General features: G+C 52.1%; 1 protein-coding gene across 1 annotated transcript; it reads left to right on the forward strand.

Annotated features, from left to right (window-relative positions):
• Positions 1-4,872: 4,872 nt before the first annotated feature.
• Positions 4,873-53,418, forward strand: MYOM3 (myomesin 3). Its single transcript, XM_068968515.1, has 36 exons — positions 4,873-5,033; positions 5,455-5,535; positions 6,363-6,522; positions 7,197-7,354; positions 12,476-12,571; positions 14,077-14,165; positions 16,592-16,636; positions 17,091-17,231; positions 18,651-18,812; positions 19,436-19,577; positions 20,559-20,758; positions 21,861-21,914; positions 22,307-22,434; positions 23,893-24,076; positions 26,874-27,048; positions 29,291-29,412; positions 29,789-29,976; positions 30,210-30,336; positions 31,373-31,551; positions 37,174-37,288; positions 38,440-38,596; positions 39,299-39,408; positions 40,862-40,906; positions 41,838-41,974; positions 43,651-43,795; positions 43,929-43,988; positions 44,355-44,422; positions 45,617-45,727; positions 47,845-47,932; positions 48,435-48,473; positions 48,742-48,850; positions 49,962-50,125; positions 50,328-50,364; positions 50,534-50,556; positions 52,113-52,168; positions 53,158-53,418. The coding sequence occupies exons 1-36, from the start codon at positions 4,873-4,875 to the stop codon at positions 53,416-53,418; spliced, it is 4,317 nt and encodes a 1,438-aa protein (XP_068824616.1).
• Positions 53,419-70,721: the final 17,303 nt, after the last annotated feature.

Below are 70,721 nucleotides of genomic sequence, written 5' to 3' on the forward strand. Positions count from 1 at the left end.
CACTGGGAAGGATGACAGGCTCAGCGTTGCTGGGCCCCTGAGGCCCCAGGAAGAGGCCAGGCGGGGAGCTGTGTCTCTGGAGTGGAGCCAGCACCGCCTTCCCAGACCTGCGCATCCCCTGAGACTGGCTCAGGCGCCCCTCCTGATTCCCCCCTGCTGTAACTGCCTGTCTCCCCGCCTAGATGAGACTTGTACCCCAATGGCCAGCATCTTCTCTCTCCTCTGCTTCCCTAGTGCACTGCAGGCCCAGGTGTGAATATCCGTGAGGGGAGAGGATTGAGACGGGGAGGAGGAGCAAAGGCCCGGAAACAAGTTCCCCAGTGGCCACTCCGGAAGCTTGGGAACTTTGGATGGGGAAGGAGGAAATGACTTGCCCTCCTCGGCTGCCTGCACCACGTCCCGCAGACTGCCCACACAGCCTCATCCACCCCCCACACGCCATCGCACACCCTCACACCTTCACACTCAGCCCACACACCCTCACACTCAGCCCACACAGCCTCACGCCACCCCACGCACACCATTGCACACCCTCACACCCTCACACTCAGCCCACACACCCTCACACACACTCCACACACACCTCATACCCTCACACACAGCCCACACACCCTCACGCCACCACATACACACCATCGCACACCCTCACACCCTCACACTCAGCCCACACACCTTCACACTCAGCCCACACACCCTCACACTCAGCCCACACAGCCTCACGCCACCCCACACACACCTCATACCCTCACACACAGCCCACACACCCTCACGCCACCACATACACACCATCGCACACCCTCACACCCTCACACTCAGCCCACACACCTTCACACTCAGCCCACACACCCTCACACTCAGCCCACACAGCCTCACGCCACCCCACACACACCATCGCACACCCTCACACCCTCACACTCAGCCCACACACCCTCACACACACTCCACACACACCTCATACCCTCACACACAGACCACACACCCTCACACTCAGCCCACACACCCTCACACTCAGCCCACACAGCCTCACACTCAGCCCACACAGCCTCACGCCACCCCACACACACCATCGCACACCCACACACCCTCACACACACTCCGCACACACCTCATACTCTCACACACAGCCCACACACCCTCACGCCATCACATACACGCCATCGCACACCCTCACACCCTCACACTCAGCCCACACACCCTCACACTCAGCCCACACACACCCTCATACCCTCACACTCAGCACACACACTCTCACGCCACCCCACACACACCTCATACCCTCACACACACACCATATACAATCGTACACACGTTCCACACACACTTCACACCCTCACACACCACACGCACACACACAGCCTCATACCCGCACACACAGCCCACACACAATATCACACACATCCCCACACGCATCTCATACCTTCCTACACACCCCACACACCCACACACCCACATATCCACACCCCCTCATACCCACACACACACCCCACACACCCTCACACACATCTCATACCCTCACACACACCCCACACACATTTCACACACATCTCATACCCTCACACACACCCGATACACCCGCACACACACCCTCATACCCCACACACAGCCCACACACAATCTCACACACAATCTCACACACAACCCCACACATACCTCGTACCCTCACACACCCAGACACCCTCACACACACACTCACACACAACTGCACACCTTTATGCACACCTACACACACTTCATACCCTTACACACACACCCCACACACCCCCACACACCATCACACACACCCCACACACCCTCACATACACTCTCACACACCTGCGCACCCTCACATACACACACACACACCCTCACACAAACACACACACACACACCCTCACGCCCCTCACCATAGGCGAGCAGGGCCAGTCAGTAGCTGCTGTGTGCCGAGTGGGGGTATAGAGACGAGAAGAAACCCACTTTTATTTTAGCAGTGATACCTTATGAGCACTAAAGGGTCCTTTTTCCAGTCACACAGCATGTCTTCCTGATGTCTGGGGGCCCAGCCTCGCTGTCTCCACTTTCAGAAGGGGAATCAGATCTGAGAAGCTGCGTGTCTTCCCCAAAGCACCTGTCACTGGGGGGAGCCGGGGGAGGAATTCAGAGCAGAACTCCCAGCAGCTGAGAAAGCTGTCCCTGATCCATTTTCCATACACCCAGGCCTGAGCTATGAGCTTCTTTCCACTGCAGCAGGGGGCGAGGGTTGGGGAAGGGATGGAACCCAGGGGAGGAGCTGTCTGCGGGAGGTGGGTGGGGGGTGTGGGGACAGCTCCACCCATCACTGCAGCCCGGCAATGCTGGACCCGGGGAACGGCCCCTCCCCTTCACCTCCCCACCATAGTTCTCAGCCATTGTCATCACACTGCTATATTTAAGGCCCGTGCAAGCTCCAGGATCACATTCTTCTCCCAGTCCCCGCTAAGTCTGGGGCAAGAAGAAGTCAAGGACCCTCTCATCCTCTGGAATCGTCCCCCCAGAGCCATCTGAGTGAGCACAGCTGCTTCTGTGAGTCACCTCCAGAGATCAGGGGAGAGGAGAGAGACCTCCAGATAGTGAGACCCTCAGCTTTTCATTCGGAAGTGCGGTAGGGGTGTGGGGGGAGGGGGGGCGGATCCTGTGAGATCAGGAAAGAAGAGGCAGACTTGTGCTCAGCCATGGAAATGAGAGGAGATTCTAGGAAAGAAATCCCTGCCCCACCTCACTGTTTTGTGTGGCCCTGGGTCTTCCGAACTGAGCCTTCTGTGATATGAAAGCCACAACACACCCCCTACCCAGCCCAGATCCCTTGGGGATGCCCTGGGAAGTGGAGGCTTTCCTGCAGGCATCGAGGATCAGCAGGGACAAGGGTGGGCTGGCAGGTCCGGCCAACCTAGAGCTGTCCTGGCGGAGCTCTGCTTGGCCCGCCCAGCGGGCAGGGGATGAGAGCAAGGCCGTGGGGCCCACATCGCAGGGCTGGGAGGGCGCTCATCCAGCCTGGACTCACTGGCACCAAACCCAGGCCAGCACTCCCGCCTCAGAAACCGGTGGGGAGCATTAAGAGCGCGTCCCCGCCTGCCCAGACCCCCAGGTAGGCTGTGTCTCCACTCCTGCCCGCAGGACCCAGCTTCCTGCCGTCAGGGCTCAGAGTCTCTCGGGCTCATACGCTTCTCTTCCCATTCTGAGGAATTGGAGAGACCTCCTTGACCCTTCTAACTGGGAGATGCTGTCAGAGAGCTGGGGGATGGTGGGGGGGCATTGCAGACAGGGCAGTGGCCAGACTGAGGCTTGGGAGGAAGGTGGAGAAAATGGAGTGGGAGGGGAAGGCCACAGGGCAGGACCCCTGGTGGCTTTGCACCCTCACGGGAGGGCAATGGGGGCCGAGGTCCCCTCCTGACCCACCACGCATCGCTGACCCCTCCCAGCAGGCACACACTGCCTTCTGGAGAGAGAGGGCTGGAAGGCTGCAATCTGCTCACGACCTAATCCCAAGCCTCAGTCAGCGCTTTAAAAAGAACCGATGGCTCATCCCTAAAGCCAGCAGTCTGGTTGCGGGCAGCCCAGGAGGTCAAGGATGAGCGCCAGGCCCAACCCGCTGCGCCCGTCAGGAACAGAGCATCCGGGGAAAACAGCCAGCAGCTGAGGCCAGGGAACGTTAACCCTCTGCTGCTGGGGCCAGGGCCACGTCCCAGGCAAGCCAGGGCCTCCCTCGCTGGCACCCAGAGGCTCTCTTCTGGGCTGAGGGGAAGGAGGCGCAGAAAGAGCAGGCCAGTCACTGTCTGGGTGCAGGCAGACTCTTCCTCGGGGGTGTGGGGGTGCTGGATAGGAAAGCTGAGAGATGACATCCTGTTGTGTTCAGCAAGGTCATTACAGGAAGCCTCATGGGCAGTCCTTGGTCCCAGCTAGGTCACTGCAGAGTGACCCAGGCTCTCCTGGGGGTTCTTTTCTGGATGCCCAAAGGGAGCAAACTTTAAGGAACCAGAAGAAATAAATTCCCATTAAGACTGACCCTTGGCAGCCTGAGCCCTCTGACACCCCAGAATAGGCCTTTCCGGGTCAAGGATCTCTGATGAGGCCAGCATGCCCACCTCCCACATCACGGACTTAGAGACATGGCCCTCCACAGGTGTGTTCAGGTCAGAACACAATACACACACACACACTCACTCTAGCTTGGCCAGCAGGCCCCGCAGGAGAGGCGGGGACAGGGCAGAGCCTAACCTCACAGAAGCAGGCGGAAGAGGGCTAAGGTGCGGGCCTCCCCTTCTGTCTCCTCCTTCGTGCCCAGGGTCCACATCAGGGCCAAACCCAGTAAGACCTTTCCAGGTAAGAGGCCTATCCCAAATTCCCACCTGGAGGAGCATGGAAGCCAGTTCCAGGGGTTCCACCAAGAAGCACCCTAGGGCTTCAGCATCGGAAGGTCCTCAGAGGCCCGGGGATAACATTGTACCCCAGATCCGGAAAAAAATGTACTGCAAGAACTCAGAGCCAGCTAGCTTGGGGCACCACTTTCCTCCCCAATTCTCCTTGCCCTGAACATCACAGTGCTCAGTCCCTCACGTGTGGGAAGCTGAGGCCGGAGAAGGGAAGGCCTTGCTCAGACCTCGTGGAGGGGCAAGGACAGAGCACAGCTGGAAGCCAGGGCCTGCTCCTCAATGCGGGGCAGCCCATGGGGTGGTGGGCGAGCCAGGCTCCCTGCTGGGTCTTGAGATCGCCTGCCTGCCCACCACAGAGAGACACCCGCCTCCCCTGCCACCAGCAGACCTCCGGAGAGATGCTGGCGGACGCCACGGGGAAGGGGCGGGTGGATACCAGGTGGAGTAACCGTGCACCTCGGCTCTGCAGGTTTTTGCTCTCGCAGCCATGACTCTGCCTCACAGCCCGGGAGGTGTGGGGGAGCCCCGGCCCCCACAGGCCGTGCAAGTGCACCGGCGGGAGCATCGTCGGGAGGAGGAGCAGAAGGAGGAGCGGCAGCACAGCCTGCAGATGGATTCCTCGACGCGGAGACGGACCTTCCGCAGCAGGTGGGGCATCAGGGACCGCCCCCCCCGCCCCGCCCAGCCACTGCCCTTCCCCCAGGACCCCCAGTGTGAGCAGGGAGGCACAGCCTGACCTCTGCATACTCCAGTCCAAGCGGGGAGGCACAGTCCTGCTCTCTGGAGGCCTCCAGTCCAAGGCGGGGGGCCCAGCCCTGACCTTGGGAGAGTCCTGTTGGAAGGGGAGGAATGACCCTTCTTTTTGGAGAACCCAGTCTGAGACGGGAAGCACGGCTCTGCTTTGCAGAGCCCCCAGTCTAAGAGAGGAGGCATGGCCTGTTCTGAGACCATGGTTTGAGGAGGGCAGCACAGTTGTGCCTGCTAGCACCCTGAGGTGGGTGGATGGAGCCCCCAGCCAGACCCCCAGCCAAATCTGCAGGAGCCATGAACTCTCTTTTCCCCGGGGCAGCGAGGAAGAGTACCAGTTCAGCGCTGCAGACTACGCCCTCGCGGCAGCCTTGGCTCTGACAGCCTCCTCAGAGACAACATGGTAAGTCGAGTGACCTTTCCAGCGAGCCCTGGGCTGGGAAGAGGTCATCTTGTCCAGTCCCCTGCCTCCCTACTGGGCTCCCACACTCAGCGTTAAAAAACGTGCCTGAAATTACACACCTAGAGCCGGTGACTAGTCGGAGGTTTAAGCCCAGGGCTGACTGATGGCAAAGCCCACTGCACCACTCTCTGATGGGTCCACAGGCAGTAGTGAGGGACCATCCCTAGGGGAGAGGATGGGGCTCCGCACTTCACCACCCAGCTTCCATGGCGGGGAAGGAGTCCAGGGATAGAGCTAGGAGAAGCAAGTAAACCAGCCCACATGTCAAACCCAAGCCCTGAGATGGGGTAGCCTCCAAGCTTGGGAGCATCCTTAGGCCTATGTTCTGCTCCTGGCTGGCCCAGAGCAAGTCACTCAGCCTATAAAGCAAATCTCTACCTGGTCAAATGGGGAGACTAAGCCTGTCCGCTTGGTTGTAGTGAAAAAAAGAGGAACCATGGCTTGTGAAAGACCCTTGTGAACAGTATCGATAATATTAAGCGTTAGTCATTCAGTTGTGTCCAATTCTTTGTGACCCCATGGACTGTAACCCACCAGGCTCCTCTGTCCTTGGAATTCTCCAAGCAAGAATATTGGAATGGGTTGCCATGCCCTGCTCCACCTTCTAAAACCCAGACCCATTCAGGGGATTTTGGAGGCAAGAAAAGATTAAAGTTGCCCTTGTCCTCAAGAAGCTTCAAGCGTGGCCGGCAAGGCCGGGCGTAGGAGAGGCAGGGCCAGGGCGGACCCCAGGGGCTCTCAGCCTCTGGCGGCCTCTGTCACCGCAGGGAGGCCCAGCTGAGGCGCCAGACCAGCGCTGTGGAGCTGGAGGAGCGGGGGCAGAAGCGGGTGGGCTTCGGCAACGACTGGGAGAGGACAGAGATCGCCTTCCTACGGACCCAGTGGCTGCTGCGCCAGAGACGAGACCGGAAGGCGCTGAGACGGCGGGTGAGAGGGGTGGGCGGGGCCCTGGGACCTGCAGCCCTTCTCATGCTGCCCGCCCCGACCCCACCCCCTTCTCCAGAAAAGCTGGACCTCCCAGGGCCCCCACCTTCCAGCTGCACAACCTTGGGCAAAGCAATGACTCTAACCGAGCCTCAGTTTTCTCATATGTAAAATGAACGTATGTGGTCCAATACTGAGCGTTGACATGGGAAGTAAATAAGAACACGCTTATAAAACCACTTTCCCAGTGCCTAGAACACAGAAGACACTCGGGAAATGTCAGGGATCTGAAGCCACCTCCGTACCCCATCCCTGGGCAGGACAGGAACAGCTGTAAATACTTACATGGTTGTTATCACTGCCCATGTTTTTCACACAGTGACTTAAGTAATCCTCCCTACAATCCCACAGGAGGGTGGGGCAATATGATTATCATCCCCATTTTACAGATGAGGGAACAGAGGCCTGGCCTATGGTTGGTCTCATAGCGGGTAAGTGGCAGAGTTTGGCCTTGATTCCAGGTCAGGTCCCAAAGCCCCACACCCTGCCCCCTACGCCATGCTGCCTCTCGGCCACTGGCGAGGAGAGTCCAGCCTGGTGTCAGGGGAGAGGTAACAGCAAAGACCGGGGAGGTGGTGCCCCGGCTCCTGGGACTCACAGGCCCTTCCTGCCTCCAGACAGAGGAGAAGGTCCGGGAGGCCAAGGAGCTGCGGGAGCTGTGTTCCGGCCGTGGGCCCTGGTTCTGGATCCCTCTGCGCTCGCACGCGGTCTGGGAGCACACCACGGTCCTGCTGACCTGTACCGTGCAGGGTTCGCCTCCACCCCAGGTCACCTGGTAAGCCCCCAGGGTAGGGGAGAAGGGGTCCTTGCCCTGCCTTCAGTCTCCAGGCCTCAGGGATCCCTTGAATGCGACTTCCTTACACCCACAGTTCCCCTCCAGGGGCCCGGTCCCTTCCCCAGAAGATCCTGCTGCCTTAGAAAAGCCACAGATCCACAGCCCTGAGCTCTGCCCTCGCCCCCAAATAGGGCAGCAGCTGCTGGGGAAGCTCAGGAGGGCTTATTCTTAGCTGCCTCCCAGCCATCCTGGGGCTAGAGCTCTGGGCCACCCAGGGAGCCGGCACTTGTGAAAATATGATTCTGGTGACATGAGAAGGCAGCTGCCCCGAGCTGGACGTCTGCAGGGTTGCAGGAAGATGGCAGAGGCATGCCCAGGGTCAGGGCAGGAGAGGAGGCAGGGAGGGTGGGGGCTCTCAGTGAGAAGGAGCCCAGGACCAGCTTGCTCTCTGCTAATTCTGTGTGTGGTCTCAGCTATGGTTCAGCCTCTCTGATCCTGCCTCAGTTTCCTGGTCTGTGAAATGGGTTGAAGCCCTCCTGTCCAGCTTGCCTGTGGTAAGGATTTAATGCCATGACAATGTGGAAGCCCTCAGAACTTGAAAGCTGCTGGGAAAGCAGGAGGTGCCATTCCTGGGAATGTACTCATAACAGAACCATGGAGTCGAGGCCTTGCTGGCAGAGGGGAGCAGAAGCAGGAGTCTTCTGAAGGGACCTCAGGAGGTGGGCATGGCAGCATCTGGGGTCTCACTTCACCCCAGAGAGAAATGTGTCATTCACACAGCTGAGTTCAGTCTGTCCTGAGCTCCCCAGGGTCTAAGGCCCATTGTCAGTATGCTGGGAGACAAGGAAAAAATTTCAACAAATATTTACCAGGAACATAATCTGTCCCAGGCCCTGGCTCAGGCAGTAAGGCACAGAAATGACCCAGACACAATCTCACCTCAAGGAACTCTCAATCCAGAAGAGAAATGTCAACACAATGTAAAATATGTCCAAGGGTGATATTTGAGATAAGAGTGGAGGTGAAGAAGGACAGTAGCTGCCTCCACCTGGAGAATCCAGGAAGGCTTCTCAGATGAGGCGACATATAAGCCCGATCTCCAGGGTGAACAGACCAGGATTTTGGTAGGAGAGAGAAGATAAGCACATAAATAACTGAGGTCACAAAGGAAAAAGCAACATCTTACACTTCAACCTCCCTTACACTGACCCAGCACTTTTCCTCTCATTTGAGCCTCTGGGCCATTCATGAGGTTAGGACTATATCCCCATTTCACAGGTGAGGATATAGAGGCTCAGAGAGGTAGTGCGACTTGTCTAAGGTCACACAGCTAGTGTGAACCCGAATTCAAATTCAGGTCTCTTGCCTCCCAGCCCAGATCTCTACTGGCCAAGAGAGTAGGAAAGTGATCATTACAGGTGTTTTGGGGTTTTGTTTTTCTTTAAAGCACCTATAATGCCTCTGAAGTGAGAGAAAGGGAAAGAACTTAGGCCAAAAGCAATAAAGAAAAATGTCCTGAGGGAAGTGTCATTGCTGGTCACTGCCAGATGGCGTTCATTCAAATTCTGTGGGGACCAAGGCAGGCGGTAGGAAGACCTGGGCTAAGTGGCAATCAGCCTGGCAGCCAAGCCCTGCCCTACCCTGGCACCGAGGCCCACATCTAAGGCATTCCATGGGAGCCTCTTGGGAGGGAGGCTTGTTTCCACCCCTGCCAGCAAGGTTGCCACAACAAGGAGCTGAGCATTCCTTGCAAGTGGTGGAGGCCAAGGCCAGGCCCACCTCCAACCGGAGGGACTCAGGGGGTCCCCGGGGCTCCAGGCTTTGGGGATCTGGTTTCCTATCATCAGGCACCTCTGGCAGGGCCAGCTCATCCTGGATTGGCCTCCAAAGCTTCACGCAGACCCTGGTAGAGACCCAGCCCAAGTCAACAGGATGATCCTGGCTCCCCAGGCTTCTCAGAAGAGTCCATTCATTCAGCAATTATTGAGCACTTCCTGAATGCAGGGGCAACAAGAGGGCATGTCAGATAAGGTCCAGGCTGGCTGTGTTTACTCTGCAGAAGTGGGTCCTGGCCACAGTTCATGAACATCAGAATCACTCTCCCAGGTCAAGCCGCCTGCAAAAGTAAAGCTGACACCAAAATATGGCAAATTCCCTGGCCGTCCAGTAGTTAGGACTCAGTTCTCTTACTGCCGGGAGTGCAGGTGTGATCTCTGGTCAGGGAACTAAGATCCTCCAAGCCACGCAGTCAAAAAATTTTTTAATTTATAAAAGAGGTTGGGGGTGGTGGGAGGAAAAATACCCACCAGAATATGTAAGGGAAAATACACTTGGATAAATAATAAAAAATCTCACTCTTTTATGTAGGCCTCGCTGAGCCAGGCTCTGGGTTGGGCACCTACCTCAGCTGTCTCATTTAATGCTGTTTTATGATTGGCAGCCATTCAGCCTCATCCACGCAGCCAAGCCTTCAAGGGCCTGAGGGACCAGCAGGAGACTGACGCACAGAGCGGGGCAAAGAGAGAGCTGAGGTCCCGGGCTGTCCAGGTCATGCCCAGAGCTGCAGCTGCTGCTTTTTCTGGGAAAGGCAGAGGCTGGCCCAGGCTGAGGTGTTTGGAATGTTCCTAACAGCTGGGGGATGGGGGGGGCTGACCTTGGCCCCCCAGGCCTGGGAGAGGTGGAAAGACTGGGCATCCAGATTAGGCACCACCCTCCCCACAGAAGATTTAACTGGGCTCCTTTCAGAAGAGGGCACGGCCTTACGGCTGCCGTAAGGTGGGATGTGGGTACAGCAGTGTTTGGTTGCCATGGAGACAAACAGGGCATGGGGGGTGGGCAGGTCCAAGGAAGGTGATATACTGAGGCTGGGGCACCCTCTTTTGGCCAAGGCCTCCTCTTTGACCTCAACTGCCACTGGGGCTGGACTTCCCTGGTAGCTCAGCTGGTAAAGAATCTGCCTGCAATGCAGGAGACGCCAGTTCGATTCCTGGGTCAGGAAAATGCCCTGGAGAAGGGATAGGCTACCCACTCCAGTATTATTGGGCTTCCCTGGTTGCTCAGATGGTAAAGAATCCTCCTGCAATGCAGGAGACCAAGGGTTCAATCCCTGGGTTGGGAAGATTCCCCCGGAGGAGGGTATGGCAACCTACTCCTGTATTCTTGCTTGGAGAATCTCATGGACAGAGCCCAGCGGGCCACAGCCCATAGGGTCACCAAGTGTCGTCAGACATGACTGAAGCGACTGAGCATGCTCACACGCACACCTCTGGGGCTGACTCTTCACACAAAGGCCTCATGGACACAGAGGCCCAGAGAGGGGGAGTGATTTGCCCAAGGTCACACAGCAAACAGTGTCAGGAACCCAGGCCTCCTAACTTTCAGAGACATTCACTCATCAGATCTCCAGAACATACCCCAATGGGCTGTGGGCAGAGGCAAAGACACCTGGCTGTCCAGGGCTTGCAGCAGAGGGAAAAACTTCACAGAAAATGAAAGGAAGTATCCAGGGTACAGTGGGGTGGGGCCGAGGTTGGGAATCACCTAGCAAGTTTCAAAATAACTGATGCCCAGATTCTACGCCCAGAAATTCTGATTTCATGGATCCGGGCTAAAGCCTGGGCATGGAGTTTTTTTAATGACTTAAAGAAGATAGATATTTTTCCCCCTTTCATGTAAATGTCTGATGTAGACAGGGCGGGGCTGCATGGCAACTCCACCCCTCAGCTTAGGGACTCAGGCCTGTTGCCATGCACTGCTGGAGACCTCGGGTCTTCCTGGTTCAAGATGGCAGCCATATTTATGGCCGTATTCTTGCCTCAAGATTGGAAGGAAAGATGATGTGAAAACGGGCAGAGAGTGTTGTCAGAAGCAGCTGCGTGACGCTTGGACTTATTTCTGTTGACAAGACTTAGTCACGTGGTCACACCTAGCAGAAGCAGAGACTAGGAAACATGTTAGGTCTACTTTAGAATAAGAGGAGAATGGCTGGTGGAGAACATGGAGAAGTTTATGTTTTAATATTTATTTAATTTATACTTGGCTGCACTGGGTCTTAGTTGCAGCTTTTCTCCAGTTGCAGTGTAAGGGCTTCACTGTCCTGTGGCATGAGGGATCTTAGCTCCCAGCCAGGGATCAAACCCATGTCCCCTGCACTGGAAGGCGGATTCTTAACCACTGGGCCACCAGGGATGTCCCTGCAATGAGTAGATTCTGATGCAAATTCTCAAAGGCTTACATTCAGACTCTGAGCATGGAGATTTTTAAATGAGATGGTTGGATGGCATCACCGACTCAATGGACATGAGTTTGGGTAAACTCTAGGAGTTGGTGATGGACAGGGAGGCCTGGCATGCTGCAGTCCATGGGGTCACAAAGAGTCGGACATGACTGAGTGACTGAACTGAACTGGTGATTTTAACAAGAACTGAGATTAAGAACTGTTGTCCTGAGGGTTGACAAAAAGGAAGAGATGGAGAACTTTCCTTGGTACCCCTTCAGAGAGGAAGGAAAAGCTGGAGACTGGTCCTTCGGGGTACCCCTGGTAAGGGAAGGGGCTGCTGCTTCTGCTAAGTTGCTTCAGTCATGTCCGACCCTGTGCGACCCCATAGATGGCAGCCCACTAGGCTCCTCTGTCCCCGGAACTCTCCAGGCAAGAATACTGGAGTGGGTTGCCATTTCCTTCTCCAATGCATGAAAGTGAAGTCTCTCAGTCATGCCCGACTCTTAGTGACCCCATGGACTGCAGCCTACCAGGCTCCTCCATCCATGGGATTTTCCAGGCAAGAGTACCGGAGTGGCGTGCCATTGCCTTCTCTGAAGGGAAGGGGCAGATACCCTTAATTATGGCTCCCTCTTCTCTGCCCTCCAGAAGAGAATAAACACTTGAGCATCCACAGCCTTCAAACTTTACATATCTTATCCCATTTAATCATCACAACAACACTGCAAGATCAGTGCGATTATTCCCATTTCACAGATAAGAAAAACTGAGGTTTGGATCTGCCCTGAGTCACACAGATGAATAAGCAGCACAAAACTGAGGTTGGGATCCAGGTCTAAGAGGCTCAGGATCCTTCCCGCTCAGAACCACGTTGCCTCCCACACTCCACTGTGTCTCCACAGGTACAAAAATGACATGAGAATTGATCCCCGCCTCTTTCCTGCCGGCAAGTATCGAATCACCAACAACTATGGACTGCTGACACTGGAGATCAGGAGGTGAGACCGTGAGCCCCAGAGAGGCCCATGGTCCCAAGCCCCAGCACTACCAAGGCCAGAGCAGGTCCAAAACCCTCTTCAGAGCTATGAACCACGTCAGCCTCAAAATAGTGAATGTGGGATGGACCCTTCTTTAACTCCTATAAAGTCAGATTAAATAGGTCTGAAGTGGGGCCCAGGAATTGGTATTTAACAGACACCCCCATGTGATTCCAATGTCTTAGAATACACAGTGAGAAATTTGGACTTGGCTAGCAGCTAGGCATGTGGGGAGAGTTCCTTGCTGGGGCGAGAATACACACACATATACACATGCATGCGTGCAAGGGGAAGCAGAAGAGAGAGAGTTAGGTAGGCCTTTCACGAGGTAGTGAGTCTTAAGCACAGTGTTGAAGGAAGAGACAGCGTGCTTGGAGAAAATGAGCTCAGTATTCCCCAAAGTACACCCTGTTCGTAGGAACTGCCAGGCGCCGAATTCCTCCAGGCGCCAAGCCCTGTGCTCGCTGCTTTCCGAATGTAGTTGTCAAGGTCCACCCTCATTCTCTCAAGGAAGCATTGTTGCATCCATGTGACAGATGAGAAAACTGAGGCTCTGAAAGATTAAGGCTCTTGCACAACTTGCACAGGGCAGGGCCTGGGACTGAGTCAGTTCTTTCCACCTGGGTTCTTTCCAATACACCAAACCCTCCACCTCAACCCACTGGGGCTCTGGGAGACACGAATATAAACAAGAGGCTCCAGAAGCCAAGTGGGGCCACGTGGACATAAATGCCTGACCCTACAAGGCTCCACAGGGAGGTGCCCTGTGGACCGCACCATCAGGGACAGCACGCAGGGCTGGGGCAGCCTCGGGGAGCAGGTGGAACTGACCTTTGAAACCAGAGGGATCCCTGCTCCGAGCAAGCAGAGGAGGAGAGAGGGCACCAAGGGGCCTCTCTGCTTGCTGATGGGGCCAGATACGCCCTACCACCATGGTGGCCCTGGGATGGAGCCAGCCCCAGGCTCCACGAGGAACAGGGTTGGCCTGGTTGGTGGTGAGCCCCAGGCCTGGGCTTGAGAACACCTGGGCAACTGGCCCAGGTCTGGCACAGGCTGGCAGTGTGCCCAGGCTTCTCCTGCTTCAGGGTTCTGCCCGGGATGTGTTGACAGAGCAGGGAGGCTGTGCCCAAGAGCGGGCTTGTCCCCTTGAAGTGGGGCTGAATTCCAGTTGTTCTGTGACTCTGGACCAGTCACTTAGCTCAAATGATATCCTAACAATCGTATTTTCAAAGCGCTTTCACCTAAAGCCGCCATGTTATGTTTTCCCCATTTTTCAAAGGAGGGCCTGGAGGTGTGGAGAGGGACGGGGACAGCCCAAAGGCACCCAGCTTCTCAGGGGCAGGCCCTGACCTAGAGCCCAAAGTCCTCCCGTAACTACCCCCTTCCCCACCCACCCTGCTCTCGGGACTTGAGTTTTCCGTGGAGCCCAGCAGCCTCAGGGAAACATCTCCCTCCCTCCTTTTCAGATGCACCATTGAGGATGCAGCCACCTACACCGTGAAGGTCAAGAACGCCTACGGCCAGGCTTCCTCCTTTGCCAAAGTCCTTGTCCGCAGTGAGTCCTCTCGTGCCTAACAGACCAGGCAGCCCACAGCAAACCCCGAGTGGGCAGATGAGGACGCGGGTCTGCGCCAGACTCGGGTCGGGCAGGGGTATTTGTCCTGGAATTGAGTAATCAGAGCAGCCACCCGGACTCCTGCTTCCCTGAGGCCTTCAGAGCAAGTGAGATTCTCCACCCTCAGGCAATACAACCTATATCCCAGTTCAGTGCCTGTTCAAGAGCAGGCTTGTCCCACCGGGTTGGGCTTGGGTCCAGACCCAGCTCAGGACCTCTGGGAAGGCAGCCTGGCCCCCAGCAGTCCTCAGGGGGCAAAGGCCGAGTCCTACCACCTCCCCTGCTGACCCTCACTGCCCTTTTTAGCTTCTGGTGTGTTAGCTCAGGCTCCTCCTGGACATTTATCAGAGCCCAAAGCAGGAGAGACCCTCGAGTCCACCAGACCCCAGACCACAAGCTTCCTCTGATGCTGATGGGCCGTGTGAGCCTGGGCGCCATCTCGCTTCTCTGACCTCCCCACCTGCAAACGGGGAGCCCTCCTGCCACCTCAGATGCTCCCGTGGGTTAAATGAGATGGTTTAGGTAGAGGAAATGGCAACCCACTCCAGTGTTCCTGCCTGGAGAATCCCATGGATGGAGGAGCCTGGTGGGCTAGTCCATGGGGTTGCAAAGAGTTGGACACGACTGAGCAACTTCACTCACTTCACTCACTCACTCAGGTAGATCTTGGCTGCCGCAAGCTCTTGGAGAAAGATAATCCTCCTCCCCACCCTATCAGCCCATGGCCCAGGCAGAGTCTAGCCAAGGAGGCCACACCTTTGAGCCTAAGTTCAGTTCAGTTCAGTCGCTCAGTCGTGTCCAATTCTTTGTGACCCCATGGAATGCAGCATGCCAGGCCTCCCTGTCCATCACCAACTCCTGGAGTTTATTCAAACTCATGTCCGTTGAGTCGGTGATGCCATCCAACCATCTCATCCTCTGTCGTTCCCTTCTCCTCCCGCCTTCAGTCTTTCCCAGCATCAGGGTCTTTTTAAATGAGTCAGCTCTTCGCATCAGGTGGCCAAAGTACTGGAGTTTCAGCTTCAACATCAGTCCTTCCAATGAATATTCAGGACTGATTTCCTTTAGAATGGACTGATTAGCCCAAGGCCTTGCCCTAAGGACCCAGAGAGAGAAACTCCATGTATGCAAATTCAAACACACACTCACACACACACACTCACACACACACACTCACACACATACTGGGTGGCAGGCAGGCTGGAGCTCAGCCCCACCCCCACCCCCCCAGCTCTCATCATTCCTTGTTAAACTGTCCTTCACAGCCTCTCCACCCCTCTTCCGTGTTCCCCAAATAGCTCTTGGGAGGCAGTTGTCCCCGCTGCCGGGCCAGGCTCTCTGGGTGGAATCTGAGCCGTCCAAAGTCGAGTGCAAGGTCAGGCATCAGGCCCTCAGACCCTGCCTCCCTCTGTCCGCCTCTCCTTTCCATCACCTCCTCTGAATCCCTATCCCTCCCTCCATCAGAGCCTTTTCAGGGACCAGGGTCATGCGGTGGTTTCAGGCTGTTGGGGTGCTCGTTGGGTGATCATGCCTCAGTTTCCCCATCTGTATTAGAGGATAATGATGTCACCAACAGACAAGACTGCTGTGAGGATTAAATGAGTTAATAAGAGCACGTGGTGCGTACTATGTGAACAAAAACTGTTCTCACTGTCCCCTGGTGATCCGTGTCCACACCAACTTGGACTTCACCCTGAAGCCTCCAGGAGACTCTCCTGGTGCTGTCCTGAACCTACCAGAAATCCCAGTCTGACCATGCTCCACCCTAGGACTCTGATCCTAGCAGTGGGTGGGTTTTATCCATGGCGATTCTCCAGGCAAGAATACTGGAGTGGGTTGTCATGCCCTCCTCCAGGGGATCTCCCCAACCCAAGGATCGAACCCAGGTCTCTCGCATTGCAGGTGGATTCTTTAACATCTAAGCCACCAGCAAAGCCCAAGAACACTGGAGTGGGTAGCCTATCCCTTCTCCAGGGGATCTTCCTGACCCAGAAATCGAACCTGGGGTCCCCTGCATTGCAGGTGGATTCTTTACCAGCTGAGCTACCAGGGAAGCTGAGCTACCAGGGAAGCTGAGCTACCCTTGGGAAGAAAAACACCATTTATTGAGCACCAACTGTATGCCAGGGTCCTGCTAAGGGCTTTGTTCATGGGAACTCAGGTATTCAGAACCCACCCCCACCCCCACCAGGTAGGACTCAGGAAGGTACCAAGGCACAGGATAGGCCAGGGAATGTTCTCCAAGCCTTAGAGGGAGGCCCTGCTAGACCAGGAGTTGAACCCACACCCAAAGGCCATGCCCCCCAAAGCCCAGTAGGAGTGAGGGTGCTGAGCCTTCTCCAACTCCCATTTGCTCTGGGTTTCAGCTTACCTGGGGAAGGACGCTGGCTTCGATTCGGAGATGTATAAAAGTAAGGAGGCTGGGGAGGGATGGGCTTTCGGGGAGGAGGTGTGTGGGGTCCCTTTAGAATATAACCATCCATTCCCCACAAAGGGATGTCCACGTGGGGATTGCCTATAAACTGTTAATACTTGTGGACTGGCTTCTGGGGGCCCCTAAGCACCCCAGAGCTGCCGCTATCCGCTGGGCTGTCCAGTGGCCAAAGCTGAATGAGAAAAAGGCAAAGCCAGACAAACAGATATTTGCCATTTCAGTTCACCTGGTCCCACCTAAAGAAATCTCTTCCCCACGCCGCAGCCCCCAGCATCAGGCTCTTCTCCTCGTTAAGACCACCTGGAAAACTGTGAATCCTGACCCAGAGGAGTGGGGACACCCCAGAAGGGTCCTCCTCTCTCCCATCTAAGCCCCAGGCTAAGCCGACACGGCCTCAGAAAACTGCTGTCCTAAATTTCTGTTCCCACCAGGACTGATGTTTGGCCCCAGCGTGGAGTTCACATCAGTGCTGAAGCCGGTCTTCGCCCGTGAGAAGGAAACCTTCTCCCTGAACTGCCTATTTTCGGAAGATGTGCTGGACGCCGAGCAGAACATCCAGTGGTTCCGAGACGGTGAGGAACCCCGGTCCCGGCCCCCAGCCTGCAGAGGCGGAGATAGACCCCTGGTGGAGAGAGGAACTCAGCTATGCCCCTCCCCCAACACGTACAAGCCGAGTGATGCGCGGGGTCGAGGCAGAGGGAAGCTGAGCAAGCCAGGTGGGCTCAGATCAAATCACCCTGCAAAGGGCCGCTGAGCATTCGCGGTGCCAAGCCCTGCACTGGGTGCCAGGGCAGGGGTAGGCACAGACACGCCATGAAGTCAGGGGGCCCTCCATCCGAGAGAGGGCGGGAAGCCAAAACAGCTGCAGCCTCTGCCGCTCGAGAGCCTCTGGTTGAGAGCCCTTTACGCACACACGACCGCCATCAGCACCCCCGGGCGAGGCCGGATGAAGCAACAGGAACAGAGGCCAAGCGCAGGAGGCGGGTCAGCCTAAGGAGGGTCAGGGCACTTGCCTCGGGATTTTCAGAGTCAGTTTGTGGGTGCAGGCGAGAACTGCTGCTCATGAGCTGGAAGACCTCTGGGGGATCACAGGCCAGGGCTGGGGAAGGCCCAGTCAGCTCAGGCAGGAAGAGACGGACCAGCCAGGGAGGAGACAGACGGCTGGACCTCCTGCCCTATTCCTGACCAAGCCGGCCGCCGAAGGGCCGGGAGTGCAGCACCCCCAGCAGCTTGAGCCTAGGGAGGTGCCCCTTGGGGGGCTAGGGGCAGAGGAGTAGAGAAGCCACGAGCCCCAAGAAACAGCTGTGATAACAGGCCAAGATGTCCCCCAAACCCGTAGATCCTCGGGAACAGAGGTGCTGACAGGGAGGAGGGGCCTTTGTGGGGTCAAGGAGCAGCATGGTGCACAGCAGGACCTCGGGCGAGGCCTGGCGCCCCTGGCCCCTGCCCTGAGTCCCCGGCCCTCTCCCAAAAGTCCCACCTGCCGACCTCCCACCCTCCTCCCTGACCCTGACCCTCCTCACCAACACCCCAACCCTCTCATTAAGTCCTCTCCCCCTTTCCTGAGTCCCCGTCCCCCAAACAAGCCCCCTCCCTCCCTTGAGCTCACAACCCCCACCCACTAAGCCCTATCTCCTTCCTTGAGCCCCCAGCCTCCCAAAGAGCCTCTGCCTCTCACACCAGGCCCCCACTGCTCGTTTCCACTTCCTCAGAGAACTTCCAACTCCTCACCGAGCCAGCAGCCCCCGGCCCCTTCCTCGGGCGCTCCCCACCCCCTACCCCCACCCCCACTAAGCCTGCTACAGAGGAGAGTTCATAGGCCACCTTGGCAGAGTCCTGAAGGTCACCACCCCCTTCCCCAACTCCCCAGCAGAGCCTCGGTCTCTAGCCCAGCCAACCGCATCTCTGCCTGTGAACCCCAAAGCACCTACAGGTTCCCGGGTGAGCTCCAGATCGCCCAGGAGCTCACCCTGGAACCCCTCTCCCCGCAGGGAGGCTGCTGAGGTCCTCCGGTCGCCGGCAGATCCTCTACTCTGACCGCCAGGCAGTCCTGAAGGTGGCCTGCGCCTACAAGGAGGATGAGGGCCTCTACACGATCCAGGTGCCTTCGCCCTTTGGGCTCCGGGAGCAGAGCGCCTACGTGTTTGTGAGAGGTAAGGGGCGGCTGGGGGAGGGTGCCCAGCCAGAGCCCAGGGACCAGGTCTCTGCCTTGACCGACTTGCCGTGGGACATGTGGGCGAGCCCCCAGCTCCTCGGGGCCTCGGTGTCCCTGCTATATACTGAATGAGGGTGTTGAGGGAGAGTCTTTCTAAGATTGCCCATGACCCTCCAAAGGGACCCAGCCTGAGAGTCTCAGGCCCGGAGGGAGCTGGAGAGGAGGGCTGAGGGTGGGCTGGCATCCTTCTAGTCCTGCTTTGCCGCTTCACCGGCTGGGTGACCTTGGGCGATTGGCTTTTCCTCTAGGAGAGTCAGTATTCCCACCTGCAAACTGGAGAGTTGCTCTGGGACTCAAAGATGAATTGTGCCAATTGCTCAGGCCGATGGTGTAGAATGGGCCCCTGGTAAACTGGACTCCCGCCCACCCAGCCCTAGATGCTGCTGTTTAAAAGAACAGGCTGTCATTCAGGTCTTGGTCTTCAAGATCCACTGCACCCCGGGGGGCTCGTGAGAAGAGGAATGGTGGATGGGGATGGGAGGGGGTTGGTTGCCGAGTGGACATTAACTGGAAGAGCCGCCCCTACTCTCTTCCCGCGTCCCCCGCTGTCCCGGGTTTCAGATGCTGCAGCCGAGAAGCCAGGGGTCCCAGGCTCCCCCTTGAACGTTCGATGCCTGAATGTGAACAGAGACTGCCTCATCCTGACCTGGACCCCGCCCAGCGACACCAGGGGCAACCCCATCACCGGCTACTCCATCGAGCTGTGAGTGGATCTCTTCAGTGGCAGAGCCCACGGGGGGAGATGGTCCTGTGAGAACAAGGGCGGGGCCACAGGAAACGGACCCCATGTCTCTCCTCAGAACAGGGGAGGAGGTAGGTGTGTTACTTAGGGGCAACAGGAGGGTGTCCACCTCTGGAGGCAGCCGCTGCCCCTGGACCCTTTACGGCACGAGCTGACCCTGGGAGGGGCAAACATCAGTGCTTGAAGCCTGAGCACACAAGGCTTCGGTGGCTACTCGCCTCCCTGAGTGACAGAGACCCAGGAGCCCTGAGCCTGAAGGGAGGGGGCTTCCCAGGAAGGGGAGGGCCCGGACGCGCCGCCTCCTCCACCGGCCAGCTCTGAGACTCTAGCTGGAGGTAAGGCCTAATCCAACCACTAGAATCCTTACGACATCCCTATCTGAGGGGGTAGGGGATGCTCTAGTGCCCCATTCTACAGATGGGGAGACTGAGGTATACTGCCCCATCCAGCCAGTGTGAGGAAAGGCGGTACCCAGAGGGTGTAGAGATCCCAGACTCTGAGGGTCACTCTAGAACACACACCAGCAGGAGAGTGGACAGTCCTCGGGGGAAATGCTAAGTCACCCACTCATGAGCCATGTGACCTTGGGCAAGTCATCTCACTCTTTAAACTCAGAACCCATTGGTAGAATGAAAGTAATCACACCTGACTTCAAGGACCTTCAGGATTAAACAAGATGATGGATGTGATGGGCACAGCATAGCTCCAGCCCACAGGAAAGTTCCATGAAAGGCACTAGCTCTTTTGATTAGCATCCTGGTTGGTGAGAAGGCCTCCTGCGGACCCGAGGCTGGAGCCAGGCTTTTAAATGGAGAGCAGGTGTTTCCCTGGCCGAGATGAGCTGAGCGGATAGCCCAGGGTGGGGGAATGTCCTGGTAGAGGGTCAGACTGGGAGGGTGTGAGTCACGGGCAGGGGCTGAAGCCGGGGCTTCTCTCCCACAGGTGCCAGGGAGAGTCCGAGGAATGGGTGCCATGCCACCAGGCTCCCGGCGGGACCTGTCGGTGCCCAATCCAAGGGCTCATCGAAGGCCAAAGCTACCGGTTCCGGGTGAGAGCCCTCAACAGAGCGGGAAGCAGCGTCCCCTCCAAGGCTTCTGAGCTGGTTGTCATGGGCGACCGCGACGAAGCTCAGAGGAAGACAGGTGGGCACAGAGGCCCTGAGGGACATGCTAGAGCATCTGTCAGGGCACACCAGGAGACAGGAGAATGGGCCCCATTCCCAGCCCTGGTCCAGGAGACGAGACGCAGCCCAGCCCTCAGGAGCCCTTAGTCTCATGGAGGAGACACAGCCTCAGTGCAGTCGCTCAGTCATGCCCGACCCTTTGTGACCCCATGGACTGCAGCACGCCAGGCCTCCCTGTCCATCACCAACTCCCGGAGTTTACCCAAACTCATGTCCATTGAATCGGTGATACCATCCAACCATCTCATCCTCTGTCGTCCCCTTCTCCTGCCTTCAATCTTTCCCAGCATCAGGGTCTTTTCTAGTGAGTCAGCTCTTCATATCAGGTGGCCAAGGTATTAGCATTTCAGCTTCAGCATCAGTCCTTCCAATGAACACCCAGGACTGATTTCCTTTAGGATGGACTGGTTGGATCTCCTTGCAGTCCAAGGGACTCTCAAGAGTCTTCTCCAACACGACAGTTCAAAAGCATCAATTCTTCAGCGCTCAGCTTTCTTTATAGTCCAACTCTCACATCCAAATATGACTACTGGAAAAACCATAGCTTTGACCCAGTCTCAGGAACCCCTAGTCTGACGGAGGAGACATGGTGCTGTCCTTAGCAGCCTCTCGCCTGAGGGGGAGATAGAGCTTGTCTGCTGAAAGAAACACAAATCTTAGCACCAGACGCTAATCTGGGTGAAACCACAGCACCTTCTTCAGATGCCCTTAACCTGCAGTAGGGAAACTGCCCTGACTTAGAAGCTCCCAGCCTGGAGTGCGGAGGCGGGAAGGCAGCGAGTGGGGGACGCAGCCCTCTCAGCCCCAAGGAGTCACCCCGATGTGGGTGTGCTGTGCCCTCGGAATCCGACCCCATCGCTCCTCCTTTCTGTGCCCCTTTGCCCCCAGCGGGCAGAGCACCTCTGGGGTCTGCGAATGCCACCTGCCCGAGGACACACAGAGAGGGGCCGAGAGGTCAGGACCAGGAGCGGGGAAGGAATTAGCGCCCAGAGCAGGGCTGACCCAGCCACACACTCTGCAGCCCTTAGTTCTCCACTAACGGGTTCCATTCTCCACCCTAGAGATCCCCTTTGATATGGGAAAAACCATCACGGTCAGCACAGATGACTTTGACGGTATGTGTGAACCCCCTGACACTTGGCCTCAAGACTCCAGCACCACCCCCCTTGTGATCTGGAAGCTGGGACACAAACTGGCCCGAGGCAGAAGCTGTCTGTGGGCATGGGTCGGGTGGTGAGCGTGGGCGGGGATCCAGCTTGGGGGCCAGGCTCTCGGGTGGGTGACTGCGCCCCTCCTGGGGGACGCAGACATTGGGGAAAGTCTCCAGCAGGACATGGGGAGACCCGGGCTCTGGTTCCGGCCCTGCCCTGCCCAGCCTTCCTGGGTGACTGGAGCAAGTTCCTGCCCCCCTTCTGGGCCCTGGCCCTCTCTTCTATGAAGTGGGGGGCTGAGATGTGGGGTCTCTGAGGGCCCACACATCTCAGCCCCTGGGCGACTCTGATTCCAGACTTTGTGACCATCCCCTCACCCCCGACTAATGTGCACGCCAGCGAGATCCGTGAGGCCTACGTGGTTCTGGGCTGGGAGGAGCCAAGACCCCGAGGCAAAGCCCCGCTGACGTACTTCCTGGAGAAGGTGTGGAGACCCCTAGGGCCCCAGCCCCAGGCCAGCCGGAGAAATAGAAACACTGTGGGACCAGGATGTGAGGAGGAGTGGGGGTCCAGGGAGGTGCTGAGAGACCCCAGCAGCATCCCCTGGGGAAGCCTAATGAGAAGAGAATTTCCTGTCTGGAAGTCCTGAACATAGCCCTACACAGAGGCAGGGGAGTGGATTAAATGACCTTTTCAGATTATCTACAGCTCTGGATGGGATTTGAAGTGTTGAGGGGAAGGGGCTACTGATATTTAGATGGAGGAACTGGAGAGGTCTCCCCGAGAAGGCGAGTTTTGAGTAAAAGCCCAAAGGAAATGGGGCTTCCCTCAAAGCTCAGTCAGTAACGAGTCTGCCTGCAATGCAGGAGACCCGGGTTTGATGCCTGAGTCAGGAAGATCCCCTGGAGAAGGAAATTGCAATCCACTCCAGTATTGTTGCCTGGAAAATCCCATGGACAGAGGAGCCTGGCAGGCTACAGTCTATGGGATCGCAAGAGTCGGACACAACTGAGCCAGCCAGAGATTTCTGGGGGAAGAACATTCCAGGGAAAAAGACCAGCAAGTGCAAAGACCCAGAGGCAGGAGTGGAGCCTGGCGCCATTGGGGAGCAGCAGGGGGCCATGGAGCCTGGTGGGCGGACAAAGTGGGACGTGGAACCTGACCAGACAGATGGCAGGAGTCAGACCACAAAGCAGCTTTTACTCTGGGGCTTGGGAGGGTTCTGGGCAGACACTGATGGGATTTGACTTGTGCTGTAAAAGGATTCCTCTGCCTGTCATTTGGAGAAAAGATTGAAGGGAGTTAAAGGTAGAAGAAACAGGCAGACCAGATCAGAGGCTATTGAGATATCTCAGAAGGTGAGAGACAATGGTGGCTCTGGATCAAGGTTCTGGAAGGGAGCCTGAGAGAGGTAAACCATGGTTGGATTCTGGGTAAATTTTCAAGGCAGAGCCCGCTGGATTTGGGATTTGGGGGTATTTTTGGTTGGTTGTTTTGTTTTGTTTTTTGGCCGCACTGTGCAGCTTGTAGGGTCTTAGTGCCCCAATCAGGGATCGAACCTGGGTCCTGGCAGTGAATAGCCCCAAGCCTAACCACTGGACCGTCAGGGAATTCCCCCAACTGAATTCACTGGTGGAGTATATTTGAGGGTGAGAAATGAGAGAAAGAATCCAGGAAGGCTTCCTGGACTCTGACCTGAGCAGCTGGAAGGATGGGTGCCTTTGATTAGATGTGGGCAGCACTGGCGTGGAGGCAAGTTCAGGGTCAGTTCCACTGAATGTGAGATGCTCGACGGGCATCCAGGTAGAGACATCACGGAGGCAGGTGAATCCAAAGCTCAGATATTGAGGGGCATCCTGGGGTGGGGAGAGAGGTTAATGAAAGCACATGTGGGAAGTACTCTCCCACTTAACCAACGCCACGTTTCTCTCCTTTGTCACAGTCGGTCATAGGTAGTGGCACCTGGGAGGCCATCAACTCAGAAACTCCTGTGAAATCCCCAAGATTTGCCCTTTTGGATCTGGAGAAAGGGAAGTCGTACGTCTTCAGAGTGCGAGCGATAAACCAGTACGGCATGAGCGATCCCTCGGAGCCCAGCGAGCCCATCGCCTTGAGGGGGAAGCCAGGTACCTGGGATGCAGGAGAGGGGCGCAGGCCAGGCCAGGCTGTCAGCACCCAAGCCCCGGGCCCCCGGTGGCTGCAGGGACAGAGCCACGCACATTTCTCTGCTCCTGGCCACTCTACCTATCACAAAGCCGAGAAGCAATGTGATCACAGGCCTGTGAAGTTTCAGAACATCAAGAACTACATTTCTCTGGGCAAGAGGCTCTTGGAAGTACAGGCATTTTTTTTTTTCAGATCAACAATTCGTGAGTTGCAGAATCCAGCTGGGTCCAGACAGGAGTTGTCTGTGACCAATGGCCCCTCAGGGCTAAAGGTCTCCAACCAGAGCCTGATCCCCCTCGTGCAGCCAGGATTGGGCCCCTAGGCAGGCCTCCCGCCCTCTCCTTGGTCCCACCCCCCAGCTCTACCTCACCAGGTGGGACCGCTCTCAATAGCAGCACAGCATGGACCTGAGCAGGTCATTTCTGAGCTGCAAACCTTGATGTCCTCCCCTCCCAAACCTACTGTTCTGAAGGTCTGGTTACCGCCCCCGCCTCTGGCTCCTTCCTGAGCCTCCCAGCGGCAGCTCCACGCTAGTCCTGACTTGCCAGGGTGCCCTCTCTCCTCTGAGGCCTCTGGATTGTGGGGTCTTTTCTCTTTGATAAGACCAGACAGGTCCCTGGAGCTGCCATCACCAACGAGTCTTTTAAGGAACCAACTGCAGCATTGCCCATCTGAGAAGAGCCTGGTGTGGTGCAAGGCCTGTGTGGGGAAGATTGCCAAGTCCTAGATTTATAGTGCTCAATAATGTAGAAAAAAGATATATATATGTATCTATATAAATGCATATATTCAGGCTTCCCAGGTGGTGCTAATGGTAAAGAACCTGCCTGCCAATGCAAGAGATGTAAGAGACGCAGGTTCTATCCCTGGGTTGGGAAGATCCCCTGGAGGAGGTGCATGTCAACCCACTCCAGTATTCTTGCCCAGAGAATCCCCATGGACAGAGGAGCCTTAGCCCACGTGAATGCATGTACATATTCATCATAAGTATAAGTAGGTTGGTGGGCAGATGGAGTTTTTTCTTTCATTCTAATCTGGTTAATAGTTAAGCTTGATTCAGGGTCTCAGACAGTGAGTGGTTTGTGATTGGATGTGGGCAGTCTCTGGACCACAAGGTAGCCTTAGGGCAAGGTTCTGGTACACTTCAGAGAAGGAAAGGAGAGGAAAAGAAGAGAGAGGAGGAGAGGAGAGGAAAAAAAGACAAGGAATTGACTTGTGTTATGAAAGCGAAAGTATTGCCCAAAGTAGGAAAATACAAAAGAAGCAAGAGAGAAAGAGAGAAAGGAAGTGAGGGAGGGAAGGAAGGAGGGAAGGAGGGGCAAGAATGCCCCACCCCACAAAATCCCACTGACAGGGTAACCACTGCGAGCATCCAGGTACCTGAGCTTCTGGTCTTTTGACCACATGCCTACCAGTGCCTCTTCTTGAAAGTCCAATCAAGCCGTATGTAGAGCTTTGCATTCTACTTTTTAAAATTAATGTTATATCACAAACACATCCTCAGGTCTTGAAATCCTCCTTGAAATCAAGATTCTAGTGTGTGAGGACAACTCCATACATGGATACCCTCAGCTCCAGCTCTTGCCCACTGCTAGAATCAGGTCTCTTGGATGGTCCCTGCGTGACCTCCTTCAAGCCTCTCCCCACAACGGATGGTCCCTGCATGGCCTTCTTCAAGCCTCTCCCCACCACCCAGCCTCCATCTACTGACACACTGTCTTCAACCTGAGAGGCTGAAGTTTCTTATGGGACCTCCTGAGCCCAGGACCCCAAGTCTACATCTCAGTACCACCCCTGGGCCAAGTACAGAGCCTGGCTCAGAGTAGGCACTCAGTAGATACTGGGTTTGTGTTGGATGGATGCTGAGTTCAACCTTTGCCTGTTGACTTTGAAGGACCACTAAAACACAAGGAGAATGTCCAGGGGAAATGGAAGATGAGGCTCTAGAATTCAAGAGAGAAAACAGGGCTGGTGGTAAAGCCTGGGGATTCACCTGCAGAGAGGTGAGGATTGAAGCCATGAGCGTAGGTGGACCCTCCATGCCTTTCTTGAAGAGTTCAAGAGAAATGGAGTAAGTCAAGGAACTGAAGCTTGGAGGAGTCTCAGATTTAGGGACAAAGGGAGGAGGGGAAAACATAAACAGGTGTGTAAGGAGTTTGAGAAATACAAAGAGTACTAGGAAGGTCCTGATCTGACATTTATCCATTTATCCATCCATCCCTCTGTCCATCCATCCATCCCTCTGTCCATCCATCCATTCCTCTGTCCATCCATCCATCCGTCCATCTTTCCATCCATTCATCCATCTATCCCTCCATCCATTCTCTCATCCATCCATCCAGATCTCATTTAACAAATCATGGCAGACCCACCTCAAAGAACATTATCTGAGAAAGCCATGAAAAATAACATTTCAAGGGGAAACAAACCATGTTTCCTAAAGACTGGAGATAAGGGCTGAGGAAAATTGTCAGATCTGGTAACTTCTAAGAGAGAAAGTGACAGTAAGGATTGATAAAAGAATCTTAATGAGGAAGTGGAAATGTTTGGAGGTGAGAGAGGACTTTCAGAATACAAGAGCCTGGACCACACCTCTGAGACTAGGAAAGAGCTGCCCAAAGCCCCAGGGCATGTCTGAAGGGCTTGTGGCTACCCCCAGCCACCCCCACCCCCCATGCCTCTCTGCCTCTCCCACACCTCTCCCCCTTCCCAGCCACGTGACAGCATCTTCACTCGGCCCGTATTTTTGTGTTTCAGCCACTCTCCCACCTCCAACGCAAGTTCAAGCTTTCCGAGACACACAGACCTCTGTCTCCCTGACCTGGGATCCAGTGAAAGACAGCCCAGAGCTCCTGGGTTATTACATCTACTCCCGGGAGGCGGGATCATCTGAGTGGCACACAGTTAACAACAAACCCATCCAGGGCAGCAGGTGAGTTTGCGCCCACCCTTCCTGCCTCAGAAATAATAATAGCGGTAATAATGATGAAGCCTGCCTTTCAAGACACAGTTGGGCACAGGGCAGTGTCCTAAGCTCTTTCCATACGTTAGATCAGTTAGTTCCACCTGCAATCCTATGAACTTAGGGCTACCTTTTTGCTTGTTTGTTTGGCTGTTCTGGGTCTTCATTGTGGTACACAGGCTTTTCTAGTTGTGGTTCACAGGCTTAGCTGCCTCATAGCACATGGGATCTTAGTTCCCCCACCAAGGATCAAACCGGAGTCCACTGCAGTGCTAGGCAGATTCTTTACCGCTGGACTACCAGGGAAGTCCCAAGACTGTTAATTTTTATTGTCATCGCACAGAAGAAACTGAGGCACAGCACAGATAAGTAGCTTGCCAAAACTTCCTTAGCTAGTGAATGGAGGAACCAGGACCTGCCCCAGACGGCCTCTTTTCTGGCAAACCCTCTCTAAGGGCACGCTATTTGGAGATAGCAGGGACTGGCTAGGTCTTGTCCTTCCGGAAGCTTAGAGACAGAGAGGCAGAGCGTACAGGCCGCGAGGCCAGGGTCTAGGCTCCTCGCCCACCCTCGCTTCCCAGGGACCTTTGCGCAGAGACTCGCCCTCTCTGACCTCAGCTCAGCCTGCCTGTGCGCCCCCCCACTCCCCTCTGAGCCTCCCTCCTCACTCGGTGGCCTCATCCTTGCAGGCAGGAGCCTCAGGCTGCTGGACTCATGACTTCTCTCCATTTTGAGGCCCTGTGGGATCAGGGACTCAGTTAATGACACATACCCCTCCATTCCATCCGACGACTGACCAGGCCCTGAGCGCACCTGCGGGCTCCCCTCACCCTGGGCTGCAAGATCATTTCACCCAAAGAAAGAGACAGGACCTGGTGCCCCACTGGCTCACGGTGCCTTGCAGTCACTCACGCTTTGTCACCGCTAAATTTTGGGTTTGGGACAATTGAGAGTCCAAGGTATCCCTGGAATGACGTCTCCCCAAGGACTTGCATCCAGGTGGGCGTCCCTGGGGGGGTGCTGAGCGAGAGTCACGTGACAGGAACGTGTCACACGTGGGAGTGGCATGCCCCTCTGGTACATCCAGAGCGCTCATCACACATGTGTATCTCATCGGTTACGCATGTTGGGGCTGGAAAGAGGGTAAACACAGCTGCCCAGGAGTGTTGCCTGAGGTGATGGCCTAAAGCGAGCTCAGCTGAAGGCAGGGCCTGGTTCACCACCGTGCCACGAGCTCCTCAGAAGCTGGCTCACAGGAGATGCTCAAAAAAGACGTGAATGAACGAAGAATGAACGGGCAGGCACTGCGCTGGGATTCAGGAGGCCTGGGCTGCAGCCCATTCCTGACGGGCTGTGTGCTCTTGGCTCACCTCATTCCTCCAGCAGAAGGCCTTCCCTACCTGTAAAGTGAAGAAACTAGTTTGATCCATAAGGGCCTTTCCAGCCTTCTAACATTCAACCCCTTGAGGTCAACTGACCGAGAGAAGCTCCCTATAGAACGAGATTTGCTCCAGGAAGATGTTGATAAGTGGAGAAGGGTTCACAATCTGAGTCTTACTGAGAAGGGACAGGATGGGAGGACATTTTTCTCTAAGCCAGAGTATCCTTGTGTGTCTCTGGCTGATGATTCTCTTTGGGGGTCTTTAAAGGGACTCTGATTTAGAGTTACAGCATTTGTACAGATAAAAAGACCACTCAAGTTCCCAGGATGAGGCCCAAAGTCCCGGAGATCTACTAGATTGCTCGGTTCAGGGCTTGGCTACCTGGGCCTTCAAATGGTACTTTTCCCAAGGTATTTGCTTTTTTTTTTTTTTAATTTTACTGCGATGGTGCACAGGCTTCTCTGTAATTGTGGCAGTGAGGCTTAGTTGCCCTGTAGTATGTGGGATCTTAGTTCCCCAGCCAGGGACTGAACCCGTGTCCCCTGCATTGCAAGGCAGATTCTTAACCACTGGACCACCAGGGAAGTCCCCAGCGTGTTTGCACTTTAATGACAGGCTCTAGAAGTCACAGCCTTTAAAATCTTAAGGACCTCACCCTCTAGGATGCAGGCATCACTTTGGGGGCAGGGGCAAGGTCTTTAGGTGGGAACTGAGGCCCTCCAATCCTCCCACGCTGGGGGCCACTTATCCCGCACAGGGTTGTTCTAGAAACTTCAGGGATGTCTCCAAACTGTTTGGCCATCCCTGAAGGCAGCACATTTCTCTCCCAGGTTTACAATTCCCGGGCTAAGGACAGGGAAGGAGTATGAGTTTTGTATCAGGTCCGTCAGCGAGGCCGGAGTCGGGGAGAGCTCAGCCATCACCGAACCCATCAGGGTCAAGCAGGCTCTGGGTGAGTCCACAGGTGCAGCCTGCAAGCCTGGAGGGTGGGCGGCCATGGCCTGGGCAGAGAGCTGGGAGCTTACTGACCATCTCTTGGAGGGTCCAATCCAGAGACCATGGGGCAGAAGCCTTCCCGGGGGATCAGATGCCGCCCCTGACCACCCAATCCTTTGAGGAAAGAGTAACAGTGGCCTGAGACCAGCATGGAGGCCCAGGTGTCCTCTGTGTAGCAGAGTCAGAGTTATCAAGGGACACCGCCGGCTAAGTCAGCACCCTCAGAGAGGGTGGGCACCCACCAGGGGAGGCTCACCACCTCCCTCGGGCCCCACTGCCCAGTCTGGCCATGCCCTGGGAGCAGTGACCCTCACCCCCTTGCCTCCCTGTAGCTACACCGTCTGCACCATATGACTTCGCCCTCCTGAACTGCGGGAAAAACGAAATGGTCATTGGATGGAAACCCCCGAAGCGGCGTGGAGGGGGCAAGATCCTGGGTTACTTCGTGGACCAGCACAACTCCGAGGAGCTGGACTGGCATGCGGTCAACCAGCAGCCTGTCCCCACCCAGGTTTGCAAGGTGAGGCTGGAAGGCGGCCACCGGCCTGAGGTCCTGACTTACGCAGGCAGAGACCAGAGGTCGGGGCTGGAGGTTCTGAGGCTGAGAGACCTCAGGCTCTTCAGCCTGCACGATCCAGCTGATTGTCAAGGGCAGACCAATCTCACCAAAAGTCCCCACAGACCTCCCGCTGTGAGCTCGATCCTCTGTCTCCCCAGCCTCAGCCTTCACAGTCTGTCTTTCTGCTCTTCAAGGTCAGCAACCTCCATGAAGGTCACTTCTATGAGTTCCGTGCCCGGGCCGTAAACTGGGCGGGTGTTGGCGAGCTGTCGGCACCCAGCAAGCTGTTTGAGTGTAAAGAGTGGACGATGCCCCAACCAGGTGAGTGGCCGGGAGGAGCCAAAGGCCAGTACCAGTCCTTGCCTCCTCCCTCCCCAAAGCTAACCAGTGAAGATGAACATCACTGCCCTGCTCTCTTTCCCCATCCCCTTCCACCAATGGGCCCATAATCTTATCCACAGATGGTCGTAACCCAGTTAGGTCAAGAGCTCTGACCTTGGTTGGCCATTGACTGACCCTGCACCCCCGTCCAAATTAACTCTCTAGCTCAGCACTCCATCGGAGCTCTGATTCTCGCCACAGGCCAATCTCAAACCCCAAAGGCACACGGCTAGGTGACCAGCTCATTCCAGTTTGCCCAGCACTTTCCCTGTATTATCATCAAAAGTCCCATGTGCCAGTCCTGGACAAAGAGCCACATTAGCGTTCTCACAAGGTAGCCCTTCACCTCCCACTTAGGAAGGGAGGATGCCAACCTTTCACCTTTCCATTCAGCTCAGTGCTGTTTCTGCACAAACCTTTTACCTGAATGGCAGATAGTCACTCTGTGTGAGGCCTGAGACGAAATTATAAACAACTGATACTTACTGGATACTACCAGGTGTATTCTGTCATTAATGCTCACACCAGCACTCTTCTATAAGAACTACTATTATCCCCATTTTACAGATGAGGAGACAAGAGCATAGAGGTAAAGTAACTTGCCCAGTCTGCATGGCCTGAAAGGGTGGAACTGGGACCTGAACCCCACACCCTGAGCTTCTACATTAAACACTGAAATGGCAAAGAGATCAAACAGATGAATGCTGTGTGGGGGCTGGGAATGAGGAGGATCAGGGATGTTTCCCAGAGGAAGTGCTACTGGGCACACTTAACTCTGTTTCCGAGGCAGACCAAGCTTTGCCATGAAGCCAAGGCGGGCCAGGTCTCCACCAGACCCTGAGCAGGCACTTCCAGGCCTGGGAGGGACTGGAAGATGGACAAGCTTGCTGACTTACCACCTGCTTGCCTCCTGACTGTGTGGCTGGTATTTGAGTGCCTGGCTGCCCATCTCCTTCTCTCGCCCATCTTCCCACAGGGCCCCCGTATGACCTGCGGGTGTTTGAGGTGCGGGCCACCTCCCTGATGCTGACGTGGGAGCCCCCTCTCTACCAAGGGGCTGGACCTGTCACAGGCTACCGCATCAGTTTCCAGGAGGAAGGCTCTGAGGAGTGGAAGCCAGTCACTCCAGACCTCATCTCTGGCACCCACCTGAGGGTGAGTCCCCGCCCTGCCACAGGATACAGCGACTCCAGAACATCAAAGCTGGACCGGCCCTCAGAGGTCACTGCCCTCGCTTACTGGCAGCAGAGGATCAGAAAGGGGGTGTGGCTTAGCCAGGGTCACACAGCGAGTTCGCAGTAGGTCTGGCTGGCAGGTTGGCCTTAACTTGCTCTGTGCTGAGTAGTTCAGTTCAGTCGCTCAGTCATGTCCGATTCTTTGTGACCCCATGAATCCCAGCACACCAGGCCTCCCTGTCCATCACCAACTCCTGGAGTTCACTCAGACTCACGTCCATTGAGTCCATGATGCCATCCAGCCATCTCATCCTCTGTTGTCCCCTTCTCCTCCTGCCCCCAATCCCTCCCAGCATCAGGGTCTTTTCCAATGAGTCAACTCTTCACATGAGGTGGCCAAAGTACTGGAGTTTCAGCTTTAGCATCATTCCTTCCAAAGAAATCCCAGGGCTGATCTCCTTCAGAATGGACTGGTTGGATCTCCTTGCAGTCCAAGGGACTCTCAGGAGTCTTCTCCAACACCACAGTTCAAAAGCATCAATTCTTCAGCACTCAGCCTTCTTCACAGTCCAACTCCCACATCCATACATGACCACAGGAAAAACCATAGCCTTGACTAGACGGACCTTAGTCGGCAAAGTAATGTCTCTGCTTTTGAATATACTATCTAGGTTGCTCATAACTTTTCTTCCAAGGAGTAAGCGTCTTTTAATTTCATGGCTGCAGTCACCATCTGCAGTGATTTTGGAGCCCCCAAAAATAAAGTCTGACACTGTTTCCACTGTTTCCCCAACTATTTCCCATGAAGTGATGGGACCGGATGCCATGATCTTCGTTTTCTGAATGTTGAGCTTTAAGCCAACTTTTTCACTCTCCACTTTCACTTTCATCAAGAGGCTGAGTAGACTCCTCCCTAAAAATTCACTTGTAATCAGCAAGGTGTAGCAGCCTTTGGGTGTGCATATCCCGCTTTAAAACACTTATTTATTATTGACTTTTGGCTGTGCTGGCTCTCTGCTGCTGAGAGGGGGTTTTCTCCTGTTGCAGGGAGCAGGGGCCGCTCTCTAGTCGTGGTGCACTGGGTTCTGATTGCAGTGGCTTCTCTTCTTGCAAAGCATGGGCTCTAGGGCATGCGGGCCTCAGTAGTTGTGGCGCACGGAGCTTAGTGGCTCTGTGGCATGTGGCATCTTCCTGGACCAGGGACTGAACCCATGTCCCCTCCATTGCTGGGTGCATTCCTATCCACTGTACCGCCAGGGACGTCCTTGATATGCACATCCCTTAAGCTAGGAATTCTGCTTCTAGGACTGAACTGTAGAGGAGCAGTTAGTCAAATGCACAAAGACCTCAGGACAGTGATGCTCACTGTAGTGTTGCTTATGAAGGCAAAAGTTGGAAACAGCTTAAACGTCCATCAGCAGTGGGTTTGTTTAAATAGATCACAGGGTATCCTTGATGCGAACTCAGTGCCAGGGAGTAAAAACTGTGGGAGTTTCAGGAGTAGCAATAGCATATACAACAAGGTAGAGCTACTTGTAAGTTTTGACACAAAAATGTATCCGTCATATGTGGCTAAAACAATGCACAATACAGAGCAGGATATTTAAATGTTCAGTCCAGTCGCTCAGTCGTGTCCGACTCGTTGCAACCCCATAAATTGCAGCACGCCAGGCCTCCCTGTCTATCACCATCTCCGGGAGTTCACCCAAACTCATGTGCATCGAGTTGGTGATGCCATCCAGCCATCTCATCCTCTGTCATCCCCTTCTCCTCCTGCCCCCAATCCCTCCCAGCATCAGGGTCTTTTCCAATGAGCCAACTCTTCGCATGAGGTGGCCAAAGTATTGGAGTTTCAGCTTCAGCATCAGTCCTTCCAATGAACACCCAGGACTGATTTCCTTTAGGATAGGCTGGCTGGATCTCCTTGCAGTCTAAGGGACTCGCAAGAGTCTTCTCCAACACCACAGTTCAAAAGCATCAATTCTTTGGTGCTCAGCCTTCTTCACAGTCCAACTCCCACATCCATACCTGACCACTGGAAAAACCATAGCCTTGACTAGATGGACCTTTGTTGGCAAAGTAATGTCTCTGCTTTTCAATATGCTATCTAGGTTTGTCATAACTTTCCTTCCAAGGAGTAAGCGTCTTTTAATTTCATGGCTGCAATCACCATCTGCAGTGATTTTGGAGCCCCAAAAAATAAAGTCTGACACTGTTTCCACTGTTTCCCCATCTATTTCCCATGAAGTGATAGGACCAGATGCCATGATCTTCGTTTTCTGAATGTTGAGCTTTAAGCCAACTTTTTCACTCTCCTCTTTCACTTTCATCAAGAGATTTCTTAGTTCCTCTTCACTTTCTGCCATAAGGGTGGTGTCATCTGCATATCTGAGGTTATTGATATTTCTCCCGGCAATCTTGATTCCAGCTTGTGCTTCTTCCAGCCCAGAATTTCTCATGATGTACTCTGCATTTAAGTTAAACAAGCAGGGCGACAATATACAGCCTTAACGTACTCCTTTCCCGATTTGGAACCAGTCTGTTGTTCCATGTCCAGTTGCTTCCTTATGTTAGATAACATTTAATAGGGGTTTCCCTAGTGGCTCATGGGTAAAGAACCCAGCTGCGATGCAGGAGACACAGGTTTGACCCCTGGGTTGGGGAGATCCCCTGGAGGAGGAAATAGCAACCCACTCCAGCATTTTTGCCTGGGAAAATCCCATGGACAGAGGAGCCTGGCGGGCTACAGACCATGGGTTCACAAAAGAGGCAGACACAACTGAGCAACTGAGCACGCAGCACGTAATATATGTATATCACATTGTATATTAATGACCACGTATGCATATATATGTTTCTTAATTTCAATGAGAAGCAAACTCTGAACTCTTTGGATAAATGATAAATGTGGCAGAATCACTGGTTTTATGCACCTGTGGTGGTTGTTTTCACTTCCACATGTGTAGAAGGGGAAACACAAACGACGCTCTTCTGGCATAACAAAGACGGCTCCCGCATATTTGTCTCGTCAGAAAGCAAGGGTGTCCGCTGAAGCATTCTTGGTGGTGATTTAGTCACTAAGTCGTGTCCAACTCCTGGGACCCCATGGAATGTAGCCCGCCAGGCTCCTCTGTCCATTGGATTCTCTAGACAAGAATACTGGAGTGGGTTGCCTTGCCCTTCTCCAGGGGCTCTTCCCAACCTAGGGATCGAACCCAGGTCCCCGGCATTGTAGGCAGATTCTTTAACAACTGAGCTACAAGGGAAGCCCGTAGCGTTCTTAACAGACACAAATTACTAACAGACAATCCATCGGATCACAGACTTCCAGGCGGTAGTATCTGTCTCTGAAGACAACATGTCTCACAGGCCTCCTTGGTTTAAAGAAAGTTCCATGAGATGTATTCAATTTTATCTTCTGCAGCGCTAAGGAGAGAGGGAATATTTTCTCCCAGCAGGCAGGAGGGTGTGTGGGTTTCAGCCCCACAGGTGAACACTCTGTTAGCACCAAGAGGAAAGAAAAGCACGCTCGAGAGGCCTGAAACGATGTGGAAAGAAGATACTAGCAAGCAGACTACGGTGCGCGTCACATCTCAACATGGTCTGAGTGCTAAGTCGCTTCAGTCATGTTCGGATCTTTAGGACCCCGTGGACTGTAGCCCATCAGGCTCCTCTGTCCGTGGGATTTCCCAGGCAAGAATACTGGAGTGGGTTGCCATGCCCTCCTCCAGCGGATCTTCCCCACCCAGGGATCAAACCCGCATCTCTTATGTCTCCTACTGCAAGAGGGTTCTTTACCACTAGCGCCACCAGGGAAGCCCTCAACATGCTTTACATGCATTTAATACAAGCACTAATGGATTTTTACAATATTGGCAACTTTGGTCATCTCTAGGAGTGGAAATACCAGGGGAGCCTTCACTTTATATTCTTTTCTATTGCTTTGATATTTTCCCCAACAAGCATGCATTTCTTTCATAGTCAGAAAAAAATTAAAATAGTTCATTTTGAAACAATAATATTAAGTCTTAACTGAATCACAGAGGGATGAGAGCCCATGGGATGCTCTGAGATTCTGCAGCTGCTGCCCCCATGGGAGCCGGCTCCCTGCGGTAGAGTCAGCCAGCGCTGGACAGCTGACCCTGGAGAGCCACAGGAGATGGCTGGTCCCTCTGCCCTCCAGGGTCGGGGAGCTTCAGTGACTTGGTGCCATTCCTGCGTGTGGATGATTGGCCGGCATTCACTCAACACTTCTGGACACCTCCTTAGTGCCAGACCGGGAACTAGATCCTGGATGTAAAAAGCTCAAGGCTCAAGTCACAGGCCTTGGGGGACAGGCAATTACAATACTGTGTGCCATACAATCGAGATAGGTTCAAGGGATTCTGGGCACTCCAAGGAGGAAGGTAAGAGACCCTTCCTGGACTCGTCCCATCTGCCATGCTGAGTGGCTGAGGATGAGTTGGAGTTGCTAGACCAAGAGGAGGGAAGGGCATTCCAGACACAGGGCTCTGCGAGGGCAAAGGCAGGGAGGCATGAAGCAACGTGATGCATGGGGGACCCTGAGGAGCCAGGGAGTGAAGGGGGCACAGAGCGGAGGAAGAAGACAGAAGGCTGAAGATAGTTGGGTGAGGAAGACTTTGGTACGAAGCCACGAAATCTGAAGTTCACCCTGAAGCCACTGAAAGAATTAAGTGCAATCAGACTGGCATCTTGGAAAGATTGGTAGAGGGAAACAGAGACCAGGAAGATGGCTCTAGACGCAGAGGCGCCATTTAGGAAACTTGCACTAACCCTGGTGAGAAGAAATGACACTTTAATCAAGGCATGGCTGGGACACAGAGAGGTCACATTCAGGAAACGTTAGAGGGGCTTCTCTGGTGGTACAGTGGATGAGAATCCACCTGCCAGTGCAGGGGACACAGGTTTGACCCCTGGTCCAGAAAGATTCCACATTCCACGGAGCAACCAAGCCCATGTACCGCAGCTACTGAGTCTGCACGGCCCAGAGCCTGTGCTCCGCAACAAGAGAGCCCACCGCAGTGAGAAGCCTGTGCACTGCACCTAGAGCGCAGGCCCTGCTCGCTGCCGCTGGAGAAAGCCCACGTGCAGTAACAAAGCCCCATGTGCAGTAACAAAGCCCCACGTGCAGTAGCAAAGCCCCAGCGCGTCCAACAAGCAGTCAATAAATTTTTTTAAAAAAAGAAAGAAACGTTAGGGAAATAAAATGGGAACTTTGGTGATGAGAGGTGTAGGGCTCAAGAAAAAGATGTCAGAGATGATCCCCAAGCTTCTTTCCGGGGTGACGGATGGAGGAGAGGCCGGGGGCCCAGGAGGAGAAAGAGTTTTCTTGTGAGGAAGCTGATGGTAAGCTAAGCTCCAAGCAGATGGAGTTCTGGGCGTCACAGGCATGGGAGGTAATCTCAGTGGAGATGCCTGTCTGAAGCTGGAGCTCAAGAAAGGAACAAGCCCCGAGCCTGTCCCTTCCCCCGGGCAGCCTGGCACCCCCCGGGGGTGGATGGTGATCGATCAATCCCCTGCACCCCGTGGCCAGAGCCTCTGCCCTCCTCAGGGCTCACTCTTACCCTCCCCTTTCCTCCAGATTTCCGATTTGCAGCCGGGGAAGACCTACATGTTCCAAGTACAGGCTGTGAACTCAGCGGGCCCAGGGCAGCCCTCCATGCCCACCGACCCGGTACTCCTGGAGGACAAGCCAGGTAGGGGGAAGGCGGGGGAGGATCCGCAGCAGGAAGATGGACCGGCTGGGCCTCCCCTCCCCCCCACACCCCTTCCTGCCCATTTCTCTCCCAGCCCCTACTCTCGTTTATTTCTGTGGGATCCTGAGATGGATCCTGAAATCTGAACACATGGTCTTCTTCTATGAGATGGGTCCTCCATCCTTGATACGCCAGGTTCCTAAACTCTTACAACTCTTCGTGGATATTTAAAATAATAACCAGCTGCATTTCAGATACACCATGTGACTTTGCCTGCCTTGCAGTCACAGGTCCCTTCTGGGTCCCCTCCTACCACACAGGCCAGATGCTATGTCGGGTCCTTACACTGTCTGACCCTCCCAACAAGCCCTTGAGAGAGCTGTCCTTGTCCCCACTTTTTTTTAATGTTTATTTATTTATTATTTTTGGCTGCACTGGGTCTTTGTTGCGGCTCGAGGGCTTTCTCTAGTTGCAGCGAGCAGGGACTACTCTCCAGCTGCTTAGCTGTGGCACATGGGCTCAGTTGCCTCACAGCGTGTGGGATCTCCCTGGACCAGGGATCAAACCCGTGCCCCCTGCATTGGCAGGCAGATTCTTAACTCCTGCACCACCAGGGAACCCCTCATTGCCCCCACTTAAGAACAGATTTTGTTGCAGCTCAGAGAAGTTAAATGACCAAGTCACATAGCTCGTGTATGCCGGACTCACTCAGTTCTTCTCACTATAAAGTGTGTTCTTTCCCCATTCTTTTAATTATTCATTCAGCAAGTATCTGATGACACCCATGCTGCACTGGGGACAAGGCAGTGATGAGACAGCAAGGCTCCCACTCTAGTGACAGGGGTGGGGACAGAAGGACAGTAAACATGTAAATGCTGAAAAAGTCAATGATAAGTGATAAGGAAATAAAACAGGGTGATAGGGTGGGGTAGGCATTACTTTAGCCAGAGTAGTCAAGAAGGGCCTCTGGAGGTGACATTTGAGCTGAGAAAGAGCCTGATCATGCAACGCCTTGGAGGCCACTAGAGTCTAGAGTTTATTATTTTATTCGAGTGCAATGGGCAGCTATTGGAGGCTTTAAGCGGGGAACAGGCCTTACCTGGTTTATTATTTCTAAATGTCTGGTACCCTCCATTGAATCCTGCCCTCAGATGCCCGGGAGATCGAGGTTGGTGTGGATGACGAGGGCTTTATCTACATGGCTTTTGAAGCCCCAGAGGCCCCCGACTCTGCCGAGTTTCAGTGGTCCAAGGACTACAAGGGCCCACCGGACCCCGAGAGGGTCAAGGTCAAGGAGGAGGCTAACAAGTAAGTGAGGGGAAGGGCACCACACCTAGGGCACAGGTCCCGGATGTTATCAGATGAACGGGTAAAAGCTCGCAGGTGAGCCCACCTGGCAGGACCCCCGATGATGAGCTTGAGGGGGCTGCATGGTCTCCCCTAAAGGATGCTGACTGCCACCTCGGGAAGAAGTGAGAGAGAGGGCAACAGATGGGCTGAAACGGTGATACTCATCTGGAGATTCTTTTTCTGCAACAAATGTGCCTCTATGTGGCTGCTTCCAAGGAGACGCTCAGGATTTGGTTTCTAGCCTGAGTACCAGCAACTTGCTCTTGGAAGTTCTCTGGGCTCAGCTTCCTCATCAGTAAAAGAGGGGTTAGGATGTCAAGGGCCTCCAGGTCTTGCTCCTCCATCCATAGCAGCTCTGGCTTCAGCCCCGTCCAGCAGGAGACAAAGCTAATGACTTGAGCCCAAGGAGAGGCAGGCCTGGGGGATGTGGACAGTATGAAGACGGTTCCAGAGAGCCTGGCTAGCAGGGGCCACTGAGGGCGGCAGGCCAGACTGGCTCTGGGCAGGGGACCCCAGGAACGTGTAAGGAGGCAGACGCCCCTGCTCGGCCAGGGTCTGGGTCTGGGATGCAGGGCGTCCAAGGTCGACCTAGACTCCCCAGCTCCCAGGCTTCCAGGTCACGAGTCCCCTCTCAGAGCCTCTGCTCTGCTGTCTCTGCAGATCCAAGATCATCCTGAAAGATCCCGGCCTCGAGGATTTGGGCACCTACTCGGTGGTGGTCACAGATGCTGACGAAGACATCTCAGCAAGCCACACGCTGACGGAGGATGGTGAGGCCCCTCTCCGCCGTGACCACCCCAGAGACAGGCCCAGAGTACCAAACACAAATACCCCAGGGGCCAGCAAGAAGCCATAAAAATGAGTAAAGCAGAGATTTCAAGAGAAGTAGGTCCTCTCCCACCCACTCAGTCAGCAGGTCCATGAATAATAAGTATCAGTTGAGCACCGACCGCACTGAATCACATCAGTGAACCCCACTGGCAAAAATCGCTGCCTGATGGAGCTCATACTATTCTCATCTCTCTCTTTCCTTTTTCTACTATTGATAAAAGCAAAGGTACCGGTGAATTATTTCACTCCCTTCCGTAGCCTAAAAAAACAACAGTGTAAGTGGAATGATAAACTGCCAAAGGCAGTTAGTCTAAGGGGTGAGGATGGCCACAGGGAGCAGTAGGGGCCGTGGCCACCAGAGAGGGGAGGCTGGGCCTAAACTCATTGTCCATGAGACTCACCCTCTGCTGTCTCCATAGCAACTGGGACAGCCATTGTTCTCCCTGCTGAACACACAAGGGGCCCTTTGATTTTGTTAAGACACAGTTGCCAGGCGGGTCCAGATTTCTATTCCAGTTCCACAATTTCCTGGCTGTTTGACCTTGGGCAAGTCATGATCCCTCTCTGGGCCTCAGTTTTCTCACCTGTAGAAGGGGGTGGTAATAACCCCTGATACCCAAAGTGAAACAGTGTTGTTATGCAGATACACTTACGTGGCTCCATGCAAGCTAAAGCCAACCACAAAAGCATAAAACCATCCATAAGAGCAGTGGGGTTTGTTTTTTCATTTGGGATTGGATGCTTGCCATGTGTCCAGACTCATCATACTCTGGACTCTAAGCTTACAAGGGACAATGAGATATGGGCTCTGCCTCTGCCAGTTCATTCGTGCAACACGCATTTACTGAGCACCTGCTGTATGCCAGACAGCCATGTAGGTCCAGAGTTCAGCTTAGCAGGAGAGACAAACCTAACACAAGGAAGCAGTTAGCGATGAGACAGCACTGTGCCGACCTGCCCCAGACACGTGTTGCCTGAAGTACTCATTGAAGGGGCCAGACCCTCAGATTCTAGGACAGCATGTCACAGTGGATTAACAAGGGGGCTCAGGAGGCATACAGTAATGCTCACCCCCCACAGCATGGTGTGAGGATCACTGAGATCATGCAGAGATTGGCAGACAGTAGGTGCTCCTCTGGGGAAGTGGCACTTGATCAGGTCTTGAAGGAGAATAAGCGATCTCGGGGGGCCTACAGCAGCCCCTGAAGGCCCCTCGGTGCCCCAGAGCCAAGGCTCGCAATAGCCATCATCAACCTGTTTGGCAACCAAGTGACCCCGAGCTGAGTCTCTCGGGGCTTTCACCCAGTGTGGATGCTAGAACAGTTCCCATGACCCCCACTAGCCCAGGGATCTCATTCTCTTTGGTTTCTTTCCTGCTCCTCCCTGTCGCAGAGCTGAACAAGCTGAAGAAGTTGAGCCATGAGATCAGAAACCCAGGTAAGCGATCCAAGCCTCCAGACTTGGGCAGTCATGCCAGGCCCACTGGGGTGTCCTGAGCAGAGCTGAGTCAGCCAAGAGCTAGACACTAGGCTGGTAGGGGGTCGGGGAGGATGGGGTCATCTTGGGGCTGGAGGGTCAGACACCCAGGGAGTCCTCAGTCCATAAAGGGAAAAGAGTGGCCCGCAGGGAGCATGTGGGGTGCAAGGGAGGGCAGAGTGAATGATTTCTTCTTCCTCTTGGATTGTGGATCATCTAAACCCCTGCTTTCCTCCACTGGCAAGGAGTAGCATTTGTAGTCCCTGTGGCAGGGGTCACAAACTTGGGTGTATACTGGAATCACCCCGGGAGCTTTTCAAAATCCAAATGCCCAGGCCATGCCCCAGATTAATCAGAATCTCTGGAACTGGAGCCAGATATTTTGAAAGTTTATGGAGGCAGTGTGGGATCCTGGATTGAATCCCACACCGGAAAAAAAAAAATCATATTAGTAAATAGTGCCAAAATTTGAATATCTGTAGAATAGTATCAATATTAATTTCCTGGTTTAAAAAAATATACAGTGATTTGGGAAAGTTCAGGATACTGGAATTTTCTGTTTTTGCAACATTTTTCAAGTCAAATGATTTCTAAATGAAAAGAAATAAATGAAATTACATGTTTTTTAAAAGTCCTTATGTTTCTGGTGTCCAGCCAGGGTGAGAAGCACAGCCTCAAAGCCATAGGAGGAGGGTGAATTCCCTGAGATGAATTCAATCTAGGGTGACCGAATGTGGGAAACCCTCCCCAGACCCTCACCCTAGTTATGTCTCCACCAGACTCTGAAGCACTTTGCACATGGCATGTCCACGCAGTGCTCAAGGTGGGGCTGTCGGGAGTGAGGAGGGGAGAAGGGTGCCCTGCCCACCCCTTCCTGTCCTCTCCCTCCCAGTGATCAAGCTGATCTCCGGCTGGAACGTTGAAATCCTTGAGCAAGGAGAGGTGCGGCTTTGGCTGGAAGTGGAAAAGTTGTCTCCAGCAGCTGAGCTGCATCTAATCTTCAACGAGAAGGAAATCTTCAGCTCACCGGTAACTCGGGGCTCAGAATCCCTAAATGAGGTCCCTGGCCCATGAGGTGGCCTTGCAGGCAGTGGCCTCTACCAGCCAGCACCTCCCCCTAGCAGACATTTCAGAAATAGCCACCTGCTTCAGCTGTCACAGTGAAGGAGTTGAGGTGGGGACACCTGGAAGTTAGTACCTGGGGGGGGGGGGGGGGGGGGGCAGGGATGCTAGACATTTGCCAGTGCAAGGGACACTCCCACAAAGAATTTCCCATACCCCCGCAATTTTTGAGTATCCTGACAAACATTCACAAGATGAAAAACCTACATTCATGCTTGTAATTATCTAAGCCTAGACTCTTAACTCTGAGACACAAACACAATTTTTTTAACTTTTTTACAGTGTTAATATACACTGATAGAGAGTTTTATTCTATTAGCCACATTACCTCTGCTCTTTTTTTCATTTTCCTGTTCTTGTACAGAATAGTTTTTGTTTACTTTGACTTGCAAGATCTTAGTTCCCTGACCAGGGATTGAACCTGGGCCACTAGACCACCATGGAATTCCCCCGTATAGAATAGTTTTAATCTTTTTGCTTTTCTAACTGCTCTTAAATTAAAACAAATTCATTGTGAATCATGAAGCACCAGTGAGTGATATGAGCATCTGTGTATTGAAAAACATTACTTTTATTTCCTCTTCCTATTATAGTTGTGGTGTTACATTGCTTTTTAAAAAATTTTGTGTGCAATAAGTTGTACTAAATGAACCATAAAAGTTGCCCATACTCAACTGTTTTTACTTACAAAGATGCCAGTTTCAATCTCATGAGAGATTTAATCATAAAATGATCTTATTTGTGAATTCCATCTCCAGATGGCCAAGTGGCCGTCATTACATATGTGTTATCAAGAGAGGAGCTGGTTCTGACAAAGGAGAAAAGAACTCGAGGCTAGATGTCAGAAGGTTCATGTTCATCTCCTGTGGGTTGTGTGCCCCTGGACAGGTCTCTTCACCTGTCTGTGCCTCAGTTTCTGCATCTGTACAATGGGGTTGGTTGCCCCAGGATCAGGAGGAACAAATGAGAAAATAGAGAAAGTTTTGCATAAAGATGAAGCACACATGACTTTCGCTCATGATAGAGGAAGCGTAACAAAGTCTGGACTCAGCACACAGCACTGAGACCATAGAAAAACAAAACAAAACTAGCAGTTCGCTCAAATCATACATACAAGTGAAGCCAGAGGGAAGAAGGTCCTAAATGTGGAAAACAAAACGTTTTGAAAATTGTTAGCATGTGACAAAATATAAACAAGTATTAACTCTGGGTAGCAGACACACAGGATTTTTATAACACCCTTTATAATTTTATGGGGAACTTTTGTCTATTAAACTGCAAAAAAAAAAAAAAAAGTAGAAAATAACCAAAAAAGTATGGCACAGTAGGAGATTGGGGGATTATTATGAACTGAAATTGACTGGGGCACAAGACTCTCCTGTGCCCGCGGGGCTCCAGGGTGTTCTCAGGAGCCGGGTGTGTCTATACACGTGAAGAGAGGTACCCAGGACCCCTTTCCCAAACCTGAAGGCTTCTAACTTTACCACCCCAAGTCCAACTACACCCCGATTTGCACCCCCACAACACAAATTCCCTATAATTGGAAGACAGCAGAACAGACTCTCGTGTTTTGTTCTCCCCAGAACCGCAAAATCAATTTCGTCCGAGAGAAGGGCCTGGTGGAAGTTATCATCCAGCCCTTGACCGAGGACGACAAAGGGTCGTACACTGCCCAGCTCCAAGACGGAAAAGCCAAGAACCAGATCACTCTGGCGCTGGTGGACGACGGTCAGCCGTGCCCCGGCCCCCGACCTCAGCTCTCAGCCCTGGGGTCCCTCCCGCTCCATCCAGACGCCCCCCAACCCACTCCCGGACCTCCTCCTGGCTCACGCCAGTTCCCCCCCACCCCCTGTGTTCACAGAGTTCGACAAACTTCTCAGGGCGGCAGATGCTAAGAGAAGAGACTGGAAGAGAAAACAGGGTAAGAGCTGCTGGTCCGAAGTCCAAAACCCTCGGCCACTAGCGCTGGGGAACCACCGCACGAGTGGGTTAATAGATCCCTCCGTCCTGCTGGGGCCCCAGGGGAGGGCCGCTGCCGTTTGAGCCAGTGCTGTCCTCGTGCCAAAATGTGCCCAACCCCTAGAGTGAGCGCCTCCTTAAATTCTGCACCCCAGGGGCCTCCCTCGCCTCACCCCAGGCCCCTCCTGGGTAGGGCGGGATCCCGGAATCCGAGGGGCCTTTGGGCATCAGGCGCCCCGCCCAGGCGCCTTCCCCCGTATCGCCACCAGGTGGCGCGCGAGCCGATCCTGGCCCTCTGACCACCGGGCGTGTCGTTGTGCCCTTGCAGGTCCGTATTTCGTGGAGCCTTTGCAGTGGAAGGTCACGGACAACTGCCAAGTGCTGCTGACCTGCAAGGCAAAGCCTCGCCCCCGCCTCCAGCCCTGTCCCCGGGCCACGTGGGCCCAGACCAGTGGTTTTCCCCAAGCCCAGTGGCTGTCTTAAGATTGAAGGAGGGAGAAGGGGACGACAGAGGATGAGATGGTTGGATGGCATCACCGACTCGATGGACATTGAGTTTGAGTAAACTCGGGAGTTGGTGATGGGCAGGGAAGCCTGGCATGCTGCAGTCCATGGGGTCGCAAAGAGCCGGTCTTGCCCCACTCCCCGGAAACTCCATACTCTGCGCTAAGTCTGATCCCAAGCAGGGGAAGTAGCCTCAGGCATTTTGCCTTTAACCGAGAAAACAAAAGCCCAGGGAGCAGAGTTGGAGTGAATTAGAGTGCGCTGGGTCAGCCTTGAGCTAGGCCTCCTAGCTGCCCTGGGGAGAGTCCGGAGGCCAGGAGTCTGGAAGAAAGAGAGCTCTCTGTAGATAAAGGGGGAGTCCCTGTGTCCCGCCAGACACTGTGCCCAGCATTTTATAGCATTATTTGATCTCATCTACTTCACAACCATCTGTGAGAGAGGCGTTAGGATCCCCACTTTAGGATGAAAAAGCAAGTGGGGAAGTAGCTCAAGACCACAGAGTAAGAGGCAGAGCCTGGGGCCGGGGTTTCACTGAGTGTGTCTGACTCCAGAGCTGCTGCTGCTGTTTCTCAGCACCCTGCAGCCCTGCAGATAACTAGGGGATGGGGCACTCCCAGAAGGGCATCCATTCAGCAGACTGAAGCACTCTGCAAGCCCTGGGCCTACAAGAATGAAGAAGTGGTCTCCTGAGGCCTCCAGCATCCCACAGTCCAAAGCAAGAGCCTGTGCAAACAGCATGCCTTGTGCTGTGATGGAGACATGCATGAAATTTAGTATTCATGATAGGGGGCACTCTGGGGCGCAGAAAGGAAGGCTTCCTGGAGGAGGTAACACAGCTATTTACAAAGAAAAATACGGTAGGAAAGGGATCAAGAAGCAGAGGGAATGCCATTAGCAAAAGCCTAGAGTCCAGAAGCCATCAGAAAAGACACGCGGTGTGAGGAAGGGGTTGGCTGAGATTTAGGGGGAGAGCAAGGTGGGAGCGGGGGAGGGGGAGTCGTTCTTGTAAAAGAAAATTCAGATGAACTGAGGCTTCACTTAAAAGAGGAAGCCTGAAGGAGTCTCCTCACTCCTGACCTTCCTCAGGTGACCAATACCAAGAAAGAAACCCGCTTCCAGTGGTTCTTCCAGAAGAGAGAGTTCCCAGCTGGTCAGTATGACCCACAGACTGGAGCAGGGCTTCTCTGCATCGAAGAGGTAAGTGCAGCCCTGACCTGAGAGCTCATGGAGTTGCGGTGCCAGGAGCACTGGGCAGGGAGTCAGGACCAAGGCGAGGCAAGTGAGGCACTCACCTCATGCACGCACTTTAAGGGGGGCACTAAAAAGCTCAGTAATCGAGATAAATAGCATTTTAGGCAATAAGTAAGTAAGTAAAGTCACACAGTCGTGTCCGACTCTTTGCAACCCCGTGGACAGTAACCTACCAGGCTCCTCTGTCCCTGGAACTTTCCAGGCAAGAGTACTGGAGTGAGTTGCCATTTCCTTCTCCACGGGATCTTCTTGACCCAGGGATCGAACCCAGGTCTCCAGCATTGCAGGCAGATGCTTTACCATCTGAGCCACCAGGGAAGCCCTTTCTAGGCAATAGTAAGAATCAAATTAATGCCAAAATAAAAGACCATGGGGGAAAGCAATACCAAAATTGTAAATAAAGACAGGCTCAGTCATACTGATTTTTCCTTTTTGTTGAATTCCAGTCCTGGCCCTGCCCCCGACCATGTAGCCTTGGGCTAGTCACTGTCCCTCTCTGACTTCAGTTTTCACCTGTAACATGAGAGGGTCATGAAATTCCTTCCTGCTGCTGCAGCCTGAGATTGGGGCAGGAAGACTGTCTCCATGGGAGGCCGTTCTGGGCAGAGCAAAGCAGGCCTGGAGCTCACTTCTCCTACCCACTTCCTCCCCAGGGCCCTCAAAGGAGTGTGACCTGGTTAAGATAGAAATACAAAGCTCGTTCTTAAATATTCAATGTTTTTCTGCCCTGCCACTGATTTCTGTGGCCCATGTGCCAAGGAGTACTGTGCAAACGCAGGTTTGCTAACAAGGAAAGAACTAATGATTTCAGGGTCCTCGCCCAAATCTCAGCCAAAATAATGACAAGTTGGCCTTTGTCATCACAGTGCAGGCCCTTCCACAGGGCTTGGCTTCAAGGAGGGGCTTAATTGCCACTGAGTCTTGTCATAACCATCTGGCCTATTGGTGCGAGAACTTTCTGGTTTCCGAAAAATTATCTCCCTTGATCCTCTTGGAAACTGTAGCACGTGGTCAGGGCAAAGTTTATGCCACCATTTTACAGATGAGTAAACTGAGACTCAGGGAGTTTAAGTACCAAGATGCAAGGCTGGAGAGTGGACCCAAAAGTCTCTCCAAACACCCTGCACAGAATGTGGCTGGGGCTTTGGCGCCTTCACTGAAGGGGCGGGGAGGGAACACAGGCGAGGACTGTTGGGTTTGCAGTCCTTCGATCCCCGGGTTAAGAGATGCTTCTTGAGGAGTGGGGTGGGATGGGTAGGAGGTTCATGAGAAACAGGGCATATGTATACCTATGGCTCATTCATGTTGATGTATGGCAAAAACCAATACAATATTGTAAAGCAACTATCCTCCAACTAAAAAGAAATAATTTTTTTTTTTAAAGAAGTGTGTCTGCCTCGGATCCTGCCTCAAAGCACACTATGTGGAGATGGTTGCAAGGGGCCCTTTGATGGGTCAGGGAGGCAGATATCATCCCGCCCCCTGCCCCCCACCCAGCCCTTGGAGGAGATGCTGCGTAATGAGAGGGCACAGTTGAACTCTGACCTTGCTTTCAAAGCACAGCCCAAGTTCTTGCTTTGCTAAGTGTTGACCCAGGCTTCTCGAGGTTGACAAGCATGTGCCAATAAGGACCCCCTTGTCCTGAGCAAAAGAAAGCATACCTCTTCTGAGAGATGCAGAGAGACCCCTCCATCCCGGGCCCCACAGAAGTAGGGCAGCTCTGGTGGAGGGTGCCCCCAGCTCAGCCCGGCTCTGTGAGGAGGACTCTCTGCTCTGCTCAGAGCAGCTGACTCAGAATCCCCCTGGGGGAGGGGAGAAGGGAAGGGGGCGTCTGTTTCTGCCCTCAGGCCCGCCTCCCTGCCCCACCTCCGGGCCCAGACAAACTGAGAGCTTGGAATCAAAGGGCTCTGGAGCTGGAAGGAGCCAGAGACAGCCCATCACAGGGGGGTAAACTGAGCCCCGGGAGGAGTTAGGGGCAGGCCTGAGCCCAGACCTCCTGATTTGCATCCATCGCTCTTTCTGGAACCCACGCTGATACTGCCTTCTCTCCTCCTTCCTTCCAGCTGTCCAAAGAGGACCAGGGTGTTTACAGAGCCGAGGTTTCCGACGATCGAGGGGAGGACGATACCATCCTGGACCTCAGAGATGAAGGTAGGAGCTGGCGATGTCAGAGATGGGCCAGGAGGGTCTCTCGCTGAACCGAGAGATGCAGTCTGTGATCCCCGTGTCACTGGGGGCAACTGAGGCCCAGGGGGGTTAAGTGACCTACCCACAGCTGCACAGCAGGTCAGGGCCAGGGAGGGCCCAGCCTGTGTGATGCCGGAGTCTGCGCTCACTGCCCTGTCCCACGGCGAGCCCGGGCTTCGTGATGTGGAGTCTGGGTCCTCTGCTCTGCCCCACAGTGGGCCCCAGGGTCCTCACCAGGCCGGCAGGCTCAGCCTGCAGGAAAATCGTCAGCTCAGCCCATCTGCCCTCCATCTGCGTGGCCCCACCCCATCCATCATGGAGTGCCCTGGGTCCCCTCCTCGCCCCTACGCCTGCATCCTCAGAGCTGCTCATAAGCTCCACCAGCCTTTTCCAAGGCCGAGCCCACCCTGGTGCGTCCCTAGGGGAGCCCCCCATATCAGCTGACCATTCCCTCTTCTCCCTCCAGCCCTGGATGCCATCTTCACGGAGCTGGGCAGGATCGGTGGTAAGCAAGCCCCACCCACTTTTGCCCTGCCCTGCCCTATGCCACAGAGCCTCGGGGGGGCCTCCAGCCATCCTTGGCTGCCAGGGTGGGGTGGGTTTAGACTCCAACCTCAGAGACTGTCGTGGGGGGTCGCATTCCTGCCCCGTGACCACACTTGCCTTCCCGCCACCGCACCCCAGAGCAGGGGCAAGCTGGCTGCCCCCCAGATGTGATGCCCAAAGGGCCTTGGGGAAGACTCAGCCTTCTCCTCTGCCCCTCCCACCCGCAGCTCTCTCTGCGACCCCACTGAAAATCCAGGGGACGGAGGAAGGGATCCGGCTCTTCAGCAAGGTCAAATACTACAACGTGAAGTACATGAAGGCCACTTGGTTCCACAAGTACGTTGGCCTTGCCCCGGAGTGCCAGGAGGGAGGGGGCCAGCACCCGCCCCCGAGCCCAGTCCTAAGGGAGAGACCACCGCCCCCCCACCCCCGGTCCACAGAGGGAGCCCGGGAAGGAAACAACTGTCAGAGGCGCTAAAGGGAGGCTCCCCCGGGAAGGTGGGCACCCTGGTGCTGAGGACATTTTCTCAGTGTCTCCATGGCCACGGGAGGACTGTGGTCTTAGAGCAGCACCTGGGAACTGAGCGAGGGAAGGACTCAGGAAGGAAGGAATACCAGGTGGTCACGTGGGTCGTGGTGCCTTTGTGGGTCTCCGCAGCCTTAGCACACTCAGGCAGCCAGGCTGAGGGGAGACAGGCAGGCAGAGGGACCTGGGGGGCTGACAGCTAACTTAGCGCCAGGCCTTGAAGGCAGGATCAGGCATTGAGGACTCAGCCGGAGCTAAGTGACCCCAGAGAGTTTGGGAGCAGAATTTTCCCAGTGCTTCTTACGTGCATACCTCAGCCTCGTGGAGCAGACATTATTGCACCCATTCTAGGGAGGAGGCTAGACTGACTTACTCAAACTTGTCATGTGAGTGAGACCAAGGCCAACTTGAATTTCAGAACAACAAAGCTCCTTCTCCAGACTCTCTGAGCCCCGTGACCAAGCCCAGAAGTGTCCCTTTTGCAGCACGACACTGGGGCCATGGGCCGGGTGTCTTTAGGTATGAAATTTAAGGAAAGAAGGAAGGGAGTGTATACAGTTTGTAAGAGCTTGGGGCCAGTTATTGTGGGAAGAGCTCCTGGGAGGTTTCTTAAGATGAGGAGAAGGATGAGGTGAGGAAGTGGCTCCCATGGGTTGGGTTTGGGGAGGTGGCCACTGATCCTCGAGCACCGTTTTCTCAAGGTCCCAGCCTGCAGGACATGTCGCAAATAGAGACACATTACGGCCACAAGCCTTGGTGAATGATGAGTGGATGAATGGGTAGATACTTATCGAATGTCCCCACACATCTAGAAACAAAACCCCAGGAGAGGAGTCTGGGGCAGGAGTGCCTACAGCTGGGCAGGCAGTCAGCCTGTCCTGGGCACAGCCCTGTTAACCATTGCTTTGCCCTCACGTTCAGAGAGAAACGCCTGGAGAGTGGCGATCGGGTGAGGGCTGGTACCACTCTGGATGAGATCTGGCTCCATATCCTGGACCCCAAGGACTCAGACAAGGGCAAATACATCCTGGAGATCACGGCTGGGAAGGAAGTCCGGCAGCTCTCGGCTGATCTCTCAGGGCAAGGTGATCTCTCCACCCGTGTGGAAACCTGTTTAGAAAACCCCACAGTCTTTGGGGGCACTGCCCCCAAGAGAATGCTGGAACAGAGAGGAGGAGCAGTCACAGCTGGGCTGGCACCTGTGGGTTGCAAAGGTCAGGGGGATGGAGTGTAGGGATGGTAGGGGGGGGTGCTCTGACGTAGCTGTTCCCCTTTTCCTTCTCGTAGCTTTTGAGGATGCCATGGCTGAGCACCAGAGACTGAAGTAAGTTCCCAGCGTGATCAAGGCCCCTGGGGTGCCTGCACACAGGACCCTTCCTGGGAGGTGCAGCTGGCTGGATCCGCCTTTCCCCTACCACCCCTCCCCCAACCGCGGGCAGGACTGTCGTTTACATGATGGAACCCCAAGCCCTTTTTCCATTTCTGTTTTCCAGAGCCCTGGCCATCATCGAGAAGAGTAAGTCCAGCCATATTTCCGCGGTTTCCTGTTCTGAGCTGGGGGTGACTTCCTAGCCGCTCACAGCTCCTGGCGAGGCAGCTGGAACCCCGGTTGCCTAGCTGTGTGGCTGTGTGGCTCTGGGCTGTCACAGAGCTGCCAGGAGACCTGGGTGGCAGCGGCAGCATGAAGACAGGTGGATAAGGAGTCCGAGGATACCTGAGACTGTGGATGCACCCAGCATCCACTCGGCTGACGTCAGAGGGACTCCAAAGGCAGGGGTGGACAGAACCGAGGCTGCGCTGGTCTTTCTGATAGAGGCCTGGGAGGGGACGCCTTTAAAGCTGACACTGGTTCTGGCTCTCGGGGCACTAGGGTCTCAGCTAATCCAGGACACAGCCTCTGAGCTGCCCAGGGGCACCACCAAGTCCATGCGCTGGAGCTTCGTCAGGTCCCCACAGCTGGTGCTAAACCACCCCGTTCCAGGAGGCTGGCTTACCGGTCCCACTGACCCAGCAGTCACTATGGGCCTTTTCAAGAGGGAAAGACTGCAGGCAGCAGAGCAAAGCAGCTCCGGACAACCTGAGAAAAGAAACTGACCGTTTGCGGTCATGTGTAGGAGGAGGGATTAACCCTATATGGCTTCTTGTTCCCAAATATCCCCACTTGGCAGGAAGTGCAGGCTGTTCGTAACTGAAATCTGGAAGGGGGTCAGACATCTGGGGTCTAAGGGCAGTGAGGAGCCCTCACAGGGGGCGGCCCACCTTGGTGAGAGGACCAGAGGCTGAAGACCCGACTCAGCCCATCACATCTCTGTCTAATTATTTCTGTCCCACAACCCATCCTGGGATTCCGAGTCGCAGGACAGGACACCCAGCCCAGGACCCTAACAGCAGGAGCCTGCACTCACCATTTGTGGTCGCCGGGACTTGTGAAGTCCAGAGTCTAGGGTGGTAGATTGTTGCCTGGTGAACATTGAGCCCACGTGAAGGTCCATCTCTCCCCCTCCCCTCAACCCTGATCCAGGGTCCTCCTCCCCTACCTCCACTGCGGACACCAACCGCTTCAAGGCTCTTTGCGTATCCCTGATCGTGATCCAGGGGCCGTTCCCACAGCCTTGACTTCAGCATACAGGATATGTTGGCTTTCTGCTTAGAGATTTACAGCCACCTTCTCTTCCTGCCCAACCACCAGGGCCACCAGGTCCCCTCCCTTGACCAGAATCAGTGTCCCCAAAGCTTCCTTCCTGTTCCCTCCCTTAGCTGGATCGTCACACCTGTTCTGTGCACTTCGCCAGTTTAAGGCTTAGAGCAATCTTATTCACCTTCTCTCCCAGTTCTCAAGGGGAAGGGCACCTCACTATCACCTCCAGGTACCACCGACCATGATATTAACCTCAAGGCAATGACAGAAACATGTCCTCTATCTTCTGTTTGTAAAGGCAAAAAATAACGTAATACAAGTTTAAAGATGTCCACCCTAAACAATGCCAATAGGAAAAGAAGCATTGCTGAAAAATAAACCACAACTCCAGGTAAATGTTCATCACAGGGGTGTCTTGTTTGTTTCCCTTTCAGATCGTGCCAAAGTGGTGAGGGGGCTCCCAGACGTGGCCACAATCATGGAAGATAAGGTACCGTCAGCCCCCTGGCCCACAGCCAGCAGTCCCACCCTGGGCTCCCTCCCACATCCGTCAAAGAGCACAAATCAACAGAGCTTTGTGGACCCCAGAGCCGGAGAGGCTGGATCTGCCAGAGTCTGGCTTAGCGGCCACCCCTCGCTAGTCACACGTATGGTGTGTGGCCTGGGGGCGGGATGCTGTTCCCAGCTTCACCCGATCTCTCCAGGGGGCCCCGGATGTCACAGGCTTCTCTCCGTGAACTTCAGTTTCCACAGGAGTTCGACTCGATGAGCCCTAAAAAGCCCTTTCCAGACTGAAATCATGCAAGCCCAATACTCTAGCAAAGAACAGCTAATGTCTTCATGTTGCTCACCCTGTACCAGGCACTGTTCCATTTTTTTAACCATGGAGGCAACCACATGGAACAGTGTGTTATTACTAGTCACCCTTTATAGCTGAGGGAACAGAGGCCCAGAGAGGTTAAGGGACTTTGGTAAGGTCAGACGGCTTAAAGGAACAGAGCTGGGAGTCACACCCAGACGGCCCAGCTCCAGACTCTGGGCATTTGCCCATTACACTACAGTGCTCTGCACGGAGGACTGCTCGCCTGAGAATTTTCAAACTCAATTCTTAAAATCTTTATTTTATCTCAATTCTTAAAAGCAATCTGGGCTTATTTGCCCGGTAAAATGATAATGAAGTGTACAACAGAAAGCAATAAAGCGAAGTCCATGCCACTCTAGGGCAGGTCACTGCTCAAGCAATAAAGATCTGAAATTCTAGCAAGCATTCCTCTAGAATAAAGTTGAGAATGGAGGATGCGGGGCTGCAGTAAAATGCCTCCCTTTCATGTTATTACTTTATGGGTTACAATAAAGCACACATAATTAACTTGTCACAAGGAGCAGCTTGTATGGGAGCTCCCTGGGAATGTGAAGGCAATGCCAAGGGTTAGTCCCAGAGGATGAGACTGACTGTTCCTTTCCTGTCCTTTCAAACAGACCCTGTGCCTGACCTGCGTCGTCTCAGGAGATCCTGCCCCTGAAATCTATTGGCTGAAGAACGACCAGCCTGTCACCTTCCTGGACCGCTACCACATGGATGTGAAGGGGATGGAGGTCACCATCACCATCGAGAGGGTCAACAGTGAGGACAGCGGGCGCTACGGTGTCTTTGTCAAGAACAAGTACGGGTCTGAGACAGGCCAGGTCACCATCAGCGTGTTCAAGCATGGGGAGGAGGAAAAGGTGCTGCAGATGTGACGGTCGGATTCCAGCACAGCCTGAGGTCTAGTCTGTGTGGACTAGGAGGGTCAACCAGTGGGTCACAGCCTGGCACAGGCCACAGGGATGAGACTGGAGGGGAGGGAAAAGGGCAGAACCCACGGCATGGGAGTGGGTGGAGTGGACACACCCAAGTGGAGAAGCAAAGATGGGGTGCTGGGAGGCCTCTAGGATTGCAGAATCAGGACTGGACTTGGACTGGAGGATTTATGTGCTGAACTGTTTCAACTCTAAACTCTCCATGAGCCTTTTTTTCATCTATCAAATAGGAATTCCTATTCCTAGGGATTCTTTATGAAAACTCCTTGAAATCATATATCCATGGTTCTCAATGGGAGGCAATTTTGTCCCCTAGGAAACAGTCGGCAGTCCAAATTTGGGGTTGTCACAACTGGGGGTGTCCACTGGCGTCTAGTAGATAGAAGTCAGGAATGCTGCTAAATATAATAGCTCCCTGCCACGTAGAATTCAACCTTAAATGACAACAGTGCTGAGGCTAATGAGCGCAGCCATAAATGGATATATCACAATACCCCTCTTTGAGAATACTGTATTTTCAATGAAGTTCAGCAAACATTCATTTGAAATCTAGCATATGCCAGGCTTGTGGATGGCACTGGGAGCCCAAAGATACATAATATGTAGGCCCCACCCTCAAGGGCACCTCAGCCCAGGAGAAGAGACAGGCCTAGGTGCAGATGACTCCAGGGCAAGTCAGATGATCGGAATTCTAAAAGGTCCAGATAAAATTCCACTGGTGGTCAGAGGAGGGAATCAGGTGTTCATCCCAAGTAGGGAAGGTGAGCTTTAAAACACCTTCATGGAACTAGCGGAATGGGTTGTTAGGTCCTAAAAAATGAGTGGGATTTGGTGATGGTCATGGGAGGAGATTTCGGGAGCAGGGGCTCGTGAGAGCAAAGGTGAGGCGTCGAGGTGATACCATCTGGGCAGCCTGGGACACCACGTTGCAGAGTTCAGACCTTCAGGACTCCCAGCTCAGGGCCTCTGCCTGGCAGGACACATACTGGTTGGCCTTGCTTCCCGGACCTCAATACAGAGCTGAGCATTTCACCACCCTCCCGTTTCCTTGTTTAAAATCAGATGGGGAGGGGAGGGCATTTATAAAGTTAGAGATGTTTGTTGTAAAATTTTGGATAACCTTGAAAATGATGAAGGAGAAAATAAAACTCATCTACACTCTCAATACCAGAACATAACACCCACCTCTGATTGCTGAAATGATTTCTGAATTTAAAGATAAAATGAATCACTCCTGCATTTACCACCTACATGCGCATCAAGGCATGATGGGAAGCTTATACCCCCAGCAGCAACAGGTGCAGTTCAGGCCAGGTGTTCAGTGATGGCGGTGGGAGGCAAGGAGCCAGGGGTCCTGCCGTGCCTGGCTGGGAATCCATATGGAGAACTGAGTGGGTCTTGGAGGCAAACACAGACAGGCTTGAAGCCAAGATCTCTCTGTGTGATCTTGGCCATTTTTTTCCCCCCTTTCTCTGGGCCTTGATTTTTCATCCATAAAACAAACCTGAAAGATCATTTTTTAAGGCCCTTTCAGCTGACCCTAAGATTTTGATTATTCCCCAGAACTTGGTTCTCCTTTGCTTTTCTCTTCTTATGACAATGGGATGAAGAAAAAGGTCCTGCCCTCATTCACTCTCCCAGTCTCATACTTGGAATCTCAGAGGAGAGACTCTGCTTCTTTCATTTGTCCATGAAAAATGTTTCAAATTTCAAAGAAATCGGGATGCACAGTATCCATGCACTTTATTCGTAAAACCAGAGCAGCCTGACATATGCTTACGTAGGTTCTTCCTCTTCACACAGAGCACCTCCTCTTCTCCTTCATATGATCATCACCCCAACACAGGGCGGCAGGCAGGCAGATGCTGTGATGGAAACAATAAATCTCACAGGCACAGCACTTAGAAGGTTATGAAGCATTCTTGTGTCTCAGTGCTTGTCACATCCAACGGAACATCATCATCGGCCTCATTTTTACAGACATGACATGACAATTGAGAACCAAAGTGGTACACGGCAGAGTTAGGACAAGAACCGGACTCCCTGAGTCCTGTTGGGAGGACTTTCTGCTCTGCTACACGTGCAGAGGGGTACACAGAGTCCAGGGGCTTCCCTTGTGGCTTATGGACTTCCCTGGTAGCTCAGACGGTAAGCTGTTTGTCTACAATGCGGGAGACCTGGGTTCAATCCCTGGGTAGGGAAGATTCCCTGGAGAAGGAAACGGCAAACCCACTCCAGTACTCTTGCCTAGAAAATCCCATGGACGGAGGAGCGTGGTGCAGGCTACTGTCCATGGGGTTGCAAAGAGTGGCTTAGCTGCTAAAGAATTGCCTGCAATGCAGGAGACCTGGGTTCAGTCCCTGAGCTGGGAAGATCCCCTGGAGAAGGGAAAGGCTGCCCACTCCAGTATTCTGGCCTGGAGAATTCCATGGACTGTATAGTCCATGGGATCGCAACGAGTCACACATGACTTCCACGTTAACAGAGTCCAGAGCCCAGAGGTGAACTCACTAAACCCCTGAGAATCGCCAAAGTGCTGAGTGAGCAGATCAGTGAACAGGTGTACAAATGGAGGTGGCTTCTTGGCCCCCGTGTCCAGAACGGTAAAAATTTTCTCCACGGGGAAGCAGGAGGCATTGGAAGTGTCCACAGCAATTTGTCGTGTTCCTGCCAGAGAAGCACCTTCCGGTTGGCCCTGATTAAAACATGGTGTGATCGCCCCCTGTTGGTGGGGAGTGGGTTTTGCAGTCATCAAAAGCAGTGCATCGTTAGACTGGAGATGTTGGGAGCTCCTTGATTTGGTGACAAGCCAGTTTGGGAGCAGGAGTTGGTCCCTGCTGTGCTGCATATGGACAGTTTTTCTTGGTCCAGTCTCCTGGGTTAGGGTCCCCTGCCTCCTGGAGCAATCTTGCTGAAGACCGGGCTCCTCATTGTCCTTGATTGCTCTGCTCTCTTCCCTCTGCTCTACCTTCTACAGAAGCCAGGCTCAGCCAGTTTTTCCACTGGGCCCCCACCTAGGAGGACTGTGGACAGGGAAGGTCAAGGGTGGGGCAGTGGGGATGGAGGTCCCTAGGACCTTTCATTGTTCTCTGTCTCAGCTCCTCCCACTGAATCCCAAGTAAACCTCAAGCACCACTCAGGTGGGAGAAATGACACTACAACCCTGCCCATGCGCGTGCTTAGTCGCTCAGTCGTGTCCGACTCTTGCCACCCCATAGACTGTAGCCCGCAAGGCCCCTCTGTCCATGGGATTCTCCAGTCAAGAATACCAGAGTGGGTTGCCACTTCCTTCTCCAAGGGATCTTCCCAACCCAGGGATCGAACCCAAGTCTCCTGCATTGCAGTCAGACTCTTTAACCACTGAACTACAAGGTGGGAGAAGGGGCCTTGCTAAAGAATATCGTGATAAAATTTAAAAAAACTTTCTGTCTGGTCTTTGTTCTTGGTTTGGAATATATAACGCCTAAACCCTTGGGATCTCCAGGGTGGGGTCTCCAGACAGGTCTTCAGACAAAAGAGCGTCTTTTGTATGCTGATGAGATGGTTGGCGACTGGAGGCCCTTAGATAGCATCAGGATGGGAGCTGGTCACCAGAAAGATCGAGGTAGGACTAGAGGGTTGGAACTTTCAACCCCCAGCCACCTCCATTGCCCTCTGGGACTGGGAGAGAGACTAGAGTTTGAGTTACTCACCAATGGCCAATGATTTAATGAATCACGCTTAAGTGCTGAAACCTCCATTAAAAATGGCTGAATGACAAGATTTGGGGGGGGCTTCTGGGTTTGTGGACAAATGGAGGTGCTGGGAGGGTGGTTGACGTGAGAGGGCATGAGAGCTCCCCAAGCCCCTACCCCCACCCTGGGGACCTCTTCATCTAGGTTGTTCATTTGTATTCTTTACAATAAACCAGAAACTGTAAGTAAAACATTTCCCTGAGTTTTGTGAGCCATTCCTGCAAATTATCCACTGAGAAAGGAGTCATGGGAACCCCTAATTTGTAGCCAGTTGGTCAGAAGTCAGCTGACGACCTGGGGCTGGCGTCTGATGTGCAGGCAGCCTTGGGGGACTAAGCCTCTAAGCCTGTGGAGTCTGACTGTACCTCTGTGCGCTCAGTGTCAGAGCTGAATTGAACTGTGAGGCACCCAGCTGGTGTCTGGAGACTTGGAGAACTGGTTGTTGGTGTTGAAAAAACTCACACATTTTGTGTCCGAAGTGTTGTGAGCCAAAGCAACTCAGAGTTATGAGTCGACCACCTCCCCATGGGTTCCTTTCCATCTCCATCTATTCTCTATTTCCTGAGCCGAGGGTAGGTGGTTGGTGGTACTCCATCATTCAACAAACCCAGGCACCCCAGCTTCACCTCCTGCATATTCTGAAACACTGGCCTTGACTTTATTCTCCTCTCCTCAACCTGTCCCCGATAGTCTCCACTCCTGCCGCCAGCCTGGGTTACTTCCAGCATCCCGCTTTCTGGACCCCTCTGATTCTTCCATAGCTACAATTCTCTACTGGCTCATCCTGGGAAGCATCTCAGTTGGGTTCAGCCTGATCCCTGGTACCCCTGTAACCAAGCAAAACCCTATGGTGCCTTCCCAAGACAGATCTCTCGCCCATAACCTCTGCATTAGCTCCTCTCTGAAGTACCTAGGTAATAGTATCTGATGCCTATTTCCTGAGTTTTTCAGATACTAAAACCACAATCAAATGGGGAAAATTGACTACTTGATGATCATGAGTACGTAGCTCACAGACCCTCTAGTGCCTTGAGCACTAGATTGAGCACCTTCAACCAATCAGAGAATTGCGCATGAGTGCACCCCACACCCTGGGATGCCCCTCCCACACTTCGCCTTTAAAAAAGGTTTGCTGAAACCCTTCGTGGGGTTCAGGGTTTTAGAGCACGAGCCACCCGTCTTCCTTTACAATAAATGCTGCACTTTCCTTCGTCGTATTCTTCTGTCGATAGAGTGGATCTACTCCTCCCTGGCGAGGGGACTCAAGTTTGGTTTGGTAACACCTTTGGGCCTTACAAATTTGGGAACTTTCGTCTCTTATCTGTGTGTGTTAAGTCGCTTAGTCGTGTCCGACTCTTTGCGACCTGATGGACTGCAGCTCGCCTGGCTCCTCTGTCCATGGAATTCTTCAGGCAAGAATATTGGAGTGGATTGCCATTCCCTTCTCTAGGGGATCTTCCAAACCCAGGGACTGAACCCCAGTCTCCACCATTGCAGGCAGATTCTTTAGCAACTGAGCCACTAGGAAAGCCCATCTGGCAAAGCCCACCAGCCAACACACAGTCCCAGCACTCTCCAGGAACCCTCCACTGATCTCCAGGAACCCTCCACTGATCTCCAGGAACCCTCCACTGATCTCCAGGCCTGTTGGGCTTCCAGGGAGCCAGGCCGGACACAGGCTGAAGGAAGGCCCACCAGCCAGTGGGTTCCCCCACCCCGATCACCCCAGCAGCCCCCGCCCCCACACCCATGATGCCACCTTTTACACACCAACCCCGGGCACTGATCCTTGGCCTGAAGCACTGAGAGCTGTAAACAGGAAGCACATGAGAAGCAAGAACCCTGCTGGGAAAAATGCCTGGCCTGTGTAATAATTAACCTCTCCCCACTGGGCCTCAGCCACCGCTCATCAGATGCTTTCAATACCTTAAAACTTCCAAAGCACTTCAAGCAACTTGGGTGACATTTGCACGCCAAAAATAGTTTCAGAAGCCACACTCCCCAGATGTCTCTTGCTAGAGGAAGCCAGATAGTTTATTTTGAGCATTTGAGAAAAGTTTCGATTCTGAGGCGGGAGGCGTTTCAGCCAAGAAGGGCCCTGGCTTAAGAGCAAAACAAATTGCACAGCCTGCAAGGAATGTGCCCCTCCTCTCCTGGGCCTCCCAGAAGCCCTTGCACCCCCAGGCTGACTTTTTCTAGCGCAGCTTCCTGTCCTAGCAGTTCTAAAGAAAGAGAAACACGGGGCCACACAAGAGCCTTTTCATTCCAATTATAGACATGTTGGTGGTGAAAGGAGCCTTTGGGTTTGCTTTAAAATACTCCAGCTTAAAAAAAAAAAAAACTTCAGAGGAAGAGGAATAAAGGGAAATAAAAGAAAAAGTAAAACACTGATAATTCTTGAAATGGGTAGTGGATACCTGGGTACCATGCTCTCTACTTTTGCACTTATTTAGAATTTTTTTCATAATAAAAAAATGTTAAAGATTCCATAAGAAACAAACCTTTGGCCATCTTTTCATCTGGAGTCATATGAGGCATTTATCCAGCAATGAGACACAAGGTGTCTAATTGTCAAGGACCTTAGACACAGGTGAGTGAGCACAGCCGTTGGTCTCTGGCAAGCAATTTATACAGCCTGCTCTTTTTCAATCTCACAAATTAAAATTAATGGCAATGTAGGTGTCCTGGACTGTGAAGAAAGCTGAGCACCAAAGAATTGATGCTTTTGAACTGTGGTGTTGGAGAAGACTCTTGAGAGTCCCTTGGACTGCAAGGAGATCCAACCAGTCCATCCTAAAGGAGATCAGTCCTGGGTGTTCTTTGGAAGGAATGATGCCAAAGCTGAAACTCCAGTACTTTGGCCACCTCATGCAAAGAATTGACTCATTGGGAAAGACTCTGATGCTGGGAGGGATTGGGGGCAGGAGGAGAAGGGGATGACAGAGGATGAGATGGCTGGATGGCATCACCGACTCAATGAACGTGAGTCTGAGTGAACTCCGGGAGTTGGTGATGGACAGGGAGGCCTGGCGTGCTGCGATTCATGGGGTCGCAAACAGTCGGACACAATTAAACAACTGCACTGAACTGACTGAGGTGTCCTGCGAGAAATAATGATCAAGTCATGACTATAGGGTTTTTTTTTTTTAAAAAATTGCACATCCCAGTGATCCCATTGACTCTGCATTCATTCCGCACAAGCTTGGCTGAGTTTACCATGTGGCAAGAATATACAGAATTAAAGCTTGGAGCTTATAATCTGAGATCCAGTTTTGCTTGACTTGATGTGTGTGGCTTAATTAAGTCATTTAAAGTTTCTGTATCTCGTCTGTAAAGGAAAGCTGCTGTGAGAATTAAATGAGGGGATGCGTGCTGAGTAACTGGCGTGGAGCCTGAGAGGATCGAAATAAATGGCATATTTCCCCACCCACCCACTCCCTGCAGTCACAGTCGCTGGGGAAGATAGAAGGGCTGATCCAGCTCCCACAGAACTCAATGGTTCCTTCTGCACTATTTTGACTGATGACAGTACGGACACTTCCAGAGACAAGAGCCCACAACCTCACAGGGAATTTTTAAAGTAGCATCTGTTGTATCCTTCCAATGATAGGAATGATAAATGGTTGTTGTAGAAAAATTGGACAAGACAGAAAGGAACCAAGAAGAAAAGCAAAAATATCCATAAGCGCAATAGACTTGTGGTTGCCGGTGGAGGTGGGGAGAGGGAAGGATTGGGAGTTTGAGACTAGCAGACACAAACTATTACGGAGGATGGATTAACACCAAGGTCCTCCTGTATAGCACAGGGAACTATGTTAGATATCCTGTGATGAAACATATGGAAAAGAATATGAAAAATAAAATATATTTGCATAACTGAATCACTTTGCTATAGAGCAGAAATTAACACAACATTGAAAGTCAACTATATTCAAAAAATTTTTTTGATTAAATCCACCAACCAGAAATAAGTACAATGGAATAGCTGTTTAATAGCTATCCTAACAGATATTGCCACCTCCACCTCCACCTCTTCTCCATTGCCACTTCCACTCTAGAGACTGGGAAGTGAAATATTCCCTTTCCCAGGCTCCTTTGTAGCTGGGAGCAGCCATGGGACCCAGTTCTGGTCCAAGAGACCTAAAGAGAAATCTGCTGGGGCCCTTTGGTAGGGTCTTCATGTTCCTGATAAAGGAGACAGACACTGCAGACACCAGACTATTCCCCTTCCTCCTTCCTGCCTCAGATGCGGACACGATGCCTGGAGCTGGGACAGCCATTTGGTGACCATAAAGAAAGGAGGATTGCAGAGTTGCCAGCCCAACATCACCAAGCTGCTGATGCCAGATCCTCAGATCCCCAGAAACTTATAAGTGAAAAGGCACCATAACTCAAGTTTTCCAATCCTTGGAGCTAAAATTCACATACAACTTGGTAATATGTTTTTGATATATTTCTTACCAGTCTTAACAGAATTGAGAAATCTTACATATAATTTTACATTCTCAGTTTTTTCCTATGACATGAAACTGTAACATTTTTCTCACATCACCGGAAAAATTCCAAAACCTCATGTTAATATTTGTCTGTCATGTAACTATATATCATTTCCATGTTGCCAGAAATAGTTTCCAATTTTTTGCTAATAAATAAGCCTGAGATGAATATCCTTCTGTATAAGTCTTTGCCTGCATCTCTGAAAAATTCTCTAAGATTCTAGAAAAGGAACTACTGAGTCAAAGTACATGAATTACTAGGTCGAAAGCAGACTAGCTGCATAGCAGGAGTGGAAGCCAGCAGCCAACTAATGGTGCCCTGCCCTGGGCTTCCCCGCAGGGACACAAATCAGAAGTTGGTCAATCACCCAGTGCACATTTATGGAGTAGCTATTTCACTCCAGGCTTTCTCCTAGACACTGGTGATACTGGAGGTGGCAATATCTGTTAGGATAGCTATTAAACAGCTATTCCATTGTACTTATTTCTGGTTGGTGGATTTATTCAAAAAAAGTTTTTGTATATAGTTGACTTTCAATGTTGTGTTAATTTCTGCTCTATAGCAAAGCAATTCAGTTATGCAAATATATTTCATTTTTCATATTCTTTTCCATATGTTTCATCACAGGATATCTAACATAGTTCCCTGTGCTATACAGGAGGACCTTGGTGTTAATCCATCCTCCGTAATAGTTTGCGTCTGCTAGTCCCAAACTCCCAATCCTTCCCTCTCCCCACCTCCACCGGCAACCACAAGTCTATTGCGCTTATGGATATTTTTGCTTTTCTTCTTGGTTCCTTTCTGTCTGACAAAGGATTACTGAAACAGACGTGGATCTTGCCCGCATGGGAAATACCATTTCTCAGATGGCTGCCCAGAAGGACGGTGACTGGTTTTTCTGGAACCATGGCCAACTAACGAATGGAGAGGCTCACCATAAAGCTGAAAAGCAAAAACCAACTGAGAAAAATATTTGGGATCTATATAGAAAATATAAGGCTCATGCTTAACATATAATTACAGTCCAAATATTTCATGACTGGTATGCAATCATCAAAAATAATGAAAAATATTTAAACGTGTGAAGAGATGTTCAGGATAGATGTTAAAAATCAAAAGGCAGATTTCAAACAGTATATTCAATGTGAACATATTTAATGAAAATTAAAATTGTATATATTTTAGAAGACTAGAAGAATAAACATCAAAGTATTAACAGTGAATTCTCTAGTGGTGGGATTATCATTGATATTTATTTTCTTATCTACATTTTCAAAATCTCTGTTATAAACTTGCATTATATTTTAAACAAGAGAGAGAAACAAAACTTTTTAGTGTTTTTAAAGCTACCGCAGGACTTCCCTGGTCTGGGAAGCTCCATGTGCCAAGCAGTGTGGTGCAAAAAACAAAACAGATATGCACCCCATCTCTGCCAGACTAGCCTCTCCATAGTCTCTGCACTCCTGGTTCCACGATCCTGTTTATGTCGCTCTCACACCATCACCCATCAGTGCTACCTTGCACCCTCACTTCACAATCATTTGAGACATAAGCCTAACCAATGGCTTTTAAATTTCAGATACTGAATTTCACCATTTTGGAATTATCATCTGGTCCTTTATTTTATTTTATTTTTTTATAGTTTTTATTTCTCTATCAAGAGTTTCCTGTCTCTCATTATGAGCCTACTTTCCTTTACAGTAAAGAACTAGCTATAACAGCTAATTTAAATTCATTGTCTGATCATCTCAGTGTCAGCCTCTTTTGATCATCCTTTCTCTTGAAAAAAGAATCACGCTTTCCTTTTCTTTGTGTGTCAAATAGCTTTGGAGTTCACTTTGAGTATTACGTTATGAAGACTCTGGATTGTGTTATATAGCCCCTGCAGAGTGCTGATTTTTACAGTTGTTGTTTTGTCAGGTAATTAACTTGGTTGACTCAAAATAATAAACACTGTCAGTGGGCAAGCCGTTCAAGTGTTGGTTCGCTTCTTTTAGCCTTAGCTGAAGTTTTGTCCTACAAATGTATGATTTAGAGGTTGGCCAGAGATTGGTACAGAGCTTACAAAGACCTCCTCTCTCTGTCTCTCACCTTGCCAGGGTTTCCCCCTCACTTTTCAGTAGCTGTTATTGCCTTCAGCTCTGTCCTCTGGGGTTTCAGGTCAGAAATGCTGCAGGTTTTCTATTGAAATGTTAGATGTAAGACGCAGAACATTTGGAAATGTCCCCCTTTAAATAGTGCTGACAGCAGTATGCTACAAGGGATTTACAAATGAGAAACTCATCCTGGGCCATTCCCTTCTCGCACAGTCAGACACGACTGGTGACTAACACTTTCACTTTACTTTCATGCTTCGTGAGCACTCTGACCCTCTGCTGGCTACACCCTTTTCCATGGGCCAAGGAGTCTTTGGAGCCAAGGGAACGTGGTTGCACAGAGCCCGTGACATCTCCCCTTGCCAAACTGTGCATACAGTACCCAGAACTCAGAATTCTCTGGTCAAATGGTCCCGGCTCACTTCCAGGACCATATGGACCGCTTCTGCAGATGTGGAAGACAAAATAAAGGCTCTTCAAACATGCCCATTTAAAATAAATTTTATGGGGAGGGAGATAGGAGGGGGGTTCAGGATGGGGAACACATGTACACCCATGGCTGATTCATGTCAATGTGTGGCAAAAACCACTACAATACTGTAATTAGCCTCCAATTAAAATTAATTAATTAATTAAAAATAAATAAATAAAATAAATTTTAATTTAATAAATTAAAAGCTGGACAAGAAAGACATAGTCCAAATGTAAAGAAACAGATCTAAATTAGAACAGGGGAGCAATACACAGAGTGGGTGGAGATTAGGAATGTGGGGAAGATGGCTCATGTCCCCTTTGAGAACAGTATTGTAGTTAAGTGTGTGGACATGGGTGCCAATCAGAGTCTGCATTAAACCCCAGCTCCACCACTTAACCTCTCTGTGGTTCAATTTCCTTGTCCATAAGATGGGGATTCTATTGTACTTTCCTCCTTGGATAGCTAGCTGTGAGGATTAAATTAATCATTATGTGTAAAGCACTTTGTAATGTGCCCAGCATATGCTAATTGCTCAAAAACAGATTCAGTTCAGCTCAGTCACTCAGTCATGTCCAATCCTTTGTGACCCCATGAATCGCAGCACGCCAGGCCTCCCTGTCCATCATCAACTCCCGGAGTTTACCCAAACTCATGTCCATTGAGTCGGCGATGCCATCCAGCCATCTCATCCTCTGTCATCTCCTTCTCCTCCTGCCCCCAATCCCTCCCAGGATCAGGGTCTTTTCCAATGAGTCAACTCGTCGTGTGAGGTGGCTGAAGTATTGGAGTTTCAGCTTCAGCATCAGTCCTTCCAATGAACACCCAGGACTGGTCTCCTTTAGGATGGACTGGTTGAATCTCCTTGCAGTCCAAGGGACTCTCAAGAGTCTTCTCCAACACCACAGTTCAAAAGCATCAGTTCTTCGGCACTCAGCTTTCTTCACAGTCCAACTCTCACCATACACGACCACTGGAAAAACCATAGCCTTGACTAGACGGACATTTGTTGGCAAAGTAATGTCTCTGCTTTTTAATATGCTATCTAGGTTGGTCATAACTTTCCTTCCAAGGAGTAAGCGTCTTTTAATTATCAATTTATATTACTCCCAAGGAGAAAATTGAGGGGGAATGATATGGGAAAGACATGATCGAAAATAAAATATGTCATGATTTTAAACAATTGGTGATGTGTATGAAAGAATTCACTTGAAATTAACCCTGGGGATATTCTTCTTGAGTGACATTGAATTAGCAGAAAAGAAAATGCCATTCTGGCACATTACTTGGCTCTATTTACATAATGATAAATATGTAAACTCTGTGTATTAGAGATCAAAAGATAACTGTGGAAAGCTGATGGAAAAGACAAGATGTTTATGAAGCTCAAATACATATAGCATATCAAGATAACAACAGGAAGAGGCTGGAGGTTGTATAACCCACAAGGAGAAGTCAGTTGCTGCTGCTAAGTCACTTCAGTCGTGTCCGACTCTGTGCAACCCCATAGATGGTAGCCCACCAGGCTCCCCCATCCCTGGGATTCTCCAGGCAAGAACACTGGAGTGGGTTGCCATTTCCTTCTCCAATGCATGAAAGTGAAAAGTGAAAGTGAAGTCACTCAGTCTTGTGCGATTCTTAGCGACCCCATGGACTGCAGCCTTCCAGGCTCCTCTGTCCATGGGATTTTTCCAGGCAAGAGTACTGGAGTGGGGTGCCATTGCCTTCTCCAGGAGAAGTCAGTAGAAACATATAAATCAATGCATTGAGAAGTAACGACACAAATCTATCTTTATAGGTGTAGGGTGACCACTGCTGCTGCTGCTGCTAAGTCACTTCAGTCGTGTCCGACTCTGTGCGACCCCATAGATGGCAGCCCACCAGGCTCCCCTGTCCCTGGGATTCTCCAGGCAAGAACACTGGAGAGGGTTGCCATTTCCTTCTCCAATGCAGGAAAGTGAAAAGTGAAAGTGAAGTCGCTCAGTCCTGTCCGATTCTTAGCGACCCCATGGACTGTGGCCCACCAGCCTCCTCCATCCCTGGGATTTTCCAGGCAAGAGTACTGGAGTGGGGTGCCGCTGCCTTCTCCAAGGTGAAGAACTAAAAACAGAACCATTTAAAGTAGCAGATTCCAGATTGCTTTCTGAAGATGAGAAGGCAATTAACAGCCCTTAGTTTACTTGGTATTTCTCCAGTAACAATCTCTGGTCCTGAAGGCAGCTTCGGGGACAGGCTATGTGAGTTCAAATCTCAGCTCACTTATCTTGGCCCAATCACTTAACCTTTCTAGAATGCAGGTTTTTCTTTCCTTCTTCTTTTAAAATTTGTACTGCAGTAGCTGCTTCACAATGTTGTGTTACTGTCTGCTGTGTAGCACCGTGGATCAGCTATACGTACACAAATATATCCCCTCTTTTTTGAACTTCCTTCCCATGTAGGTCACCACAGTGCACTGCGTGGAGCTCCCTGTGCTCTCCAGTAGGTTCTCATATCTACCTTATACACAGTAGTGTATATATGTCAATCCCAACCTCCCACAGAATTCAGTGTTTTCATCTGCCAAGTGGTGACAACAAGCGTGCCTACCTATGCTGGCGATTTTAAGTCTCCCCATTCTCAGTGGATTGGTTGGAGCTGGGTTTTGAGGCAATTCAGCTTCCAGCAGAGCTTTTCCTTATTTAACTCTGAATCTGAAATTGAAGTGAATATGTTAACAGAACAGATTATACAACACGCAGCTCACTGGCCCGAGAGCTCAGATCTCCTTGGCAGCTGGCAGCTGGGGCTGGGGCCCTGGGCAGAGCGACTGGCGGCTCAGCGAGACTTGCTGCTCCTGACCTTGACCGCATGAGCTGCCTTTCCCAGCTCTGACTGCTGTGACGTCTTTAGTTGCTTCCCACTTGCTTTGGTACCAATTTCACAGGATATTAAACTTGCTTAATAAAGTTGTCTTATCCATCTGGTGCTTACCACACAACAATATTTCTAAATCTTTCGTATTCTCAGGAAATAAGAATAATACTTTGAGTACCAGATGCTGCACTAGCAAATCATTTTTACACATGCACACGTATACAATTACACATCATATGCACGTACGTGTGAGGGCATGTGTGCTCAGCCGCTCAAGTCCTGTCCGACTCTTTGTGACCCTATGAACTGTAGCCCACCAGGCTCCTCTGTCCAGAGAATTCTCCAGGCGAGAATACTGGAAAGCATTGCCATGCCCTCCTCCAGGGGATCTTCTCGACACGGATAAAATCAAGGTCTCCTTCGTCTCCTGCACCACAGGTGTTTTTACCGCTGAGCCCTAGGTACTTATATATATTTTATTTATGCTGACCAACTGATCTCTACAATTGCCCTTTAGTAGATATAAACCAAAGGACGATCAAGGATTTAATTGATTTGTTAGAGACGCCACAGCTAGTAGATGGTTGTGTTATCAACCAGGGTTCTTGGCCTCCTTAATCAATAGAAATTGATCAGAGGCCAGACAAGAAATTCAGGCAAGGTTTTGTTGGGGCCCCTGCTACAGCAGGGGGAATGGGGACAAACAATAGTTTCCCTTGCTTGGTCGCTCCTTAAGGGGAGTGGCGAGCTTGTTCCTTATATGAGAGTGAGGGTAGGGGTATGTCCAGGGGTTGGGCCAGAGGGGTGGCTTAGGTGTTTTGCCCACTGCTTAGTGCCCAGCGCTGTACACCGCTGTGTACAGGAGGCCTGCACAGTACCTTGCTTTTGCTCTAGGTTTTTCAAAAGTGGCAGTTGGCTTTTTTGGTCTCCTTGTGTCTTTTGTCCAGAATTGGCCCCAACTGCATGGACATGACTGAGCGACTTCACTTTCACTTTTCACTTTCATGGCTTGGAGAAGGAAATGGCAACCCACTCCAGTCTTCTTGCCTGGAGAATCCCAGGGATGAGGGAGTCTGGTGGGCTGCCATCTATGGGGTTGCACAGAGTCGGACACGACTGAAGGGACTTAGCAGCAGCAGCAGCAGCACATGTGCCAACTCGGCTACTTTTAGTCCCATACCGTTTCTTTGTACTTTGTTGCTCAAGGAGAGGTGTGCTCAGGTGCAAGCTTTGCAGCACTGCACCAAAGGGCCCCAGGCTTCAGCCTGTCTCAACTGAGCTAAGAGTCAAAGCCCAGGCTGCCAGCTCTAAGGCTCTTCTGACTGTGAACCACGATGTCTATATAACACCTTTCACGTTCTTCAAGATATCCCCTGAAAACCTGGCACATACATTATTCAATTCAAATAGCTAGCTGGCCCTGGCCAACACAGCAGCCACTGGCCACGTGTGACCCGTGGACACCTGAAACGTGGCTGGTCCAGACTGAAATGTACCAAAGTATAAAATATACACCAATTTCTAAGACTTCCCTGGTGGCTCAGATGGTACAGAATCTGCCTGTAATGCAAGAGGCCTAGATTCCATCCCTGGGTTGGGAAGATACCCTGGAGAATGGAATGGCAACTCACTCCAGTATTCTTGTCTGGAGAATTCCAAGGAGAGAGGAGCCTGGCGGGCGACAGTCCATGGGATTGCAAAGAGTTGGACACAACTGAGCAACGAACACTTTTCTAAGACTTAGTACAATGAGAAAAATATGAAATAGTTCATTAATAATTTTTATATTGACTACAGATGAAATGATCATATTCCAAATATATTGGCTTAAATAAAACATGTTATTAAAATTAATCTCACTTTTTTCTTTTTGGTTTTTTTTCCAATGTGGCTATTAGGATTTTTTTAATTCTGTATATGGCTCATGCTATAGAATTTTATTTATTGGACAGAGCCAAGCTAGACCATTGAATTAACAGAGACATCTGTGAGTCAATAGAAAAAACACGGAGAGGTTCTCCTGGTGGTCCAGTGGCTAAGACTCTCTGCTCCCAGTGCAGGGGACCTTGGTTCGATCCCTGGTCAGAAAACTAGATCTCACGTGTCACAACTGAGAGTTCAGATGCCGCATCTAAAGATCTCGCATGCTACAATGAAGACTGAAGATCCCGCGTGCTGCAGCAAACACCCAGCACAGCCAGATAAATAAATAATATTTTTTTAAAAAGAAAAAGCACTGGTGGAGAAGTCAGGAGACCTGAGTTCAAGCCCTAGCTTTGGCATCATCTAGTTGTGTGGCCTTAGGCAAACCTCTCACCCTCTCTGAGCCTCAGTTTCCCCTCTCTAAAATGAGATCAGATTATTTCAGTGCATCCTTCCACCCTGACAGTCCAAGTTCATACCAGCAACTCTCTCAGCTCTCAACACTTACTAACGTCTTTTCTCAGCCCAAAGTTCTATCTGCTCTACCTCGATCATAAACTCCTTGAGGACAAAATTTCTCTGTCCCCCAGCTCCAGTCTCACTGCATTGCAGTAAGCATACGGTAGACACTTGATCATAACCTGTTGGTTTGAAACTTGTTTAAAGTCTATTATTAACAACCCCTGCCTGCTTCTTTTTCCTTCATCTCTCCACTCCCCCTGCCAAACCCAGGATTTCCGCAAAGATTCACATATTACAATTCCAAGGAATGTGAAACAAGAGTGCAGTTTAGCAAAATTTAAGCAACTTGTCACTCAACATGCAATGGTGAAGTGTAAAGCTGAAGGGTGGTGTCACCTTCTAGCTCAGGACTTGGGATCCTACTGGGATCATCAGAGGTCACAGAACACAAACAGTGGACGATTTTTTGCTCTATTTTCACCCACGTTGAATAGGCCTCCCAAGTCACACTGTCTGTTATGTCTATTATGAAACAAATTGTATTAAAATTAAAACCTGAGAACAGGGGCAGGGCCTTGACCATCTTGATATCTGCTACCCTCAGGGCCTTCAGCAAATGGGAAAAATGTAAAAAAAAAAAAAAAAAAAAAAATCTTTGCTGGCAACAAAGAGCTAAATAGAAGCCCCAAAACAAGCATCAACTTCAGGAACTTGGGCTGAGTGAAGTTGTCACGTAGGGCTAATGTAAGCTGAACCGTGATCAGATGCTAGGGCCCCATGCTAGGATATGTGGCATTTAATCTCCTTAACAATGACGTAGGTTACTATAATAATGCCCTGTTCAGTTTACCTTGGAAATTTGTTCATTTCAAAAATGTATTTTAAGCTCGTACTGTGAGTCAGACACTGCTCTAGCATTGGGGTCTACTGTAGTCTAATGAAAGTCTAAACAATCATTTTAATTCCACTCCAAGATATATATCCAAAACAATAGAAAACAAGGACTGAAACAAACTTGTACACTTTATGGCATCAGTATTCACAACCACCAAATGAAGAAGCAAACCAAAGTCTGGATAAGCAAAACGTGTTATATACATTCAATAGAATGCTATTTATCCTTTGAAAAGAATGAAATTCTAACACACGCTGCAACCTAAATTAATCTTAAAACCCACACCCAAAAGGACAAATGTTATACAATTC

Source organism: Capricornis sumatraensis, chromosome 3 (assembly GCF_032405125.1).
Source record: "Capricornis sumatraensis isolate serow.1 chromosome 3, serow.2, whole genome shotgun sequence".
Classification (NCBI taxonomy): Eukaryota; Metazoa; Chordata; class Mammalia; order Artiodactyla; family Bovidae; genus Capricornis; species Capricornis sumatraensis.

What these genes read in the sequence shown, in the direction of transcription:
- MYOM3 (XM_068968515.1), top strand. Translation starts at nt 4,873, where the DNA reads ATGACTCTGCCTCACAGCCCGGGAGGTGTGGGGGAGCCCCGGCCCCCA. An exon ending in CGCCTTGAGGGGGAAGCCAG is followed by an intron (nt 24,077 to 26,873) that starts GTACCTGGGATG and finishes TTTGTGTTTCAG; the next exon opens with CCACTCTCCCACCTCCAACG. An exon ending in AAGTGCTGCTGACCTGCAAG is followed by an intron (nt 44,423 to 45,616) that starts GCAAAGCCTCGC and finishes GACCTTCCTCAG; the next exon opens with GTGACCAATACCAAGAAAGA.